The sequence below is a fragment of the Lactuca serriola genome, chromosome 3 (assembly GCF_051521515.1).
Source record: "Lactuca serriola cultivar US96UC23 chromosome 3, Lser_US96UC23_V15, whole genome shotgun sequence".
Classification (NCBI taxonomy): domain Eukaryota; kingdom Viridiplantae; phylum Streptophyta; class Magnoliopsida; order Asterales; family Asteraceae; genus Lactuca; species Lactuca serriola.
In genome coordinates this window covers 269993847-270065935 of record NC_136410.1, presented here as the reverse complement: position 1 = coordinate 270065935, position 72089 = coordinate 269993847, and positions in this window count along the sequence as shown.

Genomic DNA, 72089 nt, shown 5'->3' with positions numbered 1-72089 from the left:
TGTTATGCTGAGTATGTGTTAGACTGGTATATCTGTATGATTACCTAAGTTAACTAAGTATGCATTAGATTGGTAGATCTTTATGATTACTTATGTTGGTCATTATTGATTGTTATTGTATATATGTCGACACCTTGTGGTTTGTTGTGTTGAGGTGGTCTTGCTTTGTGTTGAATGCCAAGATACATGAGGTGTTCCAGATAGATTGAAGACCTGCGAGGCGATCCAGTCAGGCCGAAGACCCAGAGAGCGGTCCAGATAGAATGTAGGCCCTGTGAGGCGGCCCAGTCAGCCTAAAGGCTCATATATGCATGATGTTATTTGTATTAGTTGTTTGTGGTACTTTGGGGAATTCACTAAGCGTTGTCTTACTGTTTAAGTTTTATGTTTCAGTTACTTCACATAATCGTGGTAAAGCAAAGGCATGATTGTGCACATCTTTTTGGTTTTATGTTATTGGATTCTGGGGATACTCTGATTTGTGATTATTGTTTTTGAAAACAATGTTTTGTAAACATTTATGGTTTTTGTTTGGGTTTTAAATATGAATATTTTACCTTGATTTTTGGGATGTGACACTGGCATGAAGGAAATAATCATATATGAAGTGTCTCATTAAAACCTTGTTAAAACAAGACCAAGTGGGACAAAAACTCTAAACGAAAGACAAAAATGTAAACAATGGTTAAAGAAGTATTTCATGTAGCTTCTCCCCCTGATTTATCAATGCTTAGTGTGAATTGGATACACATTGTGTCTCATTAAAAAAAAGTTTTTCGAGGTACACCAAATAGGAAATTTTTTTAAACTAAAGATAAAAAAGTACACACACATTTGCAAGGATGCTCCCCATCACATGCACTCAACAGGTTGCTAATCATACATCTAATGCAATCTTTACTTGTACACAAGTTGGTACATGATACTAATGGGTTTTAGGTAAAACAAATAAACTAGAAAAACAATTCCTAAGTTCACATGCAACCTACTTTGGATCTATGTTTTAACTATTGAACATGTAACTTTGAATTGCAAAGACAAGAATCCTAAGAGAAGAGGTTATTTTCGAAAATAACTAATTAGGGTTATAGAATCTTTTAAATTTCAATTGTTAAAGTAAACAATTGGTAATCCTTACACCTTGATCTTCTTGGAAGCCTAGCACCACAATTGTAATGCCTCTAATGGAATCACACCCAAGAGCTAGCAAGAAGGAAACTATAGAGATAGATAGATAGATAGATAGAGAGAGAGAGGAGGAGGAGGAGGAGTATGTAATTTCGGCCTAGGGTGTCTTCAAGAAGGAGTGACCAAATTTGGGAGCTAGAAGGCTCCTTTTATAGTTGAGGTAGCTAGGGTTTAAGGGACAACCCTAATGTTCCTTTGCTTAAGGCCGAAGCTAATCCAAAAGCCTTATCCAAGCGCCTTGGACAAAATCATTAGGGTTTCCCCTATGAATTTCGTCCACTCCCTCTAAGGAGGTTCGGGAACATTCCATCCCACTATTTAATAATTGCAAACTAGTCCCTATACTTTATAATTAATATAATTAACCCCAAAATCAATTACAATTTATTTTGGCTAAGTATTAATTAAATATTATGATTTCTGATTAATATATTATTTTTGTAACACATTAATAAATCATTTATATTAAGTTATTAATCTTATAGTAAATTAATTTCCCCCCTTTCATAATTTCCTTATCTAGTTGCTAAGTTTGAGGGAAACCTAAAAGGACTGTGCTACTATAATTTCAAGTACATACCAATTATAATGATGGACTTAGATACCTAATCCAACAATGTACCACTTGGATATGTCTGTAAATATAATTGCTAGTATGACCTCTGAGAGAACAAATTGATCTGATATGCAGGGACAAGGTTTGAAAACTCAAACCTTGAGTTAATGCTTAAGATCAATGGCTGCTTCCTAATGAATGTTCCAGTGAAGTCTCGATAGACTAGTCAAGTCTGAGTTAATGTATTCAACAAATATTCAAGCCATAAATGAAGAATGAGAATAATGATCAAAGTAAAGCTAATAAATGAAGGACAACAAGAATATTGTAAAGAGCAAGAGAGTGAAGTAATTGAAATACTGCTAAAAGGTTTGAACAATCTGTCACATAGATTTACATTAAAAGCTCCTATAAATAGGAGATCATGATACAAGGTATAAACAGGGATACATACATAAGACCGGATAAAAAAGATATTTTTGACATTCTAATTGTCCAAGTTAACAAACAGACTAAGTCCTATGAAATTTCTAATCATGCTACGTGATAAAACTAATTAATACACACTGAAAAAGGTACTGATGCGGAAACACAAACATTATGGTCCTAACCTTCACTTTGGAATGGCTTCTACTCATCTGCTTCGGACTTGGCTTGACTTCTGGACTTCAACTGATTCCGATCCAATTTATTACTTCAGAATCTTGACTGACTTTGGATCTTCAAAAAGGATTCAGATTACTAGAGGTTCACTTTCAGGTTCCAACAATCTCCCCACAAGTGAACTTAGCAATCTGGTCAGCTTCAACTTGATTCTTCCTTGATGAAAGTGTAAGCACGATATAACCAATCTCTGACTTCGATATACCATTTCAATTCCCTTATAAACTTTTCCTTTATAGGCGCAGGGGCTTCAGACCTAGATGCTCGACTGATGAACTTGTTGAGGGCTCTTGTTGGAACTAGGTATTTATCAAGGAATCGGAAGAAGTCCTTCTTGTTTGTCTTTCTGGTTTTGTAACCAAAACCTAGAACCAGATCATCAATGGGACCTTCTGCTAGCAGTTCGGATTCTGGCAGCACGTATTCAATTTTGTCAATGAAATATTGGGTTCCGTACCAACATGCTAACTCGTAGTCGCATCGACAAAATTCTGCGACATAGTCCTTGAGAAAGTTTATGGAAGCATGATAAGCACCCATACTGATATCATCATTTTGAAGGGTCCGAAAGTGTGCAACTATAGTCAGGATATCGTTTAGACTCATTGCGGAAAAATCCACATCAGTGATGGTTTTATAAGTTGTTTTATTTTTGGAAACATGGTACCAGAATAGTGGACAAATGAGTTCGAATTTGGTGAGGATCTTCCTTCCGTACCCAGTGATCTTTGTAATCTTCTTTCTCATCCATACTTCCTTTAAGGGAAGTGCATTCTTGGCAAAGATTGTTTTTAATCTTTCACGCTCTGTCCAGATGGTGACCTTTGGATTGTCATCGGGATCGAGAGGAGCAAATTTGATGTAAAATTTGTTGAAGGGTGAGAGGGGCAGATTAAGCTATTCCGAATCATTAGAAGGAATGGCATAGTACATGACGGGTACTATATCGACATCCTTAAGAATACCTTCACAGCAGAGATGAGAGATACCACGCATCGGATCAGGATTGTCTTTTAGCGCTTGGATCTGGATGTTGTCTTCTAGAGCTTGGTTGATTTCATCCTAAGACCATCCGAATTTTTGCTTTGAAGGATGTCCAGAGGGATAAGCTTGATGACTTTCAAAGATAGGCTTTTTGCCCTTATCTTTATTCAGTGCTGCAAGCACATGCTTCATGTTTTCATCAACAATAAATTCTAGACCAAGCGTCAGAAGAGGTTCTTCCAGAATGTCATCAGGGATTCATAGTGGGGAACCCTGGTAAATAGGATCAATTTTTGGGGCCGGAATTGGTGGTAACATTGAAGGGGTGGCTCGGAAGGCTTGAGCAGTTAGAAAGGTTTTTGCCTTAGCCATTTTGCTTCCCCTTTGAAGAACATCAGGTAAAACGGATGGCCAAGAAACTGCAGACCGGATCCTCTTTTCTTCTTCGGTCATCACCTGTGGGAAAAGCTTCCTTGGAGTTTCAAGACCAATAACTCCATTGGTAGCATATTCCTCTTCTTCATTGTCTTCTTCTTTTGTCTTCTCCTTTCAAGCTTCACTTTCTTTTTCATTAGAAATTTTGGGAGGAGAGACGGAAAGAATCGTCAGATCATCATCATTACTTTCATTTTCATCCCTGAGTGTAAACTCCGAGGCACGTTTCCATACTGTGCTTGGGACTTCTCCCCCTCTTGTATCGGTGGTCTTGGAAACTGGTGCAAGCGTTAACGATTCCTTCAAATCAGAAAACTTCTCAAAAACCTTTTGAAGACCTTTGTTGAGTTGAAGGGTGAGAGCATCATAGGCTTCAGCAGTAGGTGCTTGAGATGTGAGATGATCAAATAAGTGTCCAAGGATGGCAATCATCTCATCAAACTTGCGATTCGGAACATCAAAAATGTTCCAAGTGGATCAGAGCAGTTTGATGAGGACTTGTTGTATAATCAGGTTCGTCTCGTCCTTCTTCTTAATATCCTTCTCCAGCCTCTGAATCTTCTTCTCATAACTGACATGGGTTTGCTTGATGAGTTCATTGGTAGCAGCAACCAAGTCGTCATGGACTTTGAGCATCTGGGTGATTGTATTGAGATAGTGATCAATGGAGGCATCATATTTCACTTCAACTTCTTCGATTGAATGTTTAAGCCGGAGTGAGATTAGTTTATTTATTTGGTCTTCTTGTTCAGCTACAGAAGGTCCATACTGACTTCATAAGGACTGGAGAATTGCATCTAGTTTGGAGTCCAGTCCGGAGACCTTTTCTTGAATCTTGGAGTTAAGTCCGGAGACATATGCTTCGATTGTTTCCACCTTCTTCATGGTTCCGAACACATTTGCCTGAATTTCCAAGAAGGAAAATGGATCGATATGCTTTCCCGTTGAGGATCCGATAGAGTCACTAGAGTGATTGTGGTTCGGATTATTAGGGTGAATAGAAGTACCAGGCTTGGTTGCAGCATCATCACGGAGTTTGAGAGATGACTCGGTTTCCGGAGTTGAAGATGAGGATCCGAAATCAAACGTTGATTTTGATGAGGAAGCTTTAGACTAAAACTTATGGGAGGGCAAGATTGGGGTGGTGGAAATTTTTTCTCCTTCTTCATCAAACATAACTTCCTCCGAATGCTCTTTGTCCAGATCAGTTTCTTGAAGGTTGTTGTTAGGTGATGAAAGAGTTCCTCCTGTGGTGAGCTCTTGGTCTGCTTCATCATCAGTGGAGGCAACAAAAGGTTAATTGTTTTGGAGAGCTCTATTTCGCATCGAGATCAGTGTAGCTTCAACTTGAGACCTTGTAAATTCGGAATTCCTCGACATAGCTCTGTCAACAAAATCATCCCATGACGGATCGTTAACCCCTGGTCCTCCTATACACGTTCTGGGTATCAGACCAGTTGTGGCATCCGAAGTTGGAGGGACAACTTCGGCTTCAGAATGCTAGGGGTCCAGAACAGGGGTTCCAGAGTGTGTGCATGTAGAAGAAGATGGGATATCAAAAGTGACTCGTGGGATTGTTCGAGGGGGGAAAGGAACTTTTTTCAACGCCAACATCACCTTATTGGGAAGATGTGGGTGGTCTATTAGTAGACTCCCCGTGAGTGTGTGCAAGTGGTTTTGAAACATCGAGGGGTACCTTAGACGAGTGGGTAGGTGGGGTGCTCGGACGGCCAGAGTCAGCCGAAATATCATGAGCAACTTCTTGTTGAGAGGAAGAAACGACTTTGGTTCTCTTTTTCGACTTTGACTTGGTGGGAGAAGATTTCCATTTTGCAGACTTCTTTGTCTTGGGTTCGGATGATGTTTGCTTGGCCACTTTCGTAGTGGGCTCAATGGGGACTTGGGTAGACTGTGTTGAGATGTACACAGTCGAAGTCTCCAAATGCTTCTTCAAATGAGTAGATCCGGAAGGGATAAGGTCCATCATTTGTTGAGGAAATCTTCGGACAAGACCAAAGGAAAATTGGTCCAGACCTTTCCTTGTAGAGTTCCTGAATCATCAAAGCCTAAAACCCGGGGCTTGAAATCTCATTTTCTTTCCCCTTGATGGCAAACTTGCGGAAGTCTTGCCATAGCACCTCCGGAAGATCGACAACATTGTTACGGCCAGAGAATATGTTGTAGACTACGTGCAGCCAGTCTTTGCTCAGGATGTCTGTAGCACCATGCTTTCTAGATAGCCCAACAGTGATGAAGTGCATCAGCACGGTTAATACTCTGGAAACAGTTGATTTTTTGAAATACTTGGCCTTGTAATCCTGGTTGTACCCAATGCGATTCAAGAAAAGTTGAAATTCTTCTGCAGTGGGTTCTTGTACCTTGAAACCATTGGGGGTTTTCTTTTACACCAATACCCCTAAGAAATGTTGATTTGCGAATGGGCACAATCCTATCGCCTGTGATCTTGGTTTCCAACACATTATCGTGGATTTTCACTCAAATGAATGTTATGTGAAGAAGATAAAGTGGAAGTGGAGGTTCGGGGGCTTTGGTTAGAGGGATGGAGATGGGATGGTTCGCAATGAATTTGATCATTACTCTGATGGATTCATCATAATCCATCGGATTCAGTGAGAGCAGTTGGGTTGTATCTCGAAGAAAGGATTCAGGTGAGGTAGAGGATGAAGATCCCTTAGGTGATTTCTTCTTGGCAATATATTTCTTAGGAGTTGAAGTGGTTTGAGTGAGTTTCTATGAACATGATTGGGACGCCGTTGTTGAAGGTTTTTGAAAGCATGAAGAACACAAACATCACAGAGAAGAATTTGGGAATTTGTGAGACTATTGAACGCGTAAAGAGTCAAATGAGGGTTTGGAGAGGTTTATATAGGTGATGGAAATGGGTCGGGTCAAGTATGGTAATGATGAGGGTCAGAATTCTAGAGTCCAAAGTTGAAGTAAAGTTGTGGAGCGAAATTTTTGAAAAAAATCCGGAGAAGAAATTTTAAAAATTTTGGAGTCAAATATGAGAACGTGTTCGGAGAAGTGATTTAGAAAAGAAGTTCCAAAGTAAGTTTGAAAAACATTCCGGAGTGAAATTTTTAAAATGTTCCGAAGTGAAAATAAGTTGCATTCCGAAGAGAAAAATTTCGGAGTGAGACAAAAAAGTACTTACATACCTTTTAGGATTTGAATTTCGGGATGACATTATGACGTATATTCCGAGACAAAATTGTGACTAATGTAACTATATTGGTTCTTGGACTTCAAAAGGTTTAGAGACTATTCAACATAACACTGAGATGGGAGGTTAGATTAAAAGACACATAAAATGATCCTGATTGTTTCGAGAGGCAATGATTCAGATGAGTAAAAAGATGTTGTACCGGAATCAACTTATACTTTTTGATGTTGCCATCTGTGACAACCCGGAATTTCCATTTTGTACAACATATCAAGTCAATAGAAGTCAGAACAGTTACTGTTAATTTACAGACGATTTGGGATAAGTTTGAACATTTTATGATTAACACTTCAGGAGATGCCAGGAGAGGGGATGCTCTTAGGGTTATTGTGCAACAATAAACTTTCATACTACAAGAATTTGGAAATTTCCTACCCAAACATGGAGTTTGCGGTCCAAAACCCCAGGGGTATATATATGGTCCTTAACCATATTTATTCATTTGTTCCATTTCCAACTAGAGAAAAGCCAAATTCTCTCTCACGGATCTTCGGCCTTTCGTCCCAAATCATGAGTACTTCTATCTAAGTGTACTATAGGGCTTCATATGTGTCTAGTAACCAAGAAATCATAAGAAACCAACAAGATCAAAGAGTTTACGGCCTAAGAACACCTTGGACCGTAAACCTTTCTTTGAGGGCCAAAAGTGTGCCCTAGTCCCTTCCTTTCATTATGAAAATAGCCTAGACCCGTACCCTAATGTGTGTGAAACTTGAAAACACCAAAAACACCATTTCCATGAGAGATTACGGCCATAATATCTAAGGGATTTGGTTCTAGGGCCGTGAACTCCTCAAAGAATTTGAAAGGTGCCCTAATCTCTTCCAAGGACTAAACCATCAAGTAGAAATACTTCTATGGAACATGTAACACTTCAAAACATCAAATGAACAAGGTATTAAGAGATTACGGCCGTAAACTCAAGGTTTTACGACCATAAACTCCTTGTGTGATGGTTCTTGGAGAGTAAACTCAAGAATGGGGTCCTTTGTAACCCTAAACCCACTAGCCTTGTCCAACAACAACTTAGATGCAATCCTTAGGGCTTATAACACTTATATAAGGTGTTTAGCATGTTATAGGATGTCTTAACATTTTCAATTAGTAGTTTAAGACTAATTGGGTACATATATGTGTGATTATATGTTAACTAGGATCTTTGGGTGTGTACAAGTTTTCACTTGACACTTACTAATCCTACATCGTTCAGTTCATCCAAACCACCCTCTACAGGTGAGTTCATACCCCTTAATCAATGTTTTAAATGATTTTAAATGCCTTAATGGGGGGGGGGGAATACAAGTAGAAAACAATATGTTAATGAATCAATCATATGTGATTTATAACTGCGTTTTCATCCAGCAGATTTCACATACTTCAAAATGTGATACATGAAATGGGTTTCTATCTTAAAAATACTTTGTTATCAAATGTATTACTTTTGAAATGTTTATTAAAATGACATCAAGTCATTGTTAGTTATTGTTCAAAACTCTTAAATGTTTTACAAAACCATTTTTATCCTCTTGATCAAAACTATATCTATACACTTATGTTCTTATATATATGTATTGATATGATAGCTTTCATCCTTCATTCAGTTCCCACACTCTTGTGTAGCAAGGGTGTATAAACCTTCTTGGACATCAATTAACTTCCAGTAAACTATTATAGGGATAGTTAGGAGATACAAAACATTATTCCTATTACACGGAATTACACTAGAGTCAGTTCATTCATGAGTCTATACTATACATTACATGTTACATGAATACGTCTACATCGATACGCTTACATTAGTAGATTTACATAGATAAATTTACTTGCACACACTTACATGGATACTTGTACCTAGATTCTATATGATGAGTTACTAGTACATACCATACGTGTAAATTTGTTCTGCCTATCCTAGTGCTAAGGATAACTAGACGGGACTAACCATTCCGGCACCTACCTGTTAGCAACAGAGGTAATGAACATCTACGGATGCCTATGGTTGATACTTATATTAAAGGTACCTTTACAGGACTAACCATTCCTTAAACCTGCTGCCAGCTACAGAGGAAAATGAACAATCTACGGATGTTCAAGGTTATATATTTCGGAAGTCGCGGTGTCGAGTTGATCCTAATACAAACAGATAAAACTTACATGGCTATATTTTTCCTATTACTTTATTTTGTGATACATTCACATAAATGATGAGGTAGACTAGGTACTGTTAGTAGTAGTCAAAAAGAGGAAAAACTATCTTTGTATAGCAAAACATACAGGTGTTGGTACAAGACTACTAGCAAACATACAGGTCGTGGTAGAAGACTACTTTCAAAACATTCGGGTCTTGGTAGAAGACTACTCTTATACTACTAGGAAATATGGGATTTTCTATGGTTTTCATACTTATATCAAATGTTTCATTCAAAGATTTACATGGCATTCATAACAACTTTCCAAAACAAGGCAATGACACTTAAATACTTATGAATTCACCAGCTTTACGCTGATACTCGCTTTCAAAATAACTTGTATTCTCAGGTCACCAGTAGACAGGTACCATGGCCAGGTTTTGAGAAGACGGAGCACAGACAAGACCCGTCTTTTATCTTGATTACTTATTTTGGTGTCTTATTACAATGAAAGAACATACATGTATTAAAACTTTACTTTTAATGCAATGGATGATGTTGTTTCTTGTTTACTAGTTTACACTATTATGATACTTCACATGACGTCCTCCACCCCTCAACGTTTCCGCCGTTCTTGGTTTTGGGGTGTGACAGATTGGTATCAGAGCATTGTTTATAGTGAATATAGTATATCAACCCATAAAAGATATACTAACTATAAATACATTGGGATTTAACCATTTTGTCTAAGAGCTTATACTTTTAAATACTAAAATATTTAAGTAAGTATACGTGTCTGCATTCATACTAAAATAGGTGTCACAACTACAAGAACAAAAGTATTATGATTGTTGAATATCACATGTAAGCCTGGGGATATATGGTCAGTCTTAGGAGTGGCATAGCCTGATCAACTATGATGGTCCAAGGAGTGATTAGCATATGCCCAAGAATGGTTGTGATGTGGCACCAAGTCTAAAAACTTACCAACACAACCATAAAGAAATACCATAGGGGTATTTGGTCTTACTGTAATTATCTTAGTTAGTTCGTCTATTTAGTTATTTCTTATATCCCTTTTCTCGCGTAGATATTAAATGGCGGGATTTCCCCACGACGACCCGTACTTCCCAAACCAAGGCAACGTTGGATGGCTAGAGGAAGAACAAAAAGATGATCACCCAATCCCTTTGGATGATCACCTTGCCGAGGGGTTTTCTGATAGTTCCGACTCGGAGCCGGAAGTCAACAACCTACCTCCAGCTGCTCAAAACCCAAACCTGAACCCCCGTCCCGCTTTTCAAGGACCCACACCTCTGTGGGCCACAAACTTGAATAGATGGAGTCAGGAACAGGGTCAAACTATCCCCTAAAACGGAGACAGAAGCTTCTACAACCTCACTGAGGGAGGTTCTGCTGACAGGGTCCTACCCATCATGGTTCGTAGGGTTTCTCGGAACATGATACTGTTGGATATAGTGTCTAAGTCCATAACTATATTTGGTATGTACTTGACCCGACCCGGCATGGTCCATTTGGGTTGCACTTCACCCGAACAATTTATGGATAGTCTGTTGAGAATAGTACAAGTTATGATTTATTAATATATTATAAGTTCTAATATATTAATATAAGATCATATTATTTAATTAGTATTGATCTATAATTAATCTAGGATTAATTTAGAGATCAAAGATATTACCAATTAAATATGGGCTTCTATATTTATATAGTGTGGGCTAAGGCTTATTTGGAATGGGCTAGGCTTGCATGGAAATGTCCATGGATACTCCATGGAGCTTTAACCCATGGATCTCATGGAAATGAAGATACATGGGTATTAGGGTTTACATGGATATAACCCTAATCCACCACACTATATAAAGGAGGCTTTGGTTCTTGAAATCAAGCTAGTGAACACTAGTTGACACTTGTTGAGCTGAGGGCCGATTTCAAGATAGTAGTGACTATTCTCTCAAAGTTCCAAGTTTGTGGTGATTTGTGATTTCCATTTGAGGCATCCACACTATTGGTGCTAGGCTCTAAAACTACAAACAATCAACTACAACTACAAGGTAAGTATTTCTACTAGCTTTATTTGATTCATGTTCCCCATGCCATGCTAGTTAGGATATGAACCTTGGAAAAATAATTATTTGCATGTATCTTAGAAAAACATAGATCCAAAGTTTATTAGGGTTGCATGTACACTTAGGAAGTGTTAGAATGCTCAAAACCCATCAGTGGTATCAGAGCCTAGGCTTGTTTGTTTGATACTTGATGCAAAATAGTTGAAAAAGTCAAAAAACTTGTTGTCTGCCTGATGAACTCGCCGAGTCCATGGGGGGACTCGCTGAGTTCATGTGTATCTTCAACCTACTCGCCGAGTAGGTTCATGCACTCGGCGAGTAGAAGCCATAGAGTGTAGATTTTCGACTTTAGTTGCTGGAAATGGACTAGAAACATTACCCAAAATTGTTTTGGTACTTGAAAACTTGTTTTAGATGGTGTAATGTCTTTGCTAATCCATTTACAACAACTTGTTTTCAAAATTACATAGTTTTATGTGTAATTTTTGATTCATGAAAGTGTTCATATTCATGTTCTTGATCTTATGATGTTTAGATGATCATAGGAATTATTTGTAACCTATGTGGTAGTATAATTCTTGATCATAATGTGTTTTAATGGAGTCCATAACTTGTCCTCAAGTTATGGAAAACCAAAAGTCACTTAAATTAAAAACCATTAAAAGAACACAAGAGTTAGAAAAATGAAGTGTCTTCATTTTTATTACTCTATTAAACTCATAAGTTACAAGAAATGAAAAGTTTTGAAAGTTTACAAAACTTGCCCTCAAGTTTTGGAACAAGTAAAGTCAAATTAAAAACTTTAGTTCCAACCCTTAGAATTTTAAAAGTTAAAATTCAACCCTTATACTTATAATATTATAAGTTAATAATATATATATATATATATATATATATATATATATATATATATATATATATATATATATATATATATATATAAGATTAAAGTCGTCTTACCGCTAGTACGCCTCATTCACGAAGCCGGTCTATAAGGTGGGTATAAGGTTGTTGCCTATAAAATGGCAACTTAATGGGTGTCCACTCTCACCCACCGCTTGCTTGACTGGTGGAGGGTCGTTAGCTGAACGGGTAAGACAAGGACTTATAAATTCTCATTAAAAATATGATGAATATTATAAAGTAACTAAATGTTTTATTAAATTCCCAATCTTAGTTACTTTAGGAAAAATGTGAATAAGGTGCTAATCCATGAAATTACACTTTACAATTTGTCTAAGTCGTTAGTGGAGCGTGTGTGGTTAACCGGCACACTAACTTAGACTTAACAAGGTAGGTAAAGGTTGACTTAATATTTATCATAGTATCGATGGAGCGTGTGTGGTTAACCGGCACATCGATTGAGGGGTAATTTATTAAGGGTACCAAGTAATTTGCATGGTTACTTCACACCTTGTTTTGTGATCCTCGACATCCCAGTCACAAAACTTGGAGGGCACCCTCGATATTGAAACATGCCTTTGAAAAGTTCATTGAATCTCAAAAGAATCTAGGAGTTTCTAAGAACCAAATTAAATATTTTAATATTTCGACTTTGGTGGAAATTGGTGAATCGTCATTTACCTACCTTTCAAATATGTTATTACTTAGATTACGGCATACCTCTTCTATGTATAATATATTGTGATTGGGTCCTAGCCTTAATATTACATTTGGGTGTTTTATTAAGGACTATATCTATATCTAAACTAATTCTTTCTTTCTTCTCTTACTAGATGTCTGCAAACAACACTGCTTCTGGCTCTAATCCTAGTGGCTCCTTTTCTCTTATGAACTTGTGTGGGAAAGTCACTTTTGATGGATCCAACTTTAATGAATGGATCAGAAACATCAGAATGATTACTCGCTACGAGGACAATGAATATGTCCTCGATAAGGAGCTTAAGGAGATTGATGAGACCGTTGCTACTCCTCAAGAGATCGTTGAGTTTAGGGCACATGAAAGGGATGCCACCAAAGTGGCATGCATCATGATGGCCACTATGACCACGGATCTCCAAAAATCCTATGAAGATTTCTACCCCTATGAGATGCACCAAGACTTGATGGAAAGATACCATCAAAGTGATCGTCAAGAGAGGTATGAAATCATCTCCTCCATGATAACAACTCGCATGAAGGATGGTGAACCCATCACGTGCCACATGCAGAAAATGCAAAGATTTGTGGACCATTTGCTGAAGCTTAATGTGAACTTCCCGGAGGAGCTAGCAATAGATATTATTTTGCACTCCTTACCTTCATGTTATTATCAATTCCGCAGGACATACCACATGAACAAGGAAGAAGTCACTCTCAGCAAACTTCAAGGACTCTTAAAGACCGCGGAAAGTGGTCTTAAGGGTAAGGCGGTTGTTACTACTCCTACTCCTACCAACTCCGCCCCTGTCTTGGCAATCGGGAAAGAACGAGGGAAGAAGAGAAAGAGTTCTTCGAAGGGTACCAAGGTTAGGACCCTTGATGGCTCTTCTTCAAGTGGAACCAAGAAAGGTTTCATCACTCCTTATTCTGACCCAAAAGAGGATGAATGCTTCTATTGTCATGAAAAGTCACATTGGAAGCGGAACTGCCCAAAGTACCAGCAAGATGTGAAGGATGGGAAAGTTAAACCCAACCATGCAAGTATTTACACTATCTTATCTAATAACTCACCCCATTCTAATTCTTGGGTCCTTGATACCGGTTGTGGTATTCATATATGTTCTGATTTACAGGGACTAAGAAGAAGTGAGAATGTGGAGCAAGGAAGAATAAACTTGATCATGGGAAACAGGAAAGCTTCACCTGTCACCAAGATTGGAGTTTATACTTTATCGCTAAGTAGTGGGTTTAGTTTAGATTTGAATAAGTGTTGTTATTCGCCAAAAATGGCAAGAAATATTATTTCCTTTCATGCATTGTATAAACAAGGTTTCACCTTTTCATTTGATAATGAATTTGGTTCGATTAATGCTTTGTTTAATAATGTTCTTTCATTTAAAGCATTACCTTGTGATGGCATGTATGAAATAGTATTTGTGGTTGATAACTTAGGAAATAATGTATTGTGTATTGATTCTGTTAATAATAATAACTTGGATAAAGCATCATTATGGCATTGTCGTCTTGGACATATAAGCAAGAAACGCATAGGCCAAGTCCAAAAGGATGGAGTCTTGGAGTCATTTGACGTAAAGTCAGATGATAGTTGCGAATCATGCTTACTTGGGAAAATGACAAAGTCACCCTTCACAGGTTCTTGTGAGAGGGGTGAAGGTTTGTTGGACCTTGTACACATGGATGTGTGTGGACCATTCAAACATGCCACAAGGGATGCTAATCGTTATTATTTGACTTTTACTGATGATTACAGTAGATATGGATATGTCTACTTGATCAATCATAAGTCAGACACTTTCGAAAGGTTTCAGGAATTTAAACAGGAAGTCGAGAATCAATTGGGCAGGAACATTAAGATGCTTCGATCCGATCGAGGTGGTGAGTATCTTAGTTCAGAGTTCCTCGACTATCTTAGGGAATGTGGGATTGTCTCACAATTGACACCTCCCAGTACACCACAGTTGAATGGTGTAGCTGAGAGGTGTAATCGAACCTTGTTGGATATAGTTCGTTCCATGATGAGTCGAGCTTCGCTACCAATCTCATTCCGGGGGTATGCCTTAGAGACTGCCACCCATATTCTTAATCTAGTCCTTACAAAGAAAGTTGCCAAAACTGTCACACCCCAAAACCAAGAACGGCGGAAACGTTCTGGGGCGGAGGACGTCATGTAAAGTATCACAACATAGTAAATGTAAATAAGCAAACAACATCATCCATTGCATTAAATATATAATTTTAATACAAGCGTGTTCTGTACAGTTATAGACACCAAAATAATGTAAAACAAAATAATATGAGATGAGTCTTGGATGCACTCCATCTTCTCAAAAGCTGGCCTCGGTACCTGTCTACTGATGACCTGAGAATACAAGTTATTTTGAATGAGTTTATCAGCATTAAGCTGGTGAGTTCATAAGTATTTTAGTGTCGGGTTTGTTATCAAAACATTTGAACCTGTCGCAAGTATAAGTTGTAAAATGTATGTAAGTGTTTGTAAAAGTTTGAATCTCACAGAAAAACCTATATTTTCTATTAAAGTAGCCTTCTACCAAGGCTTAACTGATTTGTATGCTCGTTTGTTGTAAAAGTGTGTAATTTCCCAAGTGTAACTATCATTTAACAAAATATAGTTTGTACATTAATGTTTAAGTGAGGTTATCACTAAAAATATGTAATGGGTAAATCATTGTAGTACCGTAGTTTTGTATTATAGGAACTATTGTTGTACTAACTACCTTAAACCGGATTTTATATTAAGGCATTATGTGATAAATTGCACCATACTATCGACTAGTAACAACGACATAATGAATGGTCGTAATAACGAAATGACGTTTGGCACCCGCAGACCTGCAGGTCCGGCTGTTGCTAGCAGCAAGGTGTAGGATTGTCAATCCAGCATAGATCTATACGCAAACTCACACTCCCCCTCCAAGAGACTCTGGCCACAACTCGAGTCATGACATTTAAGTCATGCTCCGATTTAAATCAGAGTAATTTAAGTATTCTAGTATGTGTAATGTAATGTTTCTCGTTCTAGTATAGTTGTATATGTTCTCCTCCTAGTATAGTTGTATATGTTCTCTTCCTAGTATAGTTGTATATGTTCTCATAGTATAGTTGTATATGTTCTCATAGTATAGTTGTATATGTTCTCATAGTAATGTAATGTATAGACTCATGAATGAACTGACTCATTGATCTAACAGTTGTAATAGTATGATCTTGTGTTACCCCGATGGTAACTCACTAATGATGTGTCTAGTACGTATGAATATGGAAGTACTTTTATGTCTATATAGGTATATTTGATATATAATTAACATTGAAACGACCTTCGGATGGTCACCCGAAATCCCACCAGACCACATCCAAATCGAGAAAAAGGAAACAGGGCGGATGGCCTTCCTAAGCCCTTTAAACATTATTTATACATCTATACATATATGGGCATGCAATTTATAATATAAAAGCATAAATAAGTTTTTATAAGACATTTGAAACATAAATATTAATTCAAGAAAAGATCGACTTGATGTCAATCTATAAAACAATTTGAAGGCATAAGTTTGATGAAACAGTTCAAGTATGAAGAACATTTTTTTGAATCACAGTTGTAAATAAGTTTGAAAAGTAAAAGAGTTTGTAAAACATTTTGAAGTAAAACAGTTTGATAAACAGTTTGAACAGTGATAAAATCATTGGTTTCCTAGTTATTAATCACATGTGATTAATGCAATCACATGTGATTGAAGCAATAACTATATGTATTTAACTTGTATTCCCCCCATAAAGTATTTAAACATTTAAAATCATTTCAAAGGTTGATTTAAGGGGTATGAACTCACTTGATTGAAGTGGTTGATTTGAAATAGACTAGAGAAGAATCGAGCAGAACTTCGACAGGAAGAGTTGAAAGCGGGGGAAAAATCTCGGGATTCTCGGGAATCTCGGGAACACAAAACCTTCCTTCGGGCCTTGAAGGTGAAAACTGGGGCTTCGGGAGGGCTTCGGGAGCTTAACCGCAGAGTTTCAGCACCTAAACCCGGCACCCCAAGAGTTCTATTTATAGGGGCATTTCTGGTGTGCCACGTCATGGATAAGGTTGGCCACGTCGTGGGGAGCAAGCCTTATCCCCTTCCGTTGATTGGACGCCGTCAGTCACTTGCCGGGTCGCGGCCAAGCTGTGCCACGTCGTGGGGGCCTGACAGCCTCGGATTTTGGACCCCGAACTTGTAAAATCCGTAACTTTCGCATACGAGCTCCGTTTTCGACGTTCTTTATATGCACGCGTAGCTGAAAATGTTATCTACAACTCTCGTTTAGACTTCATCGGCAAATTTTGAATTTATTTTTAATTATTTATTTTTAACGGGCCGGGACACGAAAATTTCGTTAAAAATCCATAACTTCTTCATCCGGTGTCCGTTTTCGACAGACTTTTCGCCGTTGCGCTACTAATGTTGAGACCTTAGATTCTCATTTAGGTTGTTTCGGTCAAAAGTATCTCGAGCTCTATTTCGAGTTTTTAGCTGTCTACTGCTATACCCGAATCTTGGAAAAATCATAACTTCCTCTTTATAACTCGGATTTGAGGGTTCTTTATATGTACAAAAACCTTGATACGATTCCTACTACTTTATTTAACCCAAAAAAGATTTTTGGAAAGTTATATTTTGACCTAAATTTGATTGGTTTTACATTACATTGTCTCGAAATATCAGGTTGTCACATCATCCCCCCATTAGAAGGAATTTCTTCCCGAAATTAGAATTTAAGCAAGTAAGAAATTACAAATAACTAAGCAAAAAGGTGAGGGTATTTTAGTTTCATCTGATCCTCACATTCCCAAGTGAATTCCGGTCCTCGCTTGGCGTTCCAGCGAACCTTCACGATAGGGATACGGCTTTGCTTTGTCTGCTTGACCTCACGGTCCATGATCTCTATAGGTTCTTCCACGAAGTTGAGGCTCTCGTTGATCTCGATCTCGTCGAGTGGGATTACAAGAGTCTCGTCGGATAGACACTTTTTCAAGTTAGATACGTGGAATGTAGAATGTACATTACGAAGTGCGTCTGGTAGGTCGAGTTTGTAAGCTACAGGGCCGACTCTTGCAAGAATCTCGAAAGGCCCTATGTACCTTGGATTAAGCTTCCCACGCTTGCCGAAGCGTATCAAGCCCTTCCAGGGTGAGACTGTGAGAAGGACTCGGTCTCCCACCTGAAATTCCAAAGGTTTTCTTCGTTTATCAGCGTAGCTCTTCTGTCGGTCTCTAGAGGCTTTCAATCGTTCACGGATCTGAACGATTTTCTCTGTCGTTTCCCGAATGATCTCCGGACTGGTGAGAGTACTGTCGGAAGCTTGCCCCCTGGCTAATTGGGTATCACCCATCTCAGCCCAGCACAGAGGGGATCTGCACTTTCGGCCGTAGAGAGCTTCAAATGGAGCAGCCTTGATGCTCGTGTGATAACAGTTATTATAGGAAAACTCGACAAGGGGTAAATGAGTATCCCATGCCTTCCCAAAGTCAATCACGCAGGCTCGCAACATATCTTCCAGTGTTTGGATGGTCCTCTCACTCTGTCCGTCGGTCTGAGGATGGTAGGCTGTGCTCATGTCCAGCCTTGTTCCTAGGGAATGTTGTAGTGATTGCCAAAATCTTGAGGCGAACCTACTATCTCTATCGGAGATAATGGACATAGGTACACCATGTAGCCGTACGATTTCCCTAATGTATGTTCTCGTAAGTTTCTCCATCTTGTCGGTTTCTTTGATAGGCAGGAAGTGTGCAGACTTGGTCAATCTATCAACGATGACCCATATGGTGTCAAGTCCACCCGTTGTCTTGGGCAACTTGGTTATGAAATCCATAGTGATCCGCTCCCACTTCCATTCCGGGATCTGTGGTTGTTGCAATAAACCAGAGGGCTTCTGGTACTCGACCTTAACCTTTGCGCAAGTAAGGCATTTACTTACGAAGGTAGCAATCTCTGCTTTCATATTAGGCCACCAGTATAGCTTTTTAAGATCCAGATACATCTTATCTGAACCTGGGTGGACGGAATAGCGAGTGTTATGCGCCTCGGTCATGACCAAGTCTCGGAAACCACCGTGTTTCGGTGTCCAGATCTGGTTCATGAAATATAAGGCTCCGTCACCCTTGGCTTCTAAATTCTTGTCCATTCCTCTAAGGGATTCATTCGTCACATTTTCAGGTTTCATGGCTTCAAGTTGAGCCCCCTGAATTTGTTTAGACAAGTGTGAATGGATGGTTATTGACAATGACTTGACTTTGCGACCAGAATATTCCTTCCGACTTAGGGCGTCTGCTACTACGTTGGCTTTACCCGGATGATAACGAATATCGCATTCGTAATCACTGAGTAGCTCGACCCACCGTCGTTGTCTCATGTTGAGCTCCTTTTGATCGAAAATGTGTTGTAAACTCTTGTGGTTGGTAAAGATAGTGCTCTTCGTTCCATACAAGTAATGTCTCCAGATCTTCAGAGCAAACACTACTGCTCCTAGTTCAAGATCGTGGGTCGTGTAGTTAACCTCATGTGTCTTCAACTACCTCGAGGCGTAGGCGATGACCTTACCTCACTGCATCAGAACACATCCGAGCCCTTGATTTGATGCATCGCAATAGACTACGGAGTCTTCTATTCCTTCGGGAAGGGATAGTATTGGCGCAGTGCACAAGGTTCTCTTGAGCGTTTGGAACGCTCTCTCTTGTTTCTCTTCCCAGTCAAAGGCCACACCTTTCTGTGTTAGGGTTGTAAGAGGTTTCGCTATTCGAGAGAAGTTCTGAATGAATCTGCGGTAGTAGCCAGCGAGACCTAGAAATTGACGAATTTCTGTAGGCGTCTTAGGTGCTGACCAGTTCTCAATGGCTTTAATTTTGGATGGGTCCACGTGGATTCCCTCTTCGCTTACCACGTGTCCTAAGAATTCGACTCTCCGGATCCAAAATTCACATTTTGAGAACTTCGCATAAAGCTTCTCTTTTCGTAATGTCTCTAGAACTTGTCGCAGGTGATCGCCATGCTCTTTCTTACTTCGGGAGTAGATCAGGATGTCGTCAATGAAAACGATGACGAACTGATCCAAGTAAGGTCTACATACTCTATTTATCAGATCCATGAAGACTGTGGGCGCATTGGTCAATCCGAATGGCATCACCACGAACTCGTAATGTCCGTAACGAGTTCGGAAGGCTGTCTTCGGCACATCCTCCTCTAGCACTCGTAACTGGTGATATCCGGATCTCAGATCAATCTTAGAAAAATAGTTCGCCCCTTGCAGTTGATCGAATAGATCATCTATGCGAGGCAGACGGTAACGATTCTTGACTGTCAGTTTGTTGAGTTCTCTGTAGTCAATACACATACGGAATGATCCGTCTTTGTTCTTAACGAAGAAGACCGGTGCTCCCCAAGGTGAGAAACTTGGTCTTATAAAGCCCTTGCTGAGCAGTTCGTTAAGTTGACCAGAGAGTTCCTGCATCTCAGCTGGTGCTAAATGGTAGGGCGACTTGGCTACTGGGGTAGCTCATGGGACTAAGTCGATTCTGAACTCGACCTGTCGTTGCGGAGGTAACCCGAGTAGTTCTTCTGGGAAAATGTCGGGGAAGTCGCTCACTACTGGGATGTTCTTTAGTTCTTTCATTTCGAGGCTCGTGTCGACGACGTGAGCAAGGAATGCATGGTATTCCTTACGCAGATACTTCTGTGCTTGAATACTTGATATAATACGAAGACTTGCACCGGGTTTGTGGCCGTAGACTATAAGGGTTTCGTTAGACGGAAGGTTTAGACGGACTGCTTTCTCGTAGCACATGATGTCGGCGCGATGAAGGCTTAACCAATCCATGCCAATGATAATGTCGAAACTTTTTATTGAGACTGGCATGAGGTCGATTGGGAATGAATGGTTATCTAGAGTTAGGGTACAACCTAAGTATATGATACTCGTACTTTCAGTTTTTCCATTAGCCATTTCTACTGTGAATAGTTCTTTGAGTGCGTGCGGTGGTTAATTAAGCATGCGAGCAAATTTATGGTTTACGAAGCTTCGCTCCGCTCCACTATCGAACATAATGCATGCATAGGAGTTATCAAGGAGAAACGTACCAGTCACCACGGTCGGGTCAGCAACTGCTTCCCTGTGGCCTATAGCTAGTACCCTCCCTGCTCCTCCAGCATTCCTCGCTTTGGGACAGTCCCTCTTAAAGTGGCCTGCTTCGCCACATCCATAGCAGGTTGGGCTCGCGCCAGAGCCAGGGACTTGGTTGATAGGTTGTGCCGGGAACTTATAGAAACGGACGGTGTGTCCTTTTCTGTTGCAGTTTGAGCACTGCATTTCACGGCAGGGGCCGTTGTGGTGGAAGTTGCATTTGTTGCACTTCGGCAAACTTCCAGCATACTGCTTCATCGGAACAGTAACAACAGCAGGGGTTACCGCGGCATGTACTGCCACGATTTGTTGTCTTTTGGCAGCTCGCTGTTTCTTCTTCTCATCCCAGAATTTCCGCTTAGTGTCAGCGGGTTTGGAGGGTTCTGGAATGGCTAGGGTGGTTGTGGTTGCAGGGGTTTTGACTCTATGGTCAATGAGTCGTTGTGCCAATCGCTTGGCACTGTCGAAGGTAGCGGGGTTTGATGCTAGAACATTCCCCTGATACGGAGGCACTAGCCCCCATATGTACCTCTCGATCTTCTTCCCCTCGGTGGGAACCATATTGGGGCAGAGGGCCACCAGCTCGCTGAATCGGGCAGTGTAAGCGATCACATTGGTGCCCTTCATTGTCAGGTTCCAAAGTTCCTGCTCCAGTTTCTGGATTTCGCCCCTCGGGCAGTATTCCTCAGTCATGAGGTCTTTCATTGTTTCCCAGCCTATGTCGTTGGCTACGACGAGAGTTAGTGCCTTGACATGGCCGTTCCACCATGTCAGGGCCTTTCCTTCAAAGGTGCATGCGGCATACTTGACTTTACTCGCCGCAGGTCATGAACAGATTTCGAAGACTGATTCAGTCTTCTCGAGCCATTGCGAGAGGGCAATGACTCCGCCGGTGCCGTAAAAAGGCTTCGGCTTGCAATTGGTGAAATCCTTATAGGAGCACTCTCTCGAGCGCACAGGGGTTTCAACCGTGGTTGATTCCACAGGGGTTCCACCTCTGCTGGCATCAGTTGAGTGATACTGAGCCATGGCAATCGCCACTGCTACAGCTACGGCAGCATTCAGGGCTACAATATCGATGACCGGAGGTGGAGGAGGTGGTGGTGCAGGGTTATTCCTGGGAGATTTGCGAGGAGGCATCTTTCAGCTATAAGTTTATAAAGATAAGAAAAATGATAAGAATTAATTTGTAAGCAACGTGAGAGTGACACATGTACTAACTAACCATAGCCCAACAGTTGAATGAGTGTTTGAAATCACAATAAGAAATATTAGTAGGAAAGCACAAGTGTACAGATTTTTCCCACAGATTAGATAGATTTCAATAATACTGGTATTACTGATGTAATAAGTCCAGGGAAAATCGACCTATCAGTAGGTCTTACATCATACCAAACAGATAAGTTTAACAGTTCTTAGATTCCTAATTAGAGTACTGAAAGTTAGGAATATTTTACAGACAAGTGCTACTTAGAGCACAGATGTTAAAGGCTATTCTTAAACCAAAAGACAGAGATGTACTAGACATCATCTAACGGCGATGGGAATTCCCCGGGCGAGCCCTGAGGTCGGACACTTGACGAAACACCTCTTGAAGGTGTTGATCCTGAGCCCTCTGACGAGCTCGAAGTTCCAAGATTTCAGCTCGTGAGGCAGCCAGCTGCTGCTGCAGGGTTTCATTGGTTCTCCGGGTCCGTTCCATGTCTTCTTCAAGACGGCGGATGCGGACTGTGTTGACACCTGAGTTGGCATCAATCTCCATGAACCGGTCGATGGCTGCTCGACCTTGCTCGACATTACGAGCTATTCTGCGGATAATGACAGGCAGAGCTCGGTCAGCAGAGCCACCATCGCTGACGTTGTAAAAGCTTCGGTCCCCAAAGTATGGTAAGGGTTGACCTTGTTCATCACTCCAGCGATTCAAGTTGTTTGCCCACAAGGGAGTAGGACCCGGAAAAGCTGGTCGAGGGTTGTTGTTCGGGGCTTGACCTACTAGCGGTAGGTTGTTGACTTCAGGCTCTGAGTCGGATCCATCAGAAAAGCCTTCTGCGAGGTGATCATCCAAAGGGATTGGATGCTCATCTTCGGGCTCTTCATCGATCCACCCGACATTGCCTTCATTTAGAAAGTACGGGTCGCCGTGATGGAATCCAGCCATTTAAATCTACGCGAGAAGAGAGGTATAAGAATATGGTATACGTGTAACTAGTAGTACAAAATACACCTATAGTATTTTAAGTTTAAGTTCTACTGATCTTCTTGTGGTATTTTTGGTAAGTTTTTAGACTTGTTAACATATCACAACCATTCTAGGGCATATGCTAATCACTCCTAGGACCAACATATTTGATCAGGCTATGCCATTCCCAGGACTGACCATACATCCCCGAGCTCACTTGTGATATTTAACAATCGTAATACTTTTGTTCTTGTCATTGTGACACTGATTTTAGTATGAATGCAGACTAGTATACTTAATTAAATATTTTATTATTTAAAGTATAGACTCTGGGTCAGAGTGCTTTAATCCCTTATGGGTTGATATACTTGATTCACTATAAACAATGCTCTGATACCAATCTGTCACACCCCAAAACCAAGAACGGCGGAAACGTTCTGGGGCGGAGGACGTCATGTAAAGTATCACAACACAGTAAATGTAAATAAGCAAACAACATCATCCATTGCATTAAATATATAATTTTAATACAAGCGTGTTCTGTACAGTTATAGACACCAAAATAATGTAAAACAAAATAATATGAGATGAGTCTTGGATGCGCTCCATCTTCTCAAAAGCTGGCCTCGGTACCTGTCTATTGATGACCTGAGAATACAAGTTATTTTGAAAGAGTTTATCAGCATTAAGCTGGTGAGTTCATAAGTATTTTAGTGTCGGGTTTGTTATCAAAACGTTTGAACCTGTTGCAAGTATAAGTTGTAAAATGTATGTAAGTGTTTGTAAAAGTTTGAATCTCAAAGAAAAACCTATATTTTCTGTTAAAGTAGCCTTCTACCAAGGCTTAACTGATTTGTATGCTCGTTTGTTGTAAAAGTGTGTAATTTCCCAAGTGTAACTATCATTTAACAAAATATAGTTTGTACATTAATGTTTAAGTGAGGTTATCACTAAAAATATGTAATGGGTAAATCATTGTAGTACCGTAGTTTTGTATTATAGGAACTATTGCTGTACTAACTACCTTAAACCGGATTTTATATTAAGGCATTATGTGATAAATTGCACCATACTATCGACTAGTAACAACGACATAATGAATGGTCATAATAACGAAATGACGTTTGGCACCCGCAGACCTGCAGGTCCGGCTGTAGCTAGCAGCAAGGTGTAGGATTGTCAATCCAGCATAGATCTATACGCAAACTCACGCTCCCCCTCCAAGAGACTCTGGCCACAACTCGAGTCATGACATTTAAGTCATGCTCCGATTTAAATCACAGTAATTTAAGTATTCTAGTATGTGTAATGTAATGTTTCTCGTTCTAGTATAGTTGTATATGTTCTCCTCCTAGTATAGTTGTATATGTTCTCTTCCTAGTATAGTTGTATATGTTCTCATAGTATAGTTGTATATGTTCTCATAGTATAGTTGTATATGTTCTCATAGTAATGTAATGTATAGACTCATGAATGAACTGACTCATTGATCTAACAGTTGTAATAGTATGATCCTGTGTTACCCCGATGGTAACTCACTAATGATGTGTCTAGTACGTATGAATATGGAAGTACTTTTATGTCTATATAGGTATATTTGATATATAATTAATATTGAAACGACCTTCGGATGGTCACCCGAAATCCCACCAGACCACATCCAAATCGAGAAAAAGGAAACAGGGCGGATGGCCTTCCTAAGCCCTTTAAACATTATTTATACATCTATACATATATGGGCATGCAATTTATAATATAAAAGCATAAATCAGTTTTTATAAGACATTTGAAACATAAATATTAATTCAAGAAAAGATCGACTTGATGTCAATCTATAAAACAATTTGAAGGCATAAGTTTGATGAAACAGTTCAAGTATGAAGAACATTTTTTTGAATCACAGTTGTAAATAAGTTTGAAAAGTAAAAGAGTTTGTAAAACATTTTGAAGTAAAACAGTTTGATAAACAGTTTGAACAGTGATAAAATCATTGGTTTCCTAGTTATTAATCACATGTGATTAATGCAATCACATGTGATTGAAGCAATAACTATATGTATTTAACTTGTATTCCCCCCCCCCCCCCATAAAGTATTTAAACATTTAAAATCATTTCAAAGGTTGATTTAAGGGGTATGAACTCACTTGATTGAAGTGGTTGATTTGAAATAGACTAGAGAAGAATCGAGCAGAACTTCGATAGGAAGAGTTGAAAGCGGGGGAAAAATCTCGGGATTCTCGGGAATCTCGGGAATCTTAGGAACACAAAACCTTCCTTCAGGACTTGAAGGTGAAAACCGGGGCTTCGGGAGCTTAACCGCAGAGTTTCAGCACGAGAGATGGAAGAATGGAGCACCTAAACCCGGCACCCCAAGAGTTCTATTTATATGGGCATTTCTGGTGTGCCACGTCGTGGCTAAGGTTGGCCACATCGTGGGGAGCAAGCCTTATCCCCTTCCGTTGATTGGACGCCCTCAGTCACTTGCCGGGTCGCGGCCAAGCTGTGCCACGTCGTGGGGGCCTGACAGCCTCGGATTTTGGACCCCGAACTTGTAAAATCCGTAACTTTCGTATACGAGCTCCGTTTTCGACGTTCTTTATATGCACGCGTAGCTGAAAGTGTTATCTACAACTCTCGTTTAGACTTCATCGGCAAATTTTGACTTTATTTTTAATTATTTATTTTTAACGGGCCGGAACACGAAAAGTCCGTTAAAAATCCATAACTTCTTCATCCGGTGTCCGTTTTCGACAGACTTTTCGCCGTTGCGCTACTAATGTTGAGACCTTAGATTCTCATTTAGGTTGTTTCAGTCAAAAGTATCTCGAGTTCTATTTCGAGTTTTTAGCTGTCTACTGCTATACCCGAATCTTGGAAAAATCATAACTTCCTCGTTATAACTCGGATTTTAGGGTTCTTTATATGTACGAAAACCTTGATACGATTCCTACTACTTTATTTAACCCAAATAAGATTTTAGGAAAGTTATATTTTGACCTAAGTTTGATTGGTTTTACATTACGTTGTCTCGAAATATCGGGTTGTCACAAAAACTCCTCACGAGATGTGGACTAGTAAAGTACCCAACCTAGACCACATCAAGATTTGGGGTTGCGAGGCTTTTGTGAGGCGCAAGACTCATGACAAGCTAGAACCCCAAAGCGAGAGGTGTATTTTCATCGGTTACCCACAAAGATTCTTTGGTTACCTCTTCTACAGACCTAGTGATAATGTGGTCTTTGTAGCAAGAAAAGGAGTCTTTAGAGAGAGAATTTATAAGCCAAGGAGACAGTGGGAGGCAAATTGATCTTGAAGAAATTCAAGAGTCAAGTGGTGAAGGAACTTCAAACGCTAGCCCTCAACTTGAGGAGGAATCTCCTATTGAGCCAATTGACGAATCTGTACCTCTGAGGCGTTCCACAAGAGTTAGGAATGCACCTGAGCATTACTATGGTTTCCATATTACTGCGGAAGGTGAGACACTTATTAGTGATGAGACACTAGTAGGTTTGGATGAGCCTAACAGTTACACGGAAGCCATGGTAGGCCCTAAGGCTGCTAAATGGAAAGAGGCTATGGATATCGAGATACAGTCCATGTATGACAATCAAGTTTGGAACTTGGTTGAGAATGTACCAGGTCGTAAGACTGTAGGGTGCAAATGGATCTTCAAGAAGAAGACCGACATGGATGGTAATGTACACACTTATTATTGGAATAGTGTCTAAGGCTGCAACTATATTAGGCAAGTATTTAACCCGGTTGTGCATGGTCCTTTTGGGTTGCCTTCACCGTAGCAACTTGATAGGATGATTTATTAAGAGAGAGTAAATATTATTAGTATATTATGAGAATAATATAAAGAATAATATATTTTTATTTGATTAATAAAAGTCATAGAATTAATTGGAATTAATTTGGTGACTTAAAGAGATTAATTAAATAAGAGGGTATAAACTGTCAATTGTTTGATAGTTAAACTTTAGACTGTAAATCCATATAGATATCGATTGGACAGATTCTAGAAGCTAAGGATAGCTTCAAATCGTCCAAGGAGTTATCTATGGAATGGATTTAGATAGCCTTAAGAGAAGATTATCCAATTAGGGTTTAGGTTGTAACCCTTAAGGAGTCTACAAGTATAAATAGACCCTATGGCATAAGGAAATCGGAACTTCATCAAAAAGTAAGAGAACGCTGGCCGATTTCCTCCCCTCTCCTCTCTCCCAAATCATCCTCCTTGCTATTTGGTGTTTGTAAGCCATTAGAGGAGTGACAATTGTGACTCTAGAAGCTCCAAGACAACAAGATCAACAAGGAATTCAAAGGTATGATTCTAGATGTGTTTCAATATTTTTATTACACCTAAATAGTCATTAGAAGTCTTGGATTCAAAGCATGTTTAATTAGAAAGCCTAGATCCAAGCATTAGGATTTTGCATGCGCACATAGGAAAGTTCTTATGGCTAAAACCCATCAGTGGTATTAGAGCCAAGCTTGGTTTTCATTAAATTGATGCTTATTTGTTTGAACCTAAAGTGAAAAATTCGATTGTTGTGTTTCTGAGTCATGGACTCGGCGAGTTCCATAGTGGACTCGGCGAGTTGGCCTGACTCGGCGAGTCCCTTGGTGCACTCGGCGAGTCCAAGTGTCAGGAATGGCCAGATTCAGGATTTCTTCATGATTATCTTATGGAAACTTACCTTAATCATATTAGATCAACCCTAATCTGATTTTTGATATATATGACTATTATCTTGATCTAATTAAATATATTTATCAACTAATAAAATATTTAATTTCCTTATATGATAATTAATTAATTATTTTGATTATTTTGGTATTTATCTTGAAAGAAATCTTGAATAAATCAAATATAGATAATTAGGAAATTAATTGTTAATTAAAATTATTTGTTATTTGATCCTTCGTGTTTTAAATGTTTAAAACTTGTCCTCAAGTTTTGAAATTTATATTTTGTGATTAAAAGTATTAATTTAGACAATTTAAATTTCAAACCCTAGATTTTAAAAGGTTTAAAATACAACCCTATACTAATATAATATTACAAGATTAATATATATATATATATATATATATATATATATATATATATATATATATATATATATATATATATATGTATAACTATAATGCTAGTCTTACCGTTAGTAGGCCTCATTCACGAAGCCGATCTATAAGGTGGGTATAAGGTTGCGACTTATAAAATGGCGCTTAATGGGTGTACACTCACACCCACCGCTTGCTTGATCGGTGGAGGGTCGTTAGCCGAACGGGTATGATAGGGCAACCTCATCCTCTCATTAAAAGTATAATAGGAAATACAAAGTAACTACACATATTTTAAAATTTCCCAATCTTAGTTACTTTAGGAAAAGTGAATTGATGCAATCCCATGAAATTACACTTTGCACCCTTGCTAAGAAGTTAGTGGAGCGTGTGTGGTTTACCGGCACACTAATTGGTTCTAAGAAAAGGTAGCAAAGGGTGATTCATTGTTTATCATAGTTCGATGGAGCGTGTGTGGTTTACCGGCACATCGAATAGGTGATCGTTACAATGAAGGCACCATGTGAATTTGCATGGTAATTCACACCCGCTTTGTGATCATCGGTATCCCAGTCACAAACTAGAGGGGCATATCAAGATTTAAACATGCCATTGAATAGTTTCAATGAATCTCATCCGATCCTAGGAATTCTCAATACATTTAGGACTAATAGTTAGGTTTTATGGTGGAGAATTAGTGAATCGTCATTCACTTACCTTCAATTTATTTGCATGTTAGATTATGGCATCCCTTTTCTAATATGTAAATGTTGTTGTTGGATGCTAGCCCTAATTTTTCTTATTGGGTGATAATTAGGGATTCATATTCTAATCTATCTTTGTCCTTTCTATTTGTAGATGTCGAACGCTAACAACACTGCTGCTAGTTCTTTCACGTTGATGAGCCTTTGCCAAAAGGTCCCCTTCGATGGAACGAACTTTAGCGAATGGATAAGATACATTCGCACCATTGCTCGCTATGAGGATAAGGAGTATGTCCTCGATGAGAAGCTCGAGAAAATCAACCTTGAAATTGCTACTCCGGCTGAAATTACCGCTTTCGAAACTCATGAGCGAGATGGAACGAAGGTACATTGCATCATGATAGCCACCATGAACTCTGAATTCCAAAAGTCCTATGAGGACATGTACCCGTACGAGATGCACCAAGAATTATTAGAGAGATACCACCAAAACGCGAGACAAGAGTGTTATGAGATTTTCACTAACATGATTTCCGCTAAGATGGGTCATGAAGAGTCTCTTACCATGCACCTGCAAAAGATGCAAAGGTATGTCGATCGTCTTCGCAAGTTGAATGTTGTCTTTGGGGAAGACTTGGCGATCGACATGGTGCTTCACTCTTTGCCTCCGATGTACAATCAATTTAGGATGACCTACCACATGAACAAAGAGGAGGTCACCCTAAGCAAACTCCAAGGTCTCTTGAGGGTCGCTGAGAGCAACTTCAAGGACAAGTCTGTTGCACCAACTCCCAATCCACCCGCTGCTCCTGTCTTGGCTATTGGTCAAGGAAAGGGAAAGAAGAGGAAGGCTTCGTCTAAGAACTATCGCAAGGTGAAAGCCCGAGATGGTGCCTCTTCTAGTGGGACCAAAGTTGATGCCGCTAAGCCTTGTCCTAACCCGAAGGAGGCAGAGTGCCACCACTACCACAAGATAGGACATTGGAAGAGAAGCTGCCCGGAATACTTGCAAGCCATTAAGGAAGGAAAGATCAAGCCATCTTTCGCAGGTATATATACAATCAAATCTAACGATTCTAATCATGCTATTTCTTGGGTTCTCGATACCGGTTGTGGTTACCACATTTGTTCTAATGTGTAGGGACTAAGAAGAAGTATGGATGTGGAGCAAGGAAGAATCAATCTAATCATGGGGAACAGAAGATCGTCGCCAGTGACCAAGATTGGAGTGTATTCTTTAGTTCTTAGGAATAATTTATGTTTAGATTTGAACAATTGTTGCTATTCGCCAGAAATGGCTAGAAACATCATTTCATTTCATGGTTTATATAGACAAGGTTTTAGATTTTCTTTTAATAATGAGAATGGTTCTATTTTGGCTTATCTAAATGGTGTCTTTTACTTTGAAGCTATACCATGTAATGGAATTTATGAAACTGTTATGATTGTTGATAACTTAGGAAATGATGTTTTGAATATAGATTCTTCCACTAGTATGGATAAAGCATCCTTGTGGCATTGTCGCCTTGGACATGTCAACAAGAAACGCATAGCCCAACTCCAAAAGGATAGAGTGTTGGAGTCATTCGACCTTAGGGAAGATGACACGTGTGAGTCTTGTTTACTTGGAAAGATGACTAAGTCACCCTTCACGAGTACATGTGAAAGGGGTGAGGGTCTATTGGACTTAATACATACCGATGTATGTGGACCGTTTAGATCAACCACGATGGATGGGAACCGCTTCTACGTGACTTTTACCGATGATTATAGTAGATATGGGTATATCTATTTAATCAAGCAAAAGTCAGAAACTTTTGAAAAGTTCAAAGAGTTCAAGAATGAAGTGGAGAATCAATTGGGCAGGAAAATCAAGATGCTTCGATCCGATCGAGGAGGAGAGTACCTAAGTCTTGAATTCCACGATTATCTCAAGGAGTGTGGAATAGTTTCGCAATTGATGCCTCCTAGGACACCGCAGTTGAATGGTGTGGCAGAAAGGCGTAATCGAACCTTATTGGATATGGTTTGCTCTATGATGAGTCGTGCTTCACTATCAATCTCTTTTTGGGGGTATGCCTTAGAGACTGCCGCCCATATCCTTAATCGAGTCCCTACTAAGAAGGTTGTCAAAACACCTCATGAGATGTGGACAGGGAAAGCTCCCTCGTTGGCACATATCAAGGTTTGGGGTTGCGAGGCTTTCGTAAGACGAGATACTCACAACAAGCTCGAACCTCGAAGTCAGCGATGTATTTTCGTCGGCTACCCGCAGACATCCTTTGGATATCTCTTCTATAGACCGAAGGACAATGTTGTCTTTGTTGCGAGGAGAGGAGTTTTCCAAGAGAGAGAACTCATAGGCCAAGGAGACAGTGGGAGGCGAATCGAGTTTGAAGAGATTCAAGAGTCGATAGATGAAGGAACCTCTACCGCTGGCACTCAACCCGAGGAGGAAACTCCGGTTGAACCGATTGACGAATCCTTACCTCTTAGACGTTCCGATAGAGTTAGAGTTCTACCCCAGTTTTATGGTTTTCATATTACTACCGAAGGGGACACGTATATTAGTGATGGTACACTAATAAATCTTGATGAACCTAATAGCTATAAGGAAGCCATGCAGGCCCGGAGTCTGCGAAATGGAAAGAGGCAATGGATAGCGAGATCCAATCCATGTATGATAACCAAGTTTGGAATTTGGTTGATTATGTCCCTGGACGTAAGACCGTTGGGTGCAAATGGATCTTGAAGAAGAAGACCAACGTGGATGGAAACGTACACACATATAAAGCGCGATTGGTTGCGAAGGGCTTTACTCAAACTCCCGAAGTTGACTGAAAGTTGGCTGAGGATGTTTACATGGCTCAGCCAGAGGGGTTTATGGATCCGAAGCATCCGAATAGAGTGTGTAAGCTTGAGAAGTCCATTTATGGACTTAAGCAAGCGTCTCGCAGATGGAATTTTTGCTTCAATGAGAAAGTCAAAGAGTTTGGATTTATACGAAGCGAAGATGAGTCTTGTGTATATGTCAAAGCCAGTGGGAGTATAGTAAGCTTCCTCGTTCTATATGTCGATGACATATTACTCATAGGAAACGACATCCCGACTCTGTAGGAGGTTAAGTCCTGGCTCGGGAAGTGCTTCGCTATGAAGGACCTCGGAGAGGCTTCTTACATTTTGGGAATAAGGATAGTAAGAGAAAGAAGTAAGAGACTAATTGGACTTAGTCAGAACACTTACTTAGAGAAGGTACTAAAACGATGCAGCATGCTAGGAGTATTGGGCTGAAGGATGGTATTAGCATAGATTAGATAGTATTAGAAACGTGTAATAGATAAATGTAATTAACATTTGATGATTAAATAAAGGAGTTTTATTTATGAGTAATGTTACTATCTTATGTTAATTGTTTAGCATTGTTTCACTTTGCATGTTTTGACTTCCAAAATAATTGAGTTTATTAAGAATAATCGAATTGTTCAAATTGTCCACAATCGTTCATATGTTGGAAGTAGATATGAATGAAGATTGTCATGAATCGGTGCGTAGATTGTCTAAATGGTATTAGACATAGCAAAGGGTTCCTGCGACATTCATGAGTGCTTATGAACTGGTTTTGAGCATTGGAACAAACTCGCGCTTGTTGGAATCACCTTATGGAATATGATATAAAAGGGTGATCGCGAGACGATAATATCATATAGTCTTAAAACCTAGATATATGGTTTGTTATTTGCTAATTGATTGTACATTGATAATGCTAAAACGCATTGGTAACTCAATGTTATAAAAAGCATTGTTGTGTATGGTTGATTATTGAATAAGTAAATGCATATAAGTCGAAGTTTATTTATAACTTTTATCTAAGAAGGTAAAAGTGATATCTCGGCCGCTCGATGATTTGATTTAACTTACGTGCCAGGCCCGGTCAGAACTGAATTGATGTGTTCGATTAAGTTCTATGTCGAATAAATCAGAGATCGAGAAACCTAAATGCTTGTCTAATCATTCCATAGAATTGCCAGCATGATATCTAATAGAGGATTGTACGATCCTTTATCTAAAGGACAAGATTGATTAGATCAGAGTTTGACAGCGTCTTTGAGAGCTACGATTGCAAACTGAATTGTACTTGTACATATAGTTACTAGACTTATCCAAGTGGGAGACTGTTAGAATAGTGTCTAAGGCTGCAACTATATTAGGCAAGTATTTGACCCGGTTGTGCATGGTCCTTTTGGGTTGCCTTCACCATAGCAACTTGATAGGATGATTTATTAAGAGAGAGTAAATATTATTAGTATATTATGAGAATAATATAAAGAATAATATATTTTTATTTGATTAATATAAGTCATAGAATTAATTGGAATTAATTTGGTGACTTAAAGAGATTAATTAAATAAGAGGGTATAAACTGTCAATTGTTTGATAGTTAAACTTTAGACTGTAAATCCATATAGATATCGATTGGACAAATTCTAGAAGCTAAGGATAGCTTCAAATCATCCAAGGAGTTATCTATGGAATGGATTTGGATAGCCTTAAGAGAAGATTATCCAATTAGGGTTTAGGTTGTAACCCTTAAGGAGTCTACAAGTATAAATAGACCCTATGACATAAGGAAATCGAAACTTCATCAAAAAGTAAGAGAACCCTGGCCGATTTCCTACCCTCTCCTCTCTCCCAAATCATCCTCCTTGCTATTTGGTGTTTGTAAGCCATTAGAGGAGTGACAATTGTGACTCTAGAAGCTCCAAGACAACAAGATCAACAAGGAATTCAAAGGTATGATTCTAGATCTGTTTCAATATTGTTATTACACCTAAATAGTCATTAGAAGTCTTGGATTCAAAGCATGTTTAATTAGAAAGCCTAGATCCAAGCATTTGGGTTCTGCATGCGCACATAGGAAAGTTCTTATGGCTAAAACCCATCACTTATAAGGCTCGACTAGTTGCAAAAGGTTATTCTCAAACTCCGGGAGTTGATTATGATGAAACCTTTTCACCAGTGGCCAAGATAAAGTCTATTACGGTTCTGTTAGCCATTGCTGCATTTCATGACTATGAAATATGGCAAATGGATGTCAAAACCGTTTTCCTTAATGGAAAGTTGGCTGAAGATGTTTACGTGGTTCAGCCAGAGGGTTTTGTCAGTACATAGTACCCCAATAGAGTGTGTAAACTCGAGAAATCCATTTATGGATTGAAACAGGCACCTCGCAGATGGAATCTTTGCTTTGATGAGAAAGTCAAGGAATTTGGCTTTTCAAGGAGTGAAGATGAATCTTGTGTCTATATCAAGGCTAGTGGGAGCATAGTCAGCTTTTTGGTACTGTATGTGGTTGACATACTACTCATAGGAAATGACATCCCAACCCTGCAGGAAGTTAAGTCCTGGCTTGGGAAGTGTTTTGCTATGAAGGACCTTGGTGAAGCTGCCTATATCCTAGGGATAAGGATTTTGAGAAACAGGAGTAAAAGACTAATTGGACTTAGTCAAAGCACCTATGTGGACAAAGTGTTGAAAAGATTCAACATGCATAACTCCAAGAAAGGTGAGTTACCCATTCAGAGTAATGCCAGATTGAGTAAGACACAAAGCCCTAGTACTGAGGCTGAGATAGTAGAAATGAGTCGACTACCTTATGCTTCAGCTGTAGGATCGATCATGTATGCTATGACGTGTACTCGACCTGATGTAGCCTTTGCATTGAGCATGGTTAGCAGGTACTAGGGGAACCCTGGCAAGGCACACTGGACTGCGGTAAAGAATATCCTCAAGTACCTGCGGAGGACTAAGGACTGGGTCCTTACCCTCGGTACGAGTGATGACTTGAGAGTTGTAGGGTATAGTGATGCTAGCTTCCAGACTGATAGGGATAATTTCCGCTCTCAGTCGGGCTGGGTCTTTACCTTAAACGGAGGATCAATCACTTGGAAGAGTTCCAAGCAGGAGACAGTGGCTGATTCCACTTGTGAATCAGAGTATATAGCAGCAAGCGAGGCATCAAAGGAGGCTATATGGCTAAAGAACTTCATCTGAGACCTTGGAGTTGTACCAGCTATAAAAGAGCCAATGGAGATTTTTTGTGACAGTAATAGTGCGGTTGCCTTAGCCAAGGAACCAAGAGATCATGGGAGATCCAGGCACACTGACAGAAAATATGACTTCACCAGACATCGAATAGAAGAAGGAATCCTCGTGGCAAAGAGGGTATCATCGGATGAGAACCCAGCAGATCCCCTCACGAAGGGAATGAGTAGGGTTAAGCATCTCCAGCATGCTCGGAGCATAGGGCTGAAGGATGATATAAGTTTTAGTAGTTAGATAAATTATGAAATTTGTAAAGTGTAATTGACATTAGATGATGAATAAAAGGTGTTTTATTTATGAGTAAAGTGTTGCTATCTCTTGTCGATCGTTTACTATATTTCTTTTGCATGTTTTGACTTCCAGAATAATTATGTTTGGTATATCATATTATTCAAACCTCCATAGTCGGTCATATGTCAGAAGTAGGTATGAATCAAGACTGTCATGATTGGTTGCAAAGGTCTAAAGTGTTGGACATGGCTACAACAATCATGAGTGCTCATAAGTTCTGAGCATTGGGCTCAACCCACGCTCACTGAATCACTTCATGGAATTTTATCTCGAGTGATCCTGAGACGGTAATATCATATAAGTCTTCAAACCTAGAGATATGATTTGTTACTTACAAGTTGGTTATGCATTGATTGTACGAAAACGCACTGGTAACTCGATGTTATAAAACGTGCCTTTGTGTATAATTCAATGAGTGGTAGAACAAACATATGAGTCGAATTTTATCTGTTCCTTCTTGGATTAGAAGCTGATATCTGGGATCCCTCAATGATTTTGTTTTGACCTATGTACCGGGCCCGGTCAGAACTAAATTGATGTGTTCAGTTAAGTTCTATGTCAAACAAATCGGAAATCGGGAAACAAATGCTGGGCAATAAGTAAGACCATGTTCCATGTATTTGTCCGGATGATATCTAGAACAGAGGATTATATGATCACTTATCTAAAATGGCGCATTCTAGTTCAACAGAGTTTAAAGAGCTACGAGTGCTGATCGGTTCCTGAAGTCATACTTGCAACTATAGTTATTAGACTTATCCAAGTGGGAGACTGTTGGATATAGTGTCTAAGTCCATAACTATATTTGGTATGTTCTTGACCCGACCCGACATGGTCCATTTGGGTTGCACTTCACCCGAACAATTTATGGATAGTCTGTTGAGAATAGTACAAGTTATGATTTATTAATATATTATAAGTTCTAATATATTAATATAAGATCATATTATTTAATTAGTATTGATCTATAATTAATCTAGGATTAATTTAGAGATCAAAGATATTACTAATAAAATGTGGGCTTCTATATTTATATAGTGTGGGCTAAGGCTTATTTGGAATAGGCTAGGCTTGCATGGAAAAGTCCATGGATACTCCATGGAGCTTTAACCCATGGATCTCATGGAAATGTAGAGACATGGGTATTAGGGTTTACATGGATGTAACCCTAATCCCCCACACTATATAAAGGAGGCTTTGGTTCTTGAAAACAAGCTAGTGAACACTAGTTGACACTTGTTGAGGTGAGGGCCGATTTCAAGATAGTAGTGACTATTCTCTCATAGTTCGAAGTTTGTGGTGATTTGTGATTTCCATTTGAGGCATCCACACAATTGGTGTTAGGTTCTAAAACTCCAAACAATCAACTACAACTACAAGGTAAGTATTTTTACTAGCTTTATTTGATTCATGTTCCCCATGCCATGCTAGTTAGGATATGAACCTTGGAAAAATAATTATTTGCATGTATCTTAGACAAACATAGATCCAAGGTTTAGTAGGGTTGCATGTAAACTTAGGAAGTGTTAGAATGCTCAAAACCCATCAGATACTAGGTCAATCAACTATCGATCGAGTTTTGGAGATTGACCCCAACTCTGGCATTAACACAGTCCACATTCGCCAACTAGAGTCTGATCATGAAAGGACTCTGGTCCACAATGCAGCTATGCATAGAGAACTCACTGAAATGCGAGCTGAAGTCAGAGAACTTCGAGCTCAGCAAGCAAGAGCTGACAGGCGTATGAGGGATATAGAATGCCTACTGTCGGGATCAAGAACTCATGCTAGCAGTTCTCGTCGCCAATAGAATCTCAACGACTCATCTTTTGGATATAACCTAATTTATGTAAAAACTTTGGTCTAATTTCCTATCTTTGTAAATCTTAGACCGTTAGGTCTTGATCTAGTCATAGTTCTATCAAAATTTTCCTATCTTGGTTGATGTAAGGCCTACTCCTAGGCCATGTTTCCCAAACTTGTTACATCTGTAAACCCAGTATTATTGACAGATATCTAATCATATGGAAATTATTATCCAAATGCTTTCATCGTCATTCAAATCATACTATTTATTGTGTTGTTGGACTATGGAGAGTTAGTCCATGAGTCACTCTCATTATTCATTTATTCTTATCCATGTCGTCATCTTTTTAAACATTTAGTTAAAAGATGCCGCCACACAGGAATCCCAGGCGTAACCCAAGTAACGAAACGCCGATACCACCACCTCCTCCACCACCTCAACCTCCTCAACCACCTTCTAACTTCGATGCCACTATGTTCCAGGAAGCCTTCATAGCAGCTGTAGCAGCTGCTGTGTCCGCCATCAATGTTCCTATCCCTAGTGGATCGGGAACAGGTGCACTTCCCTCCAACCATGACGAAAGCCATGGACATCCTCAGGAATGCACCTACAAGGATTTCAAGAATGCCAAACCCCGAAACTTCAATGTAATTGGTGGGGTTTTGGTCTTAAGGCAATGGATTGAAAATACGGAAGCGGTCTTTGAAATCTGCGCCTGCCCGGAGGGCAACAAGGTCAAGTTTGCCACTTGTACCTTCTCTGACAGAGCACTAACGTGGTGGAATGGCCATGTTAAGTATCTGACTATAGTGGTGGCAAATTCCATCAGCTGGGAAAACTTGAAAGCCATGCTGATGAGAGAGTACTGTCCTCGAGGGGAAATACAAAAACTCGAACAGGAACTCTGGGGTCTACAAATGGTTGGATCCGACATATCAACCTACACGAATAGGGTCTGTGATCTGGCAATTCTATGCCCTGATATGGTTGCTATTGAGAGCAAGAAGATAGAGAGATACATCTGGGGATTGTCGTCCCAGATCCAGTCAAGTGTGTTAGCATCCAAGCCTGTCACTTTTGACAGCGCCAAGGAGCTGGCACAATCTCTCATAGATCACGGGAAACTGTAAAATCGTAAATTTCAAAATAATTTTTCACAATTTATAAAAACATATCTCATTAACTTTCCATAAAAACATCAAGTTTAAATCTCAATTTACATTATACAAAATCCCAAGATCAATGTATATCAAAAATCCCATGCGTGTGTACAGATCAAGCCGGCGCCTTCCCACGGTCATCCCTAGTACCTGAAACAACAACACTAACATTGTAAGAACAAAGCTTAGTGAGTTCCCCAAAATACCACATAAACACACACACACACACACACACACACACACACATATATATATATATATATATATATATATATATATATATATATATATATATATATATATTAGCCACTCGAGGCTATAACTCTGTGGGTCCGTGCACCCAAGCTCTGTGAACCCTCAGGTTCTAACTCTGGGAACCTTCCGGTTCCAACTCTATAAACATGCACAACATAAATCACATAGACATCATGCAGTACAACACATACCATACACATAACACATATTCTGACACATAACTCTGATTACCTACTCAATGTAAAGTATAGTGAGAAGACTCACCTCGCGTATCTCGATGACTCACAATCCTGGAATCCCTCATGCTCGATCCTCCGAGCTATAATCCTCCTAAAACATCATACGTCTCTAGTTAACACTCTTTACACTAAGGTTGACTACCCCTAAGAAGTCAACACTAGTCAACTCTGGTCAACGGTCAATGGTCAACTTTGACCAGACTCGGCGAGTGCACTATGGCGACTCGGCGAGTCTAGACGTTTTCACCAACCTCTCCGGAATTCCCTTTTGACATGTCGAGTACTCCCCCTGACTCGACGAGTTCCACCTGGAAGAATCGCGGGGCCACCCCGACTCAACTCGTCGAGTCTCAAGAACAACTCGGCGAGTCCCAGCTCGACTCAGTCCACTTGACCACCCTCTCTAACTCGACCTGACTCACTAAGTCAACCTATAACTCGACTGGACCACTCACTGGCCGATCTAAGGGTAATCTTTAAGCTACTCGCCAAGTCTGCTCATCGGACTCGGCGAGTCCATGCCATGCAATCACTCAAACTCGCTTCTAAGGTCAGATCTGCTCCAACAATTCATAGATCTGGCCTTCCTAGACTGATTCATCACGTAAAGCCCTTAACTTGGTGTTCACAACACACCCCATGGCTCATAAATAGCATTTTGACCCAAGGCATAAGGATTCCAATCCAAAACCTCCATTGATTCACAGAAAGCTTGGACAAAGGGACACTCTGGACCTCCAAGGGTCCAGATCTAAGGTCTAAATCGCTTAAGGGGCCAAGGGGGCTCTAGATCTAGCCCCAAAAGGGTTCAATAAACCCTAAATCAAATAAACATCAGCATAGAAGAGGATAGCTCGAAGATATTACCACAATAGTGATGCTCTGGACTCCAAACTCTCAGAAAATGGCTCCCCTTGCTTTCCCCTTAGCTGATCCTCCCTTTCCCTTGCAAGATGACACCTCCAAGATCAATAATGGCCTCCTACTTGCTCCAAACGCTCACACTCGATTAGGGTTTCACTCAAGGGACTGGTGAGCAAAAATGACGGCCATAAGGGCCTTTAAATAGGTCCCAAACCCGAGAAATTAGGGTTTCATTAAACAGCGCAGACTCGCCGAGTCCATACCCTCGACTCGCCGAGTCCAGGCTCTGCGACCAGAACCGCGATCCTACTCGGCGAGTCTGAGCTCCAACTCGCCGAGTCCCCTCTCAAAGCACCAAAAACATAAACATAAAAGATACCTGGAAATCTGGGTTGTTACAGAAACACCAAAACCCGACAATCCCTAAACCCCAACCATAAAAGGGAGACAACAACGACAACAAGAAGAAGGGGTGGAACAAGAGGAAAAGATGAGCTTCACAAGAGTCCTTAAAAAAACAACAACTTGTGGCAATCAATGCTACCACAGTAACCCCTGTTGTCCCTGCAAACCCCTTACCAGCAAAAACTTATGCTGGAAATCTTCCGAGGTGCAAAAAATTTCTGCAAGACTCTAGTAGGGCCGAACGCCCAAGTTCCTAACGTCGGTGTGGGCCAAGCTTGCTACGGTCATGGCGAGGTGGGCCACTACAAGAGGAACTGCCCTAAGGTGGGGATGGCTGGCGGAGTAGGAAGAGTTATGGCCATGGGCCACGAGGAAGCAGTAGTTGATCCTACGATAGTTACTGGTACGTTTCTCCTCGATAACTCATATGCTTGCATACTTTTCGACAGTGGAGCAGAGAAAAGTTTCGTAAGTCATAAATTTGCACACCTACTTAAACAAAAACCATGTGCATTAGATAAATCATTCACGGTAGAAATGGCAAATGGGAAAACGGAAAGTACTAACTGCATATACGTAGGTTGTACTTAAACTTTAGATGGCCATACTTTCAAGATAGACCTCATGCTGGTCCCAATTAAATGTTTCGACGTTATCATCAGCATGGATTGGTTGAGTCTTCTTCACGTCGACATCATGTGCTTCGAGAAAGCAGTTCGTCTTAACCTTCCTAACAACGAAACCTTAGTTATCTATGGCGACAAACCTAGTACGAGCCTTCGCATCATCTCGTGCATCCAAGCTCATAAGTGCTTGCGAAAGGAATATCATGCATTCCTCGCACACATCGTCGATACGAGTCAAGAAGTGAAAGACAATCAGAACATCCTAGAAGTACGCGACTTTCCTGACATCTTTCCAGAAGAACTTCCCGGATTACCACCACAACGCTAGGTCGAGTTTAGAATCGACTTAGTGCCAGGGGTTACTCCCGTAGCTAAATCTCCTTACCGTCTGGCACCGGCAGAGATGCAGGAATTTTCCAGTCAGCTTAACGAACTTCTCAAGAAGGGATTCATTAGGCCAAGCTTCTCACCATGGGGAGCACCGGTCTTGTTCGTCAAGAAGAATGATGGATCGTTTCGTATGTGCATCGATTACATGGAACTCAATAAGCTTACCATTAAATATCGTTATCCCTTGCCCCGTATAGACGATTTATTTGATCAACTTCAAGGAGCCAACTACTTCTCGAAGATAGATCTGCGATCCAGATTTCACCAACTATGAGTGTTAGAGGAGGATGTTCCCAAGAGTTTGTAGTAATGCCATTCGGATTGACTAACACGCCCGCAGTATTCATGGATCTGATGAATAGGGTGTGTCGTCCTTACTTGGATCAGTTCGTCATCGTCTTCATCAATGACATACTCATCTACTCTCGAAGTAAGGAAGAACATAGTCAACATCTTTGCAAAATCTTAGAAACATTACGATCGGAGAAGCTCTATGTGAAGTTCTCTAAGTGCGAATTTTGGTTCCGGCGAGTCGAATTCTTGGGCCACGTTGTTAGCTAAAAGGGAATACACGTGGACCCTTCCAAAATCAAGGTCATTGAGAACTGGTCAGCACCGAAGACACCTACAGAAATTTGTCAATTTCTAGGTCTCGCTGGCTACTATCGCAGGTTCATTCATAACTTTTGCCGCATAGCGAAACCTCTTATGACATTGACCCAGAATGGCATGGCCTTTGACTGCGAAGAGAAATAGGAAAGAGCGTTCCATACGCTCAAGCGAGCCTTGTGCACCGCACCAATACTATCCCTCCCCAAAGGGATAGAAGACTTCGTAGTCTATTGCGATTCATCAAATCAAGGACTCGGATGTGTTCTGATGCAACGAGGTAAAGTCATAGCCTATGCCTCGAGACAGCTGAAGACACGTGAGGTTAACTACACCACCCATGATCTTGAAGTAGGAGTAGTTGTGTTTGCTCTGAAGATCTGGAGACACTACCTATATCGTACAAAAAGCACGATCTTTACAGACCACAAAAGTCTACAACATATTTTTGACTAGAAGGAGCTCAACTTGAGACAACGACGGTGGGTCGAGCTACTTAGAGATTACGAATGCGAAATTCGTTATCATCCGTGTAAAGCCAACGTAGTAGCTGACACCCTAAGTCGGAAAGAATACTCTGGTCGTAGAGTCAAATCTTTAACTCTAACTATCCATTCACACTTGTCCTCGCAAATTAAAGAGGCTCAGCTGGATGCTTTGAAACCTTAAAATATGGCAGGTGAATCCCTGAGAGAGATGGATAAGAACTTGGAAGTCAAGAGTGGTGGAGCCTTATACCTCATGGATCGGATCTGGACACCGAAACATGGTGGCTTTAGAGACTTCGTCATGATCGAAGCTCACAACACTCGTTATTCCATCCACCCAGGTTCAGATAAGATGTATCTGGATCTTAAAAAGTTATACTGGTGGCCTAACATGAAAGTAGATATTGCTACCTTCGTAAGTAAATACCTTACTTGCGCGAAGGTGAAGGTCAAATAATAGAAACCCTCCGGTCTTCTACAGCCACCGGAGATACCAGAATGGAAGTGGGAGCAGATCACTATGGACTTCATAACCAAGTTTCCCAAGACAACGGCTGGACATGATACCATCTGGGTCATCGTCGACAGATTGACCAAGTCTGCACACTCCCTACCCATCAAAGAAACCGACAAAATGGAGAAGCTTACGAGAACCTACATTAGGGATATTGTGCGACTGAACGACGTTCCCATATCCATTATCTCATATAGAGATAGTAGATTCACTTCTAGTTTCTGGCAGTCGCTACAAAGTTCCCTAGTTTCTAACTGGGGGATGATGTCACAAACCGAAATTTCCATCCTGTACAACATATCAAGTCAATAGAAGTCAGAACAGTTACTGTTAATTTACAGACGATTTGGGATAAGTTTGAACATTTTATGATTAACACTTTAGGAGATGCAAGGAGAGGGGATGCTCTGAGGGTTATTGTGCAACAATAAACTTTCAAACTACAAGAATTTGGAAATTTCTGACCCAAACATGGAGTTTGCGGTCCCAAACCCCAGGGGTATATATATGGTCCTTAACCATATTTATTCATTTGTTCTATTTCCAACTAAAGAAAAGCCAAATTCTCTCTCATGGATCTTCGACCTTTCGTCCCAAATCGTGAGTACTTCTATCTAAGTGTATTATAGGGCTTGATATGTGTCTAGTAACCAAGAAATCATAAGAAACCAACAAGATCAAAAAGTTTACGACCCAAAAACACCTTGGACCGTAAACCCTTCTTTAAGGGCTAAAAGTGTGCCCTAGTCCCTTCCTTTCATTATGAAACTAGCCTAGACTCGTACCCTAATGTGTGTGAGACTTGAAAACACCAAAAACACAATTTCCATGAGAGATTACGGCTGTAATCTCTAAGGGATTTGGTTCTAGGGTAGTGAACTCCTCAAAGTAGTTGAAAGGTGCCCTAATCTCTTCCAAGGACTAAACCATCAAGTAGAAATACTTCTATGGAACATGTAACACTTCAAAACATCAAAGGAATAAGGGCTTAAGAGATCAGGACCGTAAAATCAGGGGTTTACGACCGTCAACTCCTTGTGTGATGGTTCTTGGAGAGTAAACTCAAGAATGGGGTCCTTTGTAACCTTAAACCCACTAGCCTTGTCCTACAACAACTTAGATGCAATCCTTAGAGCTTATAACACTTATATAAGGTTTTTAGCATTTTCTAGGATGTCTTAACATTTTCAATTAGTAATTTAAGACTAATTGGGTACATATATGTGTGATTATATGTTAACTAGGATCTTTGGGTGTGTACAAGTTTTCACTTGACACTTAGAAATCCTACATCGTTCAGTTCATCCAAACCACACTCTACAGGTGAATTCATACCCCTTAATCAATGTTTTAAATGATTTTAAATAACTTAAGGGGGGGGGGGGGGAATACATGTAGAAAACAACATGTTAATCAATCAATCATATGTGATTTATAACTGTGTTTTCATCTAGCAGATTTCACATACTTCAAAATGTGATGCTTGAAATGGTTTTCTATCTTAAAATACTTTGTTATCAAATGTATTACTTTTGAAATGTTTATTAAAATAACATCAAGTCATTGTTAGTTATTGTTCAAAACTCTTAAATGTTTTACAAAACCATTTTATCCTCTTGATCAAAACTATATCTATACACTTATGTTCTTATATATATGTATTGATATGATAGCTTTCATCCTCCATTCATCTCCCACACTCTTGTGTAGCAAGGGTGTATAAACCTTCTTGGACATTAATTAACTTCCAGTAAACTATTATAGGGACAATCAGGAAATACAAAACATTATTCCTATTACAAGGAATTACACTAGAGTCAGTTCATTCATGAGTGTATACTATACATTACATGTTACATGAATACGTCTACATCGATACACTTACATTAATAGATTTACATAGATACATTTACTTGTATACACTTACATGGATACTTGTACCTAGATTCTATATGATGAGTTACTAGTACATACCATACCTGTAAATTTGTTCTGCCTATCCAAGTGCTAAAGGATAACTAGACGGGACTAACCATTCTGGCACCTACCTATTAGCAACAGAGGTAATGAACATCTACAAATGCCTACAGTTGATACTTATATTAGGGGTACCTTTACGGGACTAACCATTCCTTAAACCTGCTGCCAGCTACAGAGGAAAATGAACAATCTACGGATGTTCAAGGTTATACATTTCGGCAGTCGCGATGTCGAGTTGATCCTAATACAAAAGGATAACACTTACATGACTATATTTTTCCTATTACTTTATTTTGTGATACATTCACATAAATGATGAGGTACACTAGGTACTATTTGTAGTAGTCGAAAAGAGGAAAAACTATCTTTGTATAGCAAAGCATACAGGTCTTGGTAGAAGACAACTAGCAAACATACAGGTCTTGGTAGAAGACTGCTTTCAAAACATTCGGGTCTTGGTAGAAGACTACTCTTATACTAGTAGGAAATATGGGATTTTCTATGGTTTTCATACTTATATCAAATGTTTCATTCAAAGATTTACATGGAATTCATAACAGCTTTCCAAAACAAGGCAATGACACTTAAATACTTATGAATTCACTAGCTTTACGCTGATACTCGCTTTCAAAATAACTTGTATTCTCAGGTCACCAGTAGACAGGTACGATGGCCAGGTTTTGAGAAGATGGAGCATAGACAAGACTCGTCTTTTATCATGATTACATATTTTGGTGTCCTATTACAATGAAAGAACACACATGTAATAAAACTTTACTTTTAATGCAATGGATGATGTTGTTGCTTGTTTACTATTTTACATTGTTATGATACTTGACATGACGTCCTCCACCCCTGAACGTTTCTTCCGTTCTTGGTTTTGGGGTGTGACACCATCAAAGAGTACATTTCTCTCTAAAGAATTGAGGATGAAGCATCATCATACCCATTTTTTTTTTCAGAAAACTATTGAATTTTGTTTCGTCTAATGCCTTTGTAAAGACGTCAACAATTTCATTGTCAGATGGAATGAAAATAAGTTCAATATTTCCATTTGAAACATGATCTTTTATGAAATGGTACCGAATATCGATGTGCTTCGTCTTGGAGTGTTGAATTGGATTGTGCGAAATGGAAATTGCATTGTGAGAATAATAATAGATTGGAATTAATTGAAAACGATAATCATGATATAGGACTTGAGATTTCATCCATAGAACTTGAGAGGTACAGCTGGCAGTAGAAATGTATTTAACTTCGGCTGTAGAGAGTGCAATGCAGTTATGTTTCTTGGATGACCAACTAACTAATTGACAACCTAAAAATTGACATCCGCCTGATGTGCTTTTCCTATCCAGTTGTAGACCACCATAGTTTGAATCTGAATATGCTTGAAGTAGGAAGCTCTCATTTGCTGGGTACCAGATTCCGAGGTTGTTATTACCTTGAAGGTATCTGCAAATTTGCTTAACAGCCAAAAGATGATACATCTTTCGATTGACTTGAAATTTGGCACAAAGACATGTTGCAAACATGATATTTGGACGACTTGCAGTGTGATAAATTAGGGATCCAATCATTCCTCGGTACTTCTTTTCATCAACAACTACACCAGATGTGTCCAAAAAGATTTTATGTCTGAAGCCCATGGGTACCTTAGCTGAGGCACATGTGTCCATTGAGTACTTTCTGAGAAGTTCCAAAATATACTTCTCTTGATGAATAAAGATTCCTCGATTGGTCTGTTTGATTTGGAGACCGAGGAAGAAACTCAATTCACGATGCATGCTCATTTTGAAACGACTGACCATCAATTTTGCAATGTCGTTTACCATAGATGAATCCGTAGACCCAAAAATGATATCATCAACGTATATTTGGACAAGCATGAGATGTTTTCCATTTGATATTAGGAATAGGGTGGGGTCAAGAATACCACGTTGAAAACCGGAGCGCCTAAGAAAATCAGTGAGAGTTTCGTACCATACACGAGGAGCTTGCTTAAGGCCATAAACAGCTTTCCAGAGCTAGTAACAATAATTTGTAAATGAGAGATTAACAAAACCAGGAGGTTGTTGAAGATAAAATTCAGTATCAAGTTTCACCACTAAGAAAAGCACTCTTAACGTCCATTTGGTAAACTTTGAAGCCTTTGTGAGCAACATAAGAAAGAAAGATTATGATAGCTTAAAGACGTGCAATAGGAGCAAAGGTCTCATCATAGACAAGGCCTTCGATCTGAGTAAATCCTTTGGCAACCAATCTTGCTTCGTTTCAAATGATAACTCCAGCGTCGTCAAGTTTGTTTCAGAATACCCATCTTCTACCAACAATAGGGTGATCAGGAGGAAGAATGAGAGTCCACACCTTATTTCTATCAAATTCTGCCAATTCTTCTTGCATGGCTGTAATCCAGTCAGCATGTTCTAATGCTTCCTTGATGGATTTGGGTTCAACCGAAGAGATAAATGCCAAAAATCACATTCATTTTGAGCACTTGTGGCAGAGCGAGTTTGAACACCAACATTAGGGTTTCCAATAACTTGGTTTGGAGGGTGATCTCAAGTGTAGATGTGAAGTCTTGATAGTTCTTGAGCGGCAAAAGATTCAACATCAACGATAGGGTTGTGTTGCTCCCCCTCAATGGTTTGAACTTGTGGGTGATACTCCTCCTGAACTTCGGAACCGGACAGGTTGACATCATCCTCAGGAGGGAATTCGAAGAAGTTGACATCGTCATCGTTGTTGATCAGATTAGAGTCAAATTAAGCTGCTACATCACAAAATCCATCTACATTTGATTCAAGAGAGGGTTGACCATTCTCCCCCTCAACATGAGAAGGTTGAAACGGTTCGGAATCAAATAGAGAAAGAGAGGGTAGAGGAGCAGAAATAGGTTGTGAAGTACGAGGGGATGATGAAGGTTGACTTGATCGAGATTCCGAATCAAGTGTTGTTTCGGAAGGTCTAAAAAGAGTTTCAAAATGACTTCATGAATTATTTGAATATTTGGACATCCGGGAGGTGGAGCATCGGACTCCATAATGTGAGTTGTAACATGAATGGGAGCAAAATTCCGAACGAAATTGTCGTCATTGGTAACATCAAAACTTTCTTCAATAACTCGAGTACGTCGATTAAGGACTCGATAAACTTTTGATTTTGTAGAGTAACTAAGAAAAATTGCATCATCGACTTTGCGTTGAAATTTGGTAAGTTGATGATGATTGTTTTTGATAAAGTATCGACATCCAAAAACATGATGAAAGGATATACTTGGCTTCCAACCATTCATTGCTTGATACGGTGTCATGTTGAGTCGTCGATTGATGATACTCGGATTTTGAGTGAGGCATGCAGTTGATACGACTTCAGCCTAGAGGTAGAGTGGTAGATTTGCGAAGTTAAACATGGATCGAGCAAATTCAACAAGAGTTCTATTGCGTCTTTCAACTACACCGTTCTGTTGTGGAGTGTAAGGAGCTGTGAAGTTGTGGTCAATTCCTTTCTCAGTGAGGAATTTCTCAACTGTTCTATTAGTGAATTCCAAACCATTATCACTTCGGATACACCTAACAGGAAGTTTGATGATGACTTCAATTACTTTAATGAAGTTGATGAGTTCAGAGGTTGTTTCGGACTTCAGTCTAAGGAAAAAAAAACCCAAGTGAACCTTCTAAAGTCGTCAACAATCACAAGAATGTATTTTTTTTTGATGAAGACTCTTTACAGTGGATGGTCCACAACGATCAATGTGTAGAAGCTTCAATGGTTCCAAGATTGATTTTTCGATGATAGCAGGATGACCCTTCTTTGATTGATTTCCACTTACATGTAGTACATAAATGATCATTTTCAAATTTGAGAAGAGGTAGGCATCTCACCTTTTCAACATATATGAAATCATTCATGTACTAAAAGTTCAGATCAGTGTCATAACCAACTGACGTCAGGACCGACTTTGGAGAGAAGACAAAGTTGCGGTTTGCCAATAATCATGTTGATGTCGAGTGGGTACATGTTTTTGTTACGATTTGACTTGATTAAACATTCTTTTTGGTTTTCAATCATTACATAGCTATGCTTCTTGCAAAATTCAACACATCGATTTGAGTCAGTGAGCTGAGCTACACTTATCAAATTATGTTTCAGGTCAGCTACATAAGCAACATTTGAGATAGAGAAATTTCCATTGGTGAGAATTCCTTAACCACGAATTTGAGAATTGAAGTTGTTGCCATACGTCATGTAACCAATGTTTGGAGAAATTGAGATCCCGCATAAAGTCTTTCTGCCCCGTTATGTGCATGGAGCAAGCACTATCAATATGCCATATTATTTCTTTCTTCGAAGCACAAAGTGCCAACAAAATTAGTGAGTGGTGGAGCTTTTATGCTTCGAGTTAGGTTTAGGGACATGGGCACAAGCTTTGGAATTTGATTGTGACTTCGGAACAACTTTGTGTTTCTTGGGAATGCTTTTTGAGTCCTTAGGAAACAAACAAAAGGTTAATGTCTTTTCATTTATCTAATAGTCACGTTAAATGACTTGATGGTTTGGAAAGAATTTCTTCGGGCATGATGTTTCTTGGGCATGTTTCTTTGAAAAATTTCCTTTGTTTGATGATACGTTTTATTTTGAAAATGATTGTGGTATGAAAATTATATCATCTGATTTTGCAATAAAAACTGAGGAAATGGTTCGAGGAGAGTCATCTCGAACAGATTAAGTATTGGATACTGCCAATTTAGGAGTGCTTTTGATGACTTTCTTGGGATCCGACTGACTAGGAGGATTTGGCTTTGGTTTTAGAATCTTAACAGCACCAAATGTTTTTTGATTCTGTGAGGAGGACTTGTTACTACCCTTAGGCATGTCTCTTTTAGAATTCTCAAGAAATCTAGAATTTCGTCTAGACTTAACTTCCTTCTTAAGGGCATTTTTAGCTTCCTGTTTAGCACTAACAACATCCTTGCGATTCAATGAAGGTTTCTTCTTCAGATCAGATGTTGATCTTGATGTTTGACCACTTAAAGAACTACCAAACTTGGGCTTGATGGGCACCAAGGTGGTTTTGGAGGTTACCAAAGAATTTGATTCACATGAATAAAATGAGAGATTACTTGATGTTTCAACATTTTCTTCTAAGGATGCCCATGCAAACTCAGAAGTAACAGGTTCGGTTATCACATGAATGATTTCCTCAACAATACAATTGTTAGGAGGGTTGTGTTTCGGAACGTAATCTATGCGATTGCGAACACTATGATGAAATTCAGTGGTCCGATTCATGTCCAGGTTTATCAGAGGCGGAAGAGGCGTGGAATAAAGACATTTGACAACAATGGGTTGAAACTCAGGAATCATGGATGTAAACTTGTTATTAGTCTCTGGAAGGGGAGATAAGGGAGAGAGAGGTGTGTCCGAATGTTGACGGTTCGGAACATCTCCCATAAAGGTCAGATTTTGCAACTCCTTCAAGGGACTAGCTATTGGTTTCGGAAACACGCTTCCGAGACCAGGATCTTTTGACCAAGGATGATGAAAGTCATGAGTCATTCATTCATTCGGTTCAAGTATGTCAATGGAATTATGCAAAGCATTTATTTTTGCATTGAGGCGTTTGTTATTGGAAATTAAAATGTTTCTTTCAGAATAGGTAATTTCACATTTGTCTTTTAGAATGATACATTCATCTTTTTACATTACAAGCTCATGCTCTAAAGACTCGATTTTGAACTTTTTATCCTCAAAACGTAACCTAATACGATTTAATTCAGACTACTTCTTTTCACTGACTTCTACGGTGGAATCATAGGCTTTATAGATGGTGCTCATATCTGTTTGGATCTGGGTTAGATAAGGTTAAAAAAGAGACATCAAAATTATTATCAGTAATAATGGATTTTACCTGCTGAACGATGCTTCGACCAGGTGGATCGTTGGTGGACATGTAGCAGTAGTGTGGTTCAACCACATCATCTTCATCTTCCGACCCAGAGGACCAATAGCCTTCATCACATTCAACAGTTTGTCTTGCCATCAAACATATGTTTCTTCCATTCACCATGTCATCATCATCTCCGGATGACCAATATCCTTCGACATCCCTTCATACAGTTGTTATGAAAGCTTTTTCACTTTATTCCGTCTCTTGAGCTTTCCGGGTGTAGTATGTAAAGTCCTTGATCTTTGGTTTTTTTGGAGCTTCAGCCAAGAAATATTTTGCAAAGCGGTTTGCATGTCCACACTTGTGACACACAATTTTCTGCTTGTCGGCTTGTGGTTTCGATGCTGAGCACTACTAGAAAATAGGCCTTTAATGACGCGCAAACAATGACACGCGCTGATAGACGACGCGCATTTGTACGTGCCCTAAAAAATAATGTCAGCTTTGCAAAATGTGAAGGATAGAGGGCGCGCATTTTTGCGTGCCCTGAAATTAATGTCCAAAAAAAAACACGGAAGGCACCTACCATAAAAAGCGCGTCGTGTAAAGATGTCGCTTTATATTTTTTTAGGAAGGCGCGTTCTCGCTTTTTTTTAATCGGTGATGGTGGGAAATGAAATCCCAAAAAATTAAACACCCGCCTACTTCTCTCCTTCTACAATCCTCTAACAAAGAACCCGAATTCTATTATAACAAAGAACCCTAATTCTATTGTGAGGCTGTCAATCCTTTTAAAGCAACTCGTCTTCCTGTACCTTGATCTGCACTCTCTCTCTCTTCTCTTTGCAAGCCCTAAGCCGCCATCACCAACATCGAAACCCATCAGCTCTAAGCGGCCATGGAATCTATAAAGAGTGTTTGTCTCGTATGTTTTTATCAGCGCCATCAGACACTACTCTTCTCTATCCATTATGTCGCCAAGTCTCCATATGCTTTCATCAGCGCCATTCGATGAAAAGAACTAGGGCTTTGAACCACTTCTCAATAAATTGTTCAGAGAGATCGAACAGCTCCTCTCACGCAAAACACCTTCGATTGAAGGTTATGTGACTCCGATCGCCTTCAATCCAAACTCCAATCAAAAAATAGCATCTCGCATGTCTTCTCAGCTCTCCACTCCTCCATTTCGCTGGGGGCCTGGTACCATCAATTTCAAATTGCACTTCATCTGAAGCTTGTTGATTTCTTTTGGATCCGAATTCAAATTCCGTGTTCTTTGGCAATTTGGAGGTGGAATTCAGGTTGTATGACAGGAGAGCAGAGGAAGGGAAACAATATCCATTACTCTGTAGGAGATTAGCTAGCCTAAACGAAGAGTTCATTTCACATAAAAGTCTAACAGGTGGGTTCGATTTCATCTCCAGGAAGAGGATTGAACAAAAACTCATCGATTACAATCAAGAAGCAGAAAGATTTGGGGTAATTCCAATTCCAATATCATTTCAACATCTTTCAACGATCTCTAATTCTCTTCCACTTCATTTAATCTATTAACATGACTTCATTTAGGTTATGCATATGAAGAGGTAGCAAAAGTCTCACCTGGTCATCGATTCATTGCATACACCATGTATGACAAAGACAACAATTTCTTCAAATTATGTGTTAGAGATTTGAATTTAGGTTCTCTCTGTAGTAAGCCACAAGCTGATTTGAATTTAGAATTTGTTTGAGGGGTAAAATAGTAATTTTGTTTAATTTCGATTTTCAGGTGAAGGAGGATGAAAATGCCGAACAGGCGACCCGACCATCAAGAGTCACTGATGCGGTCAAACATCAGGCGACCCGGCCACAACAGATGACGTGAGGCATTGGATCGACTTCTTGAAACAAATAACTTCCCAGAGTTCACTGGGAAAGTTTGCCCCGCTCCATGTGAAGGTTCATGTGTGTTGGGTATAATTGAAAACCCGGTCTCCATTGACTGGTTAGTTTTATTAAATTTATTTTTGAAAAAAAATACCCGAACATATGTTAATAAAATTAAAAATTATACGTTGTTTAGGGACAAAATCGGTCTGGTGCACCTCTTAAAGCTACAGACAATGTTATTATCTCACAGCATCAGCATGCAGCAGCCTCTCAAATTCAGGCAAGAGAAACCGATATAGATGCACTCTCATTGAGTAAAAATGAGACAGGTGTCCCCATGAATGTATCCGAAAGCTTCAAAAAGGAATATGCAATGGTACTATTACAGCTCAAAGAAGCTAGTGATCAGGTATCATTAATTTCATAAATAATTATTATCATATATATTTACAAAGTACAAATTAATTTTAACAAATAATCTTAATCAGGTTGCTTCTGCTCTTGCAAATTTGAGGCGACGCAACACATACCCAGAGGTTTGTGGGGTTTTCATTTTTGTTATTCTTTTCCCTTGGAATTTAATAGGTGTTTATTAATGTTGTCCTTGACATATTCATGTAATTTTATTTGACAGAAAAGAGGGATTTTGAGGACGAATAATCGACTTCCTCTGCATTGTCCTTCCTATTACTTTGGTTTGTACAGTAAGTATATTCCGTCTTCCTTAGATGCCCTATGCGAAATGCAACATTTTGAGTTTAAATTATCAATTTACCCTCATTATTATCATTAGGAAGTGTTTCTGTTCATTTTCATTTTTTTTATCAAACATAGTCATTGGAAACATGAAGAACCTTTAAATGACAGGTTTCTATCAGAGTGGACTTACATGACTGGATTCTATTTGTATTGGTGCTGTTTTTCTCTTTTGCATATCAGAGGTAATCTATATTGGAGACTTTCTTACCTGTTTAGGGGTTAAGCTCCTTCAGAGCTATTGATTTTGGGGAAGAATTTTGCCAATGTTCACGGAGTGCATCAACAGCCTGTAGTAAGTTTTATATATAATAATATAATATATTTCAGTCACATATGGCAAAAAGAGAAATAAAATAACTAAATAAAGATATCTGACCTGTTTATTATTAAATGATTTATTTCCATTTATCCTTGATGCCAGTTCAAGAAATTATTTATCTTCTGATTCATGAACAATTTGAAGATTATGACCAGAAAACGAAACAGAAATATTCAGTCTCTTTTGCAGCTCTGAGATAGCTGAACCTTCCATGTCATTTTCCTGAAACCATGTTTTACATATGAACAGTTGTGTTTGTCTTATTCATAAACGAAAGGGTAAAATTGTCATTTTGTCACGTATAGACAGTTTGGCTTATTTACTCTAGAAAACAAACAGGAAAGCATCATTATTTATTCAGCCACTATACCTTACAAGTACCTAATCATTTTTTGGACTCAGTAGACCACTAAATTTGTTTTTAAGTGTACTCTAATTGAATTCAAAAAACCGATTAGGGACTAAATGAGTCAAAAAGTGAAAGTTTGTTGCTGAACTGATACCTTTGTTTCGGATTGGAAGTCATTCCGGGTCTCTTGAATTACTTCTGATCGCTTTGAAATAGGATCATCTAAGATTTAATAAATAAAGTTCATGTGAATGAGATAAACTAAAACTTTATGGATTATGGGTAATTTGAAAATATGAAAAGTAAATAAATAAATATTAAATACCTTCAGGAACTAACCACCATAGATCACCAAATGTGAGTTTTCCATCAAAGCCACCAAATAAAAGATAACGTGAGCCAATACATGTCATGGAGTGGTAAGCACAGACAGTAGGAGCTTCAGTATTAGTTGCAAGGCATTTCCACTACACAGCCACTGATAATAAAACACAATAACACAACACACAATAAAAAAAAATATAACAAAAGAACATAAACTATTTTTTTTTGTAAAAAAAATCTTATGTGAAAATGACTGACACGGACTCACCCTTGTCTAAAACAACACAGTCATTGTAGTAAACATCATAGCGACTCAACCAACCACCGGTTCCATGGCCTCCAAACATGAGAAGCTGAAAAAAAAATATATTTTTTTTTAAAATAATAATAATAATAATAATGTTAATAAAAGTTGAAATTTGAAGAAAAGGAGACTAACATAGTGGCCTCCTGAGGTGACAGTATGCCCGCATCGGGCAGCTGGAGCTTGCCCGGGCAGCTTCAGTTGTGTCCATCCAGGAGCTTCGTTATCTTCCTTACACAAACAATTCAAACAGATTCTTCGTTAGTATTAAGACAATATAGTTTTACAGGAAGTAAGGGTAAAATGGTCATTTAATCTTGCTACACTAGACCTTTACATTAAATTTGCTATATAGGTAAATTAGAAATGTACATTCAAATTTAGTTTTCAGAATTAGTTGTCATAATTTATGAAAAAATAGGAGGTGATCAAACTTCTCATTTTGCTCCGGAAGACCTAGAAGTGCTCCGGCCTCCAGATCTTCCATCATTGCTTCAAGATGCTCGTATTTGTTTCCTAGGAATGCCTATAAGAAATAGCAATGTATTTTTTTTAATTCTTTATTTTTGTAATGAATTTAAGTATAATTTTGGTTGTTGTAGATTGTTCCTGAACTGACTGAGCTTCTTGTTGCTCAATTTATGTGGTTGGATTATGATAATCCACCTAAGCCTATTTATCTTTACATTAATTCATCCGGAAAACAGGTGATTTTTTCTTTTGTTTTGTTTCTTTTAAGGTTAAATTACTAAATACAAGAAATAAGTCAATAAAGATTTTGATTTTTTTTGTTTTGTAGAATGACAAAAATGGAGACAGTGGGGTCTGAAACAGAAGCATACGCCATTGCTGACATCATGGATGTAAGCAATTAAAATCATTCATTTTATCCTTTTAAGGTTATTTACTGATATGATTTATTAATTTCCGAAATTGCCCTCAAGTACTGCAAGTCAGAGGTGTATACAGTTAACAGTGGGATGGCATTTGGTCAATTATCATTCCTCTCATATGCTCTTAACATTGGCTGCATTCAATAAATAACAACATACTTTCATCAACTTATTTACAATATCATTGTACTTTTTTTTTCTTAAATTCTCCCTATTACAAGTTTGAAAAATCTACCTAGTTATAGGTATGCCATTGAAATATAAAGCAACTTTCTCTATGATACCTGAGCAAATATTCATGTGATTGATTACTTGACATTTATATTTATTTCTTTTCTTGTATTAGGTACAAAGTACGATTTGGATTATAAATCTCCTAATAGATCAGGACAAAACTTCAAGTCAGAAGAAGATATGGAAGCCTTTCTTTTTCTGTTTAACTTTTCTTCTGAAGATATGGAAGCCTTTCTTTTTTGATTAACTTTCTATTCACCATTGTTAATTGATCTTTTAGATTGCAGCTTCCACGTCATCGTACTTCAGGTGTTTAGTTACTTTTTTTTCTATTCAATGAGAAATATTTTTTCACTGTGTGGTGATGAAATCAAGCTTTGCAATTCACTGATGAGGACTGGAAACAACTGAATGACATTAGTTATTGGATACAAGGAAGATGACCAGGGGGTGTACTTCACATGAAACATAATTATGCTTCAAAACTTACTAAAGCTCATGAGTTTGTTGCTGAGTTATCATGTCATGTGAATCAGAGGAATCAAAGACAAACTGTTGCAGGGGGGGGGGCATTAATTTACCGGTAAACACTTTTGGCTCTGTTTAATTGATAGCTATTTCTATATAGCAAATGTTAACCTTGGTCTTTGCGTTTTTTGTTCATAGATTACAAACACCAATTTCTTTCAAACAACAGAAGATCTAGAGTTTAATTGGGTGATTGAAGGTGATGGATTTAAACTTGATTCTGGAACTCTTAGTCTACCAACATTAGAGTTTAATTGGGTGATTGAAGGTGATTTTGGTTCTTGAAACGAGACTCAAGATATCATATTTTGGCATGGCTAGCAGCTTTGGAGGAAACGAGACTCAAGCAAAAGTAAACACACAGAGAGTTGTTGGCACATAGTAAGTTAGATGATGCAATTGTATATAAATGAGTTCATTTTTTTATAACATTTACTCACTTTTGGAATAATTATTTGTATTTGACATATTAGTGAGATGAATTATCTTTGTTATTTATGGTATTTTATTTTGTATTATGAGATTTTTAATGTATTATTTAATTTGAAAATTAGTAAATCTATAAATAATATTTTTTTTAAACATTTAAAATTATGATACGCAAAAATGTGTGTCATCTTCATTTATGACGTAGCCTTTCTTGACAGGGGCTTTTCTGGATACGCATTGCGTGTCGTTAACATGTGCGTCGTAAGGTTACGACACGCGAATGCGTGTCGTCTTCCTTTATGACAAGGCCTTCCTTGATACACATTGCGTGTCGTAAACGAGCGTCGTAACTGCGCGTCGTAAATGAGCGTCATAAATGCGCGTCGTCTCTCTTTATGACATGGCCTTCCTTGACGCGCATTTGCACGTCGTCTGAGCCTTTTACGATGCGCAATGAGCGTCGTAAAAGGCTGTTTTTCTAGTAGTGGAGTATGGTTGAGGATTGCTTTGGTGAGGAGCATGAAACCTATTTTGGTATGGTTTGTAAGAGGGATTGAAAAGACGTTTGTATTTCATGGAGAGTAGAACAAACTCCTATTGGAAACGGAGTTTAGAGTCCATGGCTTCGGATTCATCAACAGGATAGTTATGTGTGGGTAAGACAGGTAAGGAGGACTGGACATATGGAATAATGGGTTTGGAAGGGTCCGAGTTGGATGTGTTCGGAATGGTTGGTTCAAAGGAACTGACAAGAGCAAGAGGACCTACAGAGAGTTCCCTTATGGTTTGAGCAACATTAGATTCATGTCCTTGAAGTTCATCAAAGAGTTGATAAAGCTTTAACTTTTTCAAAGAACCATTACTTTGGAGACAAGATTTCACATTTCTACATCCTTTACCGCGACTGTTTATGAACTTGAGAGTGTACTCCACGGGAGTTCGGACAATCACATGAGCACTCATATTGTTGAGTACGATTCGGTAATGGTTAGAGGCTGAGGCCACTGATTCACCAGGAGTGGTAGTGAAAGTGTCAAAATCATTGACAACCGAGGTGAACGCTTGTTTTTTATGTTTTCCGAACCTATGATCGGATCTTGTAGAGTGTCCCAAATGTCTTTTCCTGATTTATACAACTTAATGTGTTCAAAGAGTGAGGGAGGGACACCAACCACCACTTCTAAGAAAGAAACTTGATCAGCATGTAGCTTCTCAATATCATCTACAGTTAGAGGAGCTGGACGAGTCTCATCTTCACCTATAAGCTGAGCAACAACATCTCTCACAACTGTTCTTACAGGAACATGAGGGCCTTCTTTGACAGATCTCCAAATAGCTTCACCGTTCTCTTTATCTAGTAAAAACCATTCCATTCTAACTTTTCAGTGATCATATTCTTCCACAACTACCAGTGGGGCACGTTTAGGGCCACCCACGCTATTTGTGATTTGCATTGAAATCACTTGTTGAGTGTTAGTTGCAACCGTTGAAGTTAAGGTATCTTCAAGAAAAATTGGTATATAGAAGAACTTTTATCCTTATCACAGAAATAATTGAAATACCAAAGTAAATTCAAACCAACTATAATCTGATCTTGTGGATTCAAAGGACAACCATTCTAGCTCTGATACCGATTGAGAGAAAAATTGATCTGATGCGCAGGGACAAGGTTTGAAAACTCAAACCTTGAGTTAATGCGTAAGATCAATGTCTTCTTGATAATGAATGTTCCAATCAAGTCTGGATAGACCAATCAAGTTTGTGTTAATGTATTCAACAAATATTCAAGCCATAAATGAAGAATGAGAATTAAGATCAAAGTAAAGTTAATAATTGAAGGACAAAGAGAATATTGTAAAGAGAAAGAGAGTGAATTAAGTGAAATATTGCTAAAAGGTTTGAATAATCTGTCACATATATTTTCATTAAAAGCTCCTATAAAACTAATCTAACTTCTAAAACTAATATCATCTCTCAGTCCAGTGCTCCAAGCATGTTGAATATGCTTAACCCTAGTCAGACCCTTTGTGAGGGGGTCTGCTAGGTTATCCTTAGTTGATAACCTCTTTACGACAAGATGGCCTTCTTCTACTCTATGTCTGATGGAATGGTACTTTCTGTCGATATGTCTTAGTTTACCGTGATCTATGGGATCCTTTGTTAAGGAAATTGCTCCTTCATTATTGTAAAATAGTTCCATAGGCTCCTGAATGGTTGGAACAACACCATGTTCTTTGATGTAGTTCCTCAACCAAGCTACTTCTTTTGACGCTTATGAATTCTGATTCACAAGTAGAATCAGCCACCTTATCTTGCTTGGAACTTTTCCAAGTAACTGCTCCTCCGTTTAGTAGAAATACCCAGCCACACTGTAAACAAAAGTTGTCTCTGCCCGTTTGAAAGCTGGAATCAGTATAACCATCTACTCTCAAAGTATCATTGCCACCAAGTACAAGGACATAGTCCTTTGTGCTTCGCAAATACTTGAGTATATTCTTAACCGCTATCCTTTGAGCTCTACCCATATTTCCCTGAAAATGATTGACTGTGTTCAAAGAAAAGGCCACATCAGGGCGAGTACATGTCATAGCATACATGATCATTTCGACAGCGGAAGCATAAGGTACACGACACATGTAAGCCATTTCCTCATCTGTACTCGGGCGTTGAGTTTTACTCAATTTGGTATTACTCTGGATAGGTAGATCTCCCTTCTTGGAATTTTCTGTACTAAATTACTTTAGTACTTTATCCAAGTATGTGCTCTGACTAAGTCCAATTAGTCTCTTCTTTCTATCTCTCAATATTCTAATCCCAAGAATATAGGCAGCTTCTTCATGGTTTTTCATGGCAAAACACATTCCAAGCCAAGACTTAACATATTTCAAGGGTGCAACATCATTACCAATAAGTAATATCTTATCAAAGTATAACACTAGAAAAGTTACTATACTCCCACTAGCCTTGAAATACACACAAAACTCATTTTCACTCCTAGAGAAACCAAACTCTTTGACTTTCTCATGGAAGCAAATATTGCAACTACGGGATGCTTGTTTCAATCCACAAATGGATTTCTCAAGCATACACACTCTATTAGGAAATTTTGCATAAACAAAACCCTCTGGTTGATTCATGTACGGAAAGTAGTCTTCACATCCATCTTCCAGATTTCATTGTCATGAAAGGCAACTATGGCGAGCAATATCCTAATAGATTTCATCTTAGCTATTGGTGAGAAGGTCTCGTCGTAGTCAACCCTCGGGGTTTGAGTGAACCCTTTTGCAACCAGTTGACCCTTGAATGTGTGCACATTTCCATCTATGTCGGTATTCTTTTTGAAGATACATTTGCAACCAACTATCTTCCAACTTGGTACATTATCAACCAAATTCCAAACTTGGTTGTTATACGTGGACTTTATCTTGTTGTCCATTGCCTCTTTCCACTTGGAAGCCTCTGGGCCTGCGAATTCTTCCCTATAATTAGCTAGTTCATCCAAAATTACCAGTGTCCTATCACTGATAACTGCGTCAGTGTCTGAGGTAATATGGAAACCATATAATACAGGTGGCACACTAACCCTAGTGGATCTTCAAAGAGGTAATGAGTTATCAATTGGTTCAACATAAACTATTTCCTCTGGTTGAGTGCTAGTTTCATATAAGATTCCTTCATTAACTAACTCTTTAATTTCTACAAGGTCAATGGTACTCCCAGTGTCCTCTTTGAATATGAGCTCTCTTTCTAAAAAGAATTGTTGGATTAGGTGTCTAAGCCCATAACTATTATTGGTATGTATTCAACCCGAGAGTAGCATGGTCCATTTGGGTTGCATGTCATCAGGACAATTTGTTAGGATGGACTTTTGAGAGAAGGTTATTTATGGTTTATTAATATATTATAAGTAATAATATATTAATATGAAATCATATGTTTTAATTAGTATTAATCAAGAATTAATTTGGAATTAATTTAGTGGTCGAAATAGACTAATTAAATCTATGGGGACTAATTATGATAATTGGTTATATTTATATGTGTTGGGCTTATGATCCATGTTGGACCAAGTTTATGTATGGATACATAAAGAGTTTGGCCACATGAACCATGGATCATAAAACCCATGGGTATGGATTTGGGTTATATTCATGACCCTATAAATCCCACATATAAATAGATACTTCATTGCCCAAAATTGCCACTTGTATCTTTTTAGAGTTCATGGTGTCTTTTGTGTGCATGGAATTCTCTCTCAAGTTCATCCTTTGTCCATGGTGTGTTGTGATTTCATTTGAGGCTTCCACACTATTGGGGCTAAGCTCTTTAAGGCCAAATACACCAAGAATTCAAGCTCCATCAAAAGGTATGTCATGCTAACTAGTATATTATATTTTTATGTTAAATGCATGCTGGTTGTAAGATTAATACCTTGGAAACCATTTGCATGTATAATTAGTGAAAACATAGATCCAAGGTATTTAGGGTTGTATGTGCACCATAGGATGTTGTAGTATACCAAAACCCAACAGTGGCATCAGAGCCATTGGTTGTTTTCAATTATACTTGATGCAAGTTGCTGGAAAAAACTTAAAAAAATCGAATTTTTTTGTTGTCGAGAAAGTAGACTCGACGAGTCCAGTGATGGACTTGACGATTCCATGAACAAATTCATCTAACTCATCGAGTTGGTTCATGCACTCAATGAGTTGGACCCCCTGACAACTTATCTTCGAGTTTTTTTGGCTTGTTTTGGATTAGAATCATTACCGCAAAGTGTTTTTTGTTCATAAAATTTGTTTTTTGATACTATGGTAATGTTTATTCTCATCCAAATAAAGGATAATAATCAAAGTTTCAAGTTTTATACATGTTTATATGATGTTTGAAAGATGTTGATTATGAATGTTCATGTTTATGAGTTTGTTTAGATTAATAGGAAAAAATTATGAGATAGTTGTTTGCAATCCAAATTAATGTTGAAGTTGTTCATAATATGTGTTTTTGTAACTTGTCCTCAAGTTACATTAAAAGTCACATTTATGAATTTTAAAACTCATAAAATTTCCATAAGTTATGAAAAAATGAAGAGTCACATCTTTTAATGCTTTTAAAGTCTTCCATAACTTGTCTACAAGTTATGGAACTTGAAAGGTTTTTTCCATCAAACCACTTTAAAATTCATAATTTATGGAAACAATAAGTTTTTTGAATTGTTCAAAACTTGTCCTCAAGTTTTGGAATTTGTAAAGTCAAACCCCATATATACTTTAATTCCAAACCCAAGAATTTTAAAAGTTAAAGTTCAAACTTTATGGACTTTATTAAATTAATTAAAGTGTCTAATTAAAAGAGTTAATAATTCCATAAAGACATGGTTTAAGTTTAATTAAATTAGGAGTATAGTTTAATTAATAGATTAAACCACCAAGTGTTTTAAATGTTTAAAATACACCCTTATACTATTATAATATTAATAGTTAATACTTATATATATCTATAAGAACAAAGTCAGTCTTACCGTTAGTAGGCCTCATTCACGAAGCCGGTCTATAAGGGGGGTATAAGGTTACTGCCTATAAAATGGCAGTTTAATGTGTGTCCACTCTCACCCACTGCTTCCTTGACCGGTGGAGGGTCGTTAGCCAAACGTGTAAGACAAGGACTATAATTCTCCCTTCATTAAAAGTATTAATGATAAATACTAAGTAACTAAACCTTTTATAAATACCCAATCTTAGTTACTTAGGAAAAAGTAAATAAGGTGCTAATCCATGAAATTACACTTTGCACTTTGTTTAAGTCGGTTAATGGAGCGTGTGTGGTTAACCGGCACACTAAATCGTATTTAACAAAGTAGGCAAAGGTTAACTTAATGTTTATCATAGTATCGATGGAGCGTGCGTGGTTAACCGACACATCGATTGAGGGGTAAACACTTAAGGGTACCAAGTAATTTACATGGTTACTCCACACCTTGTTTTGTGATCCTCGGCATCCTAGTCACAAAACCCGAAGGGCACACTCGAGATTAAAACATGCCATTGAACAGTTCAATGAATCTCAAAGATCTAGGAGTTTCAAAAACCAAATAAAACCTAATAATATATATTTCTTTTTCATGGTGGAAATTGGCGAATCGTCATATGCCTACCTTCAAATATTTTATACCTTGGATTACGGCATCCCTCTTCCAAGTTATAAAAGTATTGTGTTGCTTCCTAGCCTTAATATCTCATATTGGGTGTTATATTAAGGACTTTAATTCAACTATCTTGAATATCTCCCAAAAGATGTCTGGTTTAGACATTTATGATCTTCCCAAATCTCTTGAAACAAGCTTTCCTAAATGAAGATGATGTCCCATGGAAATCATACGTCTTTCACCTCCTCAAATTATTCTCCCCAACCCACAAGTTCCTGAAAAGTTTAAGGTCACTCAAGCCCTATTGGCAAGCAAAGGTCTATGTGTGATCACATCTTGGAGATGTAGTCACATATTGACAAGCCGGGAGAGTTGGGTGTCAAAGTCTTGAGAAAGTTGGTTGCTCAACTACTTTCTAAGTCACATAGTGAGTTCTTTTGGAACACCTATGAAACAGACTATGACAAGACCCTTAATGATCCTATCTATTTGCTAAGATCAACTTCCTAAAAACTTTATGGACATTGACAATGATGACATTGGAAATCCAGAAAAAGCATTCTCTTCCCAATGGAAAGGGATCGGCCATAGTCAACTCGGTCGACCAAATGGTAAAAAGAAAAGCTAATTCTGAGATAGTCCCATTACCATAGGGTCCGTATGTTTATATTGCCAAAGAAAGGGGCATTGGTTGCGAAGCTGCCAAATTTACCTAAGGATGTTAAAGTCAATAAGTTTGAATCTACTTCAGGTAAAGTACACTATCTAACTCTACTAAGTTTCTATTCTAAGATTGTTGATACATGATGTGACTGGGTCACATGTTGATGATTTAAGAATCAAAGAAAAAGTGAAGAAACATAAAGAAAGAATATGTTGAATCTGATCGCATAGATGGATTTCTATCGCATAGTTTGAAGATCGGATTCTTGAACTACTTCTTAGGAGTTATGATATTTTGCTTAGGAATAGATAACAACAAGTTTTCATATGGATTGTAAGGATATGTGTTTCCACAAAGTTTTAAAATAAAAGGAAAATCTTTTGATTTTATTTATTTTAAAATATCCTTACAATGGCATTTGTGAAAATCTGTGTTGCTTATAAGATTTCATTTGTGGTAGTGTCTAAATTTACCAAATAAGGAAAGATTCTCATCACCCAAGTTTCAGTTGGATAGACACTTGGAATCATGCAAGTTTTATAGCATGATGAATGACAACTTTCGAGCATTGGAAAAATTAAGACTAACTACTTGTTCACATGGATGTGTGAGTCAAGTGAAGGACAAAGGGATCGGGTACACATTCTTGTGCACTGGTCAGAGTCCACCACAAAAGATCGATAAGACTATTCATCATAATTTACTATAGCTCAGTAAATATGGTTATACTTAAAAGCTTAAGTGTAATTCTGAGACACTGGAAAAGGTTCCAATGTATGGCAGAGCGAATAAGAAGAATCAGTTTAGGCAGAAAGATAAAAGTTTCTCAAATATGAAAAGATGAGAGAGTACTTTAGTATCATGTTTTAAGACCATCTTAATGATTTTGAGATCTTATCACAATTCATCCTCTAAGTGCATTCCGATAGTTAAGAAGAGGAGTTATGAATTGTTGAAGTGGTTAAATCAAAAAGATGATTCATACTTCGTTACAAAAACAATTCTTAGAGTTATACTCTAAGATTGTAACTTGAGTGACATGTCTTAAAGAAGGTTTAAAACACTTATCAACTGTAAGAGTAAAAGTTTTCAACTCTTGTACATTTGAAATTTGTAAGTTGTGATGTTTTGGATAAAACAAAGACCACCTAAGGCCAATTGTGTGAAGTGTTTGTCTTGATTAGAATCCACACTATCTCTTGAATATCTGACAAGAAAGTCTTATATGTTAAGAGGACAGTGGGAGTCTTAAAGGTCTTTAAAGTCTCAAGAAGTAATCAAGAATAAAACCTGAAGTTCTTCACTAGCACAAGACTTGAGTTTTATAACCTATCGTGTTGACATATTTTGTGCCCATTCCAGTTAAATTTGGCTTTGCATATGAGTTGTTAGAGTTCTCAGTTGGTTGCACAACAACTTGGAAGCGATCGTAGGCCCATGAGCTGCCAGGTGGCAAGAAATTAAGATTGAGTTCAATCCATATGAGTTTGGATTTGTCATTATCCTTGTCTTGTGACTATGGTTTTAACAATTCACATGGATAAGAACACATACACCATTAAATCTAAGGGTCATAAGGTTTCTCTCTGATTCATGAAAATGATGGTGAGGAAACACTTCCACGAAGTAGATTTGAAGTAGATAGAAATTGTGATATTTGCATTCTCAAAGTCGTTAGTGGAGCTGTCTGGTTAACCGACACACTAACATGGAGTTGTGAGAAGTGGCAAAGGTCTAAACATTTGAGACTATGATTACGACATCCCTTTTCATAGTCCTGAAATTGTTTAGAGACACCTGTGAGCTATCTAAGATAAGGTGTATGATATTGATAAAGTTTTATCAAAACAATCTAGTATCAGAAATCTGAACTTTGGTAAGAAAGTCAATAAAGTATTGTTTTTTCTAGAAGTTCAGTTGATTTCTGAGTACATGTCAAAGCTAGTGGGAGCATAAGTGTTATGCTAATAATCATCATGTTAGTGGGAGCATGATAATTATGATAAAGGTTGCAAGTTAGCAATGTTAATTATAGAAAACAAAAGATTTCAATTTGGAAAAAGTTGTTTTGCTATAAATAAGGGAGAGGAAATTATACTTCATCTCAAATCTAAAAGCTTAGATTGAGGTTTTAATCGTATTAGTCAAGTATATATATGAATGTTACGTTGGAATGGCTCAACATAAGAAAATTCTAATGTATGGGTCCATTATTTGCGTTCTAAAATTCGATTATGATTACGGCATTCCTTTTCATAATCTGAATTATGAGAACATGGCAAATTGAAATGGAAATATTATAGAAAAATACTGGTTTAGTCTTTATGTGAAACATCATGAATCGTGTCTCATATGCTTCAGATATAGGATCGATTGCATCTGCTATATTCATCCTTTCTAAAATTTTCCAAATGCCTGGGGCATTAAGAAGGGAAAAGGTCTAGAATTGGATATGACTAAAAGGATTAAACAATTGTCGAGGACAATCTAAGGTTTACCAAAGATTGGTTGTTCAAGGACAGTTGCAAGTATAGTGATAATTCTGGAAGGACCATATTGACATAATCTGTAAGGAGGCAACTGTTGTTCAGAAGTGATAGTCAAAATGGAATATGGAAATGTTTCAAAGTTACAAATTAGTCAATTTGTGTAAGATTAGGAAACTTAATGCAAGAATGATGTTTCCAAGGAGTTGATCTCCTTTGGAATGCTCTATAATGTTTGTTGTCAAGTATTTCTGACTTTGTGCATAATCATTACAAGAGGATCAATGCATATAAGTTTAGAATCTAACAGATTTCAGTAAATGGCATGAATTTGGAATTCTTGCATTTGCAGTAAGGATTTGGGACTATGAAAAAAGGATCATTGGAGTTATGTTCAATTGATCTATTTCACAAAGTAAAGATCATATACAAACATATTATGCATACTTGGTGTATGGCATGACTAGTGTTTAGAAAACATAGTGTACATGCTTGGAGCATGGGACAACTATTGTTTTAAATTCAAGAATAAAGTTGATAGCTGAAACAATATACAATGAATAATGTGTAATCATATGGTGATAAATAAAAGATGTTTTATTTATGTTCATAAGTTTTGATACCAAATTCGATTCAATTATTCTTGTGTTTCATTTTGCATGTTTTCACTTCCAGAATAAACTAGGTCATTGTTCTGGATGACTAAGTTATTCAAACCATCCACATTCGGTCATATGTTGGAAGTAGATATGAATTAAGACTGTCATGGGTTGGCTTGTAGAGGTCTAAGATGTTGGACAAAGAGCTACAATACTCATGAGTGCTCATAAGTTCTGAGTATTGGATTGAATCACTTCATGGATTTTATCATGAGTGATCATGAGACGATAATATCTTATATTCTTCAAACCTAGAGATATGATTTGTTACTATGAGTTGGTTATACATTGATTGCACGAAAACACATTGGTAACTCGATGTTATAAAACATGTCTTCGTGTATGATTCAACAAGTAGTAGAACAATCCATACGGGTCGAAGTTTATCCATTCCTTTTAGCTTCGGGATAAATCGATATCTGTGGGCCCCTCGATGATTTGGTGATGACAAACGTAAGTGCTCGACTGAGCCTGGAATGATTTGATTTGTTCAATTAGTCAGTCGTCATAAATCGGAAATCGGGAAACAACAAATGGACAGAGCGAATGATTATAATCCATGTCTCAGTCCATATGATATCTAGAATGGAGGAATATATGATCCCTTATCTAATGGACATGTCATTTGATTTGTTTAGAGTTTGACAGCGAATTTAAGAGCTACGATTACTAGTCGGGATCTTGGAGTCATACTTGAATAATAGTTTTAGACTTATCCAAGTGGGAGAGTGTTGGATTAGGTGTCTAAGCCCATAACTATTATTGGTATGTATTCGACCCGAGAGTAGCATGGTCCATTTGGGTTGCATATCATCAGGACAATTTGTTAGGATGGACTTTTGAGAGAAGGTTATTTATGGTTTATTAATATATTATAAGTAATAATATATTAATATGAAATCATATGTTTTAATTAGTATTGATCAAGAATTAATTTGGCATTAATTTAGTGGTCGAAATAGACTAATTAAATCTATGGGGACTAATTATGATAATTAGTTATATTTATATGTGTTGGGCTTATGAACCATGTTGGACCAAGTTTATGTATGGATACATAAAGAGTTGGGCCACATGAACTCTGGATCATAAAACCCATGGGTATGGATTTGGGTTATATCCATGACCCTATAAATCCCACATATAAACAGGTACTTCATTGCCCAAAATCGCCACTTGTATATTTTTAGAGTTCATGGTGTCTTTTGTGTGCATGGAATTCTCTCTCAAGTTCATCCTTTGTCCATGGTGTGTTGTGATTCCATTTGAGGCTTCCACACTATTGGGCCTAAGCTCTTTAAGGCCAAATACACCAAGAATTCAAGCTCCATCAAAAGGTATGTCATGCTAACAAGTATATTATATTTTTATGTTAAATGCATGCTAGTTGTAAGATTAATACCTTCGAAACGATTTGCATGTATAATTAGTTAAAACATAGATCCAAGGTATTTAGGGTTGTATGTGCACCATAGGATGTTGTAGTATAACAAAACCCAACAAGAATTCCCTTCATGCTACAAAGCCAACGTTTTCACTAGGTCTGTAGAACAAATATCCAAAAGATTGTTTCGGGAAACCAATTGAAAACACATTTCTCACTTCTAGCTGCTAGCTTGTCGTGAGTTTCTCGTCTTACGAAAGCTTCGTTGGGTTTTATGTACTCTAACATCCGTATGGTGCACATACAACCCTAATGCATTGGATCTAATTTTTCTTTAATTATACATCAACATTATTTTTCCAAAGCATGAAGCCAAACTAGCATGCAACTTTGATATATGTATCATAAAAACTAGTTAGAATATTACCTTGTGTAGTAGCTTTTAGAATCTTGGCCTTAAAAGAGCTTAGCACCCCAAGTGTGATTCCTCAAACAAGTCATAAACACCAACAATCAATTAGATAAATATGATAGAGGTTTAGTAGAAATAAAACCGGATATGCTCTCTTGAAATGCAAGTGGTAACCGATTTTAGAGCTTAGGGTACATATTTATAGTGTAGAATTCCAAGAGTCATATGTTTAACCCTAATTCTTACACTTAATCTTATGATCCAACAAATGATTTGGATTAACACTTTATGGACTAACTCATAAGCTACGCCCATCACCGATCATTCACAAATCATTAGCCCAAATCATATGTATCAATGATTTACGTAATCAGTCCCTGTTTGTTTAATAAGTGTCTTTAGATCACTAAATTAATTTTGAACTAATTCTTGACTAATACTAATTAAATAATATGATTTATCAATTAATCGATTATACTTATAATATATTAATAAATCAAAAATAACCTCCTTCTCAAATATTCATCTATCAAATTGTTCTGGTGAAGGCAACTCGAAATGGACCATGCTACTATCGGGTCAAGTACATACAAAATATAGTTATAGGCTTAGACACAAAACCCAATATTTTCCCACTTAGATAAGTCTAATAACTATAAATTCGAATGTAACTTCAAAATCCGATTAGCAATTGCAGCTCTCAAAAAGACATTGTCGAACTCTTATGCGTCCATAAGATAAGAGATCATATAATCCTCTGTTCTTCAGGATATCATGCGGACAAATACATAGAACATAGTCATACTTATTTTCCCGTAGTTTGTTTCCTAATTTCTAATTTTTTTGACAAAGAACTTAATTGAACACATCAATTCAGCCCAGACCGGTCACGACACATAAGTCAAAACAAAATCATCTAGGGGCCTAAGATATCACTTTTAAACCTCTTAGGATAAAAGGAACAGATAAACTTCGACTTATATGCTTGTACTAACTACTCGTTAAATCATACATAATAATATGTTCTATAACATCAAGTTACTGATGTGGTTTCGTACTATTAATGTACAACCAACTCATAATCAACAACTCATATATCTTGGTTTCAATATTATACGATGTAACAACCCGAAATTTCCATTCTGAACAAACCGTTTGAAGCTAATAGAAGTAGAACAGTTACAGTGAAAACTCAGATTTCGAGTATAAGTTTGGCAGTTTTTAGGATATTACACTTAAAGAGATATTAGGAGAGTGGATGCACTAGGGTTTTGTGCAACACTGTTATTCCAATACACTAGGACATTAGAGTTCGTTCCAGGTATAAAAATATTTTCTGCCAAAAATATCTCAGGACTATAAATAGAATTCTGAACCAAATTGGTTCATTTGTTGAATTCCATTTAGAGAAAAGTCAAAATTCTCTCTCACGGATCTTCGGGTTTTTATCCCAAATTGTGAGTAACTCTTTCTAGTAGTGTTAGAAAGCTTTAATTGTGTTCATGACCTAGATTTCGTAGCTAAATCATCCGATTTAGGAGTTTACTCCCCAAGGTGTTCTTGGGCGGTAAACTCCCGAAACCAAGCCTAGATTGTCCCCCGTGATGTACTACTGCCTTGGACTTGTATAGGAGTGTATTAGGGACATGAAATCAACCTAGAATCACCCAAGTTTGGGATTTCACGGCCCAAGAATATCTTAGGCCGTAAACTCCCTTGAACATGCCAAAAATGCTTCGCAAACACCTCCTAAAGCTTAGACTTAAATTAGGACAAGTACCCTAAATTGTTTAAAGCCTAGGAAAACATAAGGAATCATTAATATTGAGGAGTTTACGGCCAAGACAAGTTCTTCGGCCGTAAACACCTATATAGGGGTCAAATGACACTCTAACTCCTTCCTTAAGCCAAGAGACTAATTTGGGCATGTAACTAAATGAGGTTTGGACTAGCTAACACACTTAGAACACCAAGAGTAAGGGAGTTTACGTCCCAAAAGGTTCTAGGGCCGTGAACTCCATAAAATGGTGCCAAATGGTGCCATAAACTCTTCTAAAGCCAAGTACAAAAGCCTAGTTTAGTTCCTAGTTAATTTAGAGACTTTAAAACACCATAAACACCCTCCCAAGGGAGTTTACGGCCGTAAACTCCAAGGGTATATGGTCCCTGGGCCGTAAACTCCTTAAAGGACTTAATATGGCACCCAAACACTTGATTTAGCCTTGAAACAATCCACCACATGAGTTGTATAATTGATAGACATCATTTAGGGGTTTTGTTGAGAGTTTACGGCCAGGAGTTTACTCCCTTGGGCCGTAAACTCCAAGACATATGGTCATTTGACCATAAACTTCCATTAGAGGCCTTGCACTCCTTTGTTGCAACACATTAGCCTCCTAGCACTTGACCAAAAGTGTTTTCCTCGCGTTTAAATGTTTATACTTGTATAATTAGTGTTTAAATCACTAATTATTTATATACATATGTCTTCATATGTAATTAGGATCATTGTGTGTGTCTAAAGTCTTCACTTGACACCGAGCACTTGCCTGATCCTTCCTTACGATAACAGTCCGTTCAATTCCAGTCACTTACTGCAGGTGAGTTCATACCCCTTAAATAATGTTTTAAACTATTTTTAAATGTTTTATGGGGGGGGATACAAGTAGGATCATGCTAGTTATTATATCAATCACATGTGATTAATAAGTAGAATTCTGCTAGTTATTATATCAATCACATGTGATTAATATGCAGCATTCAAATGATTTACTACACATTAGCCGTTTTACCAAACAGTTTCCTTCAAATGATTTTTATAAACATTTTATATGTTTTAAACTCCTTATTACACTGTACATTTTACTCTGTATATTACATTTCAAACTTATTTACAATTGTGTTTCAAACAAATGTTTCTTTATACTAAACTGTTTTATCAAACCCATGTCTTCAAATTGACTTATAGATTGACATCAAGTCGATCTTTTCTTAAAATAATAATTATGTTTCAAATGTCTTACAAAACTTATTTATGCTTTTATATTATAAATTGCATGCCTCTATATGTATAGTTATATAACAAATGCTTAAAAGACTTAGGAAGGCTATCCACCCTATTTCCTTTTCGCGCTTGAGATGTGGTCTGGTGGGATATCGGGTACTCGTCTGAAGGTCGTTTAAATATTAGTTATATAACATATGTACATATATAGTCATAAAAGGTCCTTCCAGTTCATCCCATGCCCTTGGGTAGCAAGAGTATACATCCATGTCCATACGTACCAGTTAGATTACTAGTAAACTACCATATGGGTAGTTTAAGAAGATACTAGAACAATTACTAGAACGCGATATCATACAATGAGTCAATACTTTCTAGAACATTATAGTACATTACTATACTTGCTAGATAGAGAGAACACACATTACAGCTAGCACACGTAGAACATTTCCGTACATTACAGTTACATTAATATGTTAATAAAATTGTGATCCACTGTATGGGATCATGCCTTAATTGTCATGACCCGGGTTGTAGCCAGAGTCTCTTGAAGGGAGAGCGTGAGTTTGCGTATAGATCTATACTGGATTGACTATCCTACACCTTGCTGCTAGCTACAGCAGGACCGACAGGTCTGCGGGGGCCAAACGTCATACCTTATTT